The sequence below is a fragment of the Ananas comosus genome, linkage group 15 (assembly GCF_001540865.1).
Source record: "Ananas comosus cultivar F153 linkage group 15, ASM154086v1, whole genome shotgun sequence".
Taxonomy (NCBI): Eukaryota; Viridiplantae; Streptophyta; class Magnoliopsida; order Poales; family Bromeliaceae; genus Ananas; species Ananas comosus.
Genome location: NC_033635.1, coordinates 4,369,010 through 4,433,175, shown reverse-complemented (window position 1 = coordinate 4,433,175; position 64,166 = coordinate 4,369,010). Strand labels below are relative to the sequence as shown.

General features: G+C 32.9%; 3 protein-coding genes across 5 annotated transcripts in view; 1 reads left to right on the top strand and 2 right to left on the bottom strand.

The window, feature by feature from the left end:
• Positions 1–2,540, bottom strand: part of LOC109721192 (indole-3-pyruvate monooxygenase YUCCA2-like) — a 6,050-nt gene extending 3,510 nt beyond the window's left edge. Inside the window, exons 1-3 of one of the 2 annotated variants that reach the window (XM_020248642.1) lie at positions 2,434–2,540; positions 1,384–2,122; positions 486–734 (exon numbers count right to left, since the gene is read on the bottom strand). In XM_020248642.1, the coding sequence (XP_020104231.1) occupies positions 486–734; positions 1,384–2,013 (879 nt within the window). In that variant the 5' untranslated portion in view covers positions 2,014–2,122; positions 2,434–2,540. Of the gene's footprint in view, positions 1–485; positions 735–1,383; positions 2,325–2,433 lie in introns of those variants that run through there. The other variant, XM_020248643.1, reaches the window with a different exon arrangement.
• On the bottom strand, positions 16,608–24,339 carry LOC109721455 (COP9 signalosome complex subunit 4). 2 transcript variants are annotated; one of them, XM_020249108.1, is made up of 14 exons: positions 24,054–24,337; positions 22,888–23,039; positions 21,797–21,900; positions 21,638–21,698; positions 21,474–21,566; positions 21,287–21,387; positions 20,622–20,730; positions 19,838–19,882; positions 19,683–19,751; positions 19,508–19,599; positions 19,387–19,429; positions 18,168–18,227; positions 17,283–17,342; positions 16,608–17,040 (listed from the first exon to the last, which is right to left on the bottom strand). In XM_020249108.1, exons 1-14 carry the CDS (start codon positions 24,187–24,189, stop codon positions 16,966–16,968), a joined length of 1,200 nt encoding a protein of 399 aa, XP_020104697.1. In that variant the 5' UTR covers positions 24,190–24,337; the 3' UTR covers positions 16,608–16,965. The 2 variants fall into 2 exon arrangements, with proteins under 2 accessions (XP_020104697.1, XP_020104698.1); XM_020249109.1 differs by lacking the exons at positions 16,608–17,040; positions 17,283–17,342 and adding an exon at positions 17,360–17,533 and having other exon boundaries at positions 24,054–24,339.
• Positions 54,686–58,258, top strand: LOC109721431 (protein indeterminate-domain 2-like). Its single transcript, XM_020249070.1, has 4 exons — positions 54,686–55,181; positions 55,305–55,701; positions 55,792–55,958; positions 56,939–58,258. Exons 1-4 carry the CDS (start codon positions 55,016–55,018, stop codon positions 57,808–57,810), a joined length of 1,602 nt encoding a protein of 533 aa, XP_020104659.1. The 5' UTR covers positions 54,686–55,015; the 3' UTR covers positions 57,811–58,258.

The following is a 64,166-nucleotide window of genomic DNA, read 5'->3' as shown; positions in this document are numbered from 1 at the left end:
ATGCAAGTAATTAATGTTTAATGAAGTTAATCATGGACGCGAATCGTGAATAGATATACAGAATCTTAAGAAAGAAAGTGAACATACGGCCACTTTTGCTTTTATATTGAACGTTCTCAATTTAGATTTTTCGTTCTAGTGCTAAACAGTTGACTGCATGCTTCTTACTCAAAGTAGAAAATTTTTTCCAAAAACCAAACTAATTAAACATGTTTGACTTTGTTTCTACTTCTACTTTCAGTTGTGAAGCTTTTACTTGTGCTTCTTTAATATAATGTTTTTTTTTTTTCAGCAATGTCCAAATTACTCTGTCCAAATAGCGCTTTCATGAAAAAACATTCTATAGAAAATCTCTCCAACAGATTCTTTCTATATTAGTACTAGATGTGAAAGTTGGGTCCAAAGAAACATTCTACTAAGTATCAGGGCAATTAAACAAGATAATAAATACAAAAGCAAGGGCTAATTCATCAACTATATAGTACCTTGATGTGCCCGCTTTTGATCTTTGCAAGAGTCCCAACATCAAGCACAGGGGTCTTCCCAGTTGTGCTCTTGAGCTGCAGGGGCCCAACCTTTGGCCTTTTGAGCCCGTATTTCTCCGTGTCCCCAAGTGTTATTCTCGCGCATAAGAGGAGGAACCAATCAACATATCTCGTTGGGAGCCATTTCAGTAGCCACACTGAGAGCCCAAATGTGGAGATCCCAAATATCTCTCTCGGTAGCACGTGCAACTGTTAATTAATCATTAAACCCAACGTGCATGAGGGACACAAACTTGGTTAATATATTATATATGTAGAGATGAACAAGTTTAGAAACTACATATATCACTAGTCAATGATGTTATTAATTATTTACTTCGCTTTTGTATATCTTTTGACGGTATGACAGAGTTCGATTTCAGCCTAATCTAATGCAAAATCAAACCATATTCTTTCTAAAAAGGCCTCATATATACGTGGCGAAAATGTATTTGCAAACTAGGGAGAGTTGCTTTTGAATGATTTCATATATAGGAGGAGATAAGGAAAGCAAAGTTCATGGAGTGGAGAAGCACCACATCATTAGTTAAGTAGTTATACATGAAAGTACGAAGGTAGGAAACGAAGAAGTACATGAAGGATGGGAAATGTTAATATAATAATTATAAAATCAAAAGAGTTGGTTTTCCTTTTGAAAATGACCCCATGTTAGGAGGGACTAGAACAAGCTAGAAATATGCAGGTTGAAAAGGAGAGAAACCCACTGTATGATTAAATAAAATTCCATATTATACATAATTAGTGTGACTCGTTAAACTACTTTCCTATTATAGAATTGAGAAGCATGAAGAGAAGCAAATCATAATAAATAAATAAATAAATAGCTTTAGATGTATACCTTGTCTCTAACAACCATAGAGGGATGAGCACCATTGTTACATAGATCCAAGCTCACCTCCATCCCAGAGTTCCCACAGCCCACAACCAAAACCTTCTCCCCGGTGAAATCATCCCCCTTCCTATAACAGCTCGTGTGCATGACTCTCCCCCGGAACTCCGCGACGCCGCCGATCTCCGGCGTCACCGCCTCCGCATTCTCCCCCGTCGCCACCACGAGCCACCGGGAGATGAATTCCGACTCCCCCGCGCGCACCCGCCAGAGCCCGAGCGAGGCGTCGCGCTCCGCGCGGTCGACCCTCGCGCCGAACAGCGGCTCGACGGCGAAGCGCTTCGCGTAGCACTCGAGGTAGCTGATGAACTGCTGCTTCGTTGGGTACGTGGGGAAGTGCTGCGGGAACGGCATGAGCGGGAGCTCGCAGAAGTGCTTCGGGAGGTGCAGCTTGAGCCGCTCGTAGGTGCGCAGCTTCCACGACGCGGCGATGCAGCAGTCCTTCTCGAGCACGAGGTAGGGGACGCCTCTATCCTTCAGGCAAGCGGCGGTCGCCAGTCCCGACGGCCCCGCGCCGATGATCAGCGGCCCGGGAACCCACCATAGCCTCTTCGTCGTCGACGTCTCCTTCGATGTCATGGGCGATCCATGGAGCTCGATCGAGTTCCGCTATTAACTAACTGCAAACTAACTACTACTTCTTCCTTTCTCCTCAACTTCGAAAATCATTGGAACGTAAATACAGAACCTGCAGTGGTGCTCTTATTTTGATGTCATGGTATATAGATCCGAAATTAACTTTAAGGACTATATTAAATCATACATAATGAATGTACATGTAATACAAAGAAATAATATTCGAGAGACAGAGCATAAGATTTACACCCTAGGCTTTCTATGGCTATAGTACTTGATTTACCAATCGCATGATTTTTTTTTTTTTTTTTTTTTTTTTTTTTTTTTTTTTTTTTTACTAAAAACTTATCTAAAGGGTAAAAAAGAAATTGTTGGATGCAACGGTGTAACATGTATTTTATTTTGAGGTATGAGAGTATCGACCTTGTTGATAAGAATTAAGCAGTGAAATGGCTCGAGAATTGAATAATAAGAGTTTACGATCGAAATGTGTGGGTATTTAGTTGTGACAGTTCGTAGAGACGTGATCACTGTATAAATACTAGAGGCTCGGAGAAGAGTTCAATATGCACTGGGTTGTTCTTTTTAATGTGAAGGAGACTTGCTGAAAACAAAAGGCTGGGGATGCTGCAGTCCATTGATAGGACTTTGGCATCTTTTGAGTGAAAGGGGGATAAAAACAAGAGAAATGCTGAGAGGAAGAAAAAACCTAGCTTGAGATCGATCAGTAGGGGAGGATGCTACAGTTTGGCTTCTTTTGTGCAGCATTAATTAGAAGATAACAGCAGGTGGATTATCTTCAGATGAAGTTTTAAGTTTGCTTAATTAGAAGGCATATATACTGAATTGTAAACAAGGATAGCAGTAGCAAACCTCTACCCAGCCTACTATTATTAGCAATTACATATGGCGTAATCTACTTAATTATTGTGCTCTAATATTCAATGCAGATACTGAAAATTGATCATCAGTGTTGGCTTAAAAGGGCCAGCATCTTACTCTATGTGTGGCGGAAGGCCAAGTTGGGCCCAGACATGTTCCAAAAGACAGGAGATCGGATTGAAAAAAGTTACAATAAAGACTTGCGGGCTCTGTACCTGTACGCTTTACGTGGATTAATTGTATCTTTTTAGCAGCTCGAGTGTTTGGAATTAATAGTTAGCACCAATAATCCCACAATTAATACAAATAATGCTATTGAAGAAAATTAAGAAAACCCAGCTAACAGATGCTATGATAAGATACTTATCTAACTAGAAAGAGAAAATAATAATTAAAGAGTGACTTTTTGGATTTAGGATATTATGGTAGCAACTTGATTGAAATGTACAGAAGGAATAAGTGGGATTTTGGTTAGGCTGGAGAGGAGGTTTTAGCTAGTGAGAAGGTTGGCATTCTAGCTAGAGATTCATATATCATTACAATAAAAATGGTATATAGCGACACTTTTAAATATCGGTATAAGCCAAAAAAAAGTGTTGCTGGCTAAATTATCGAAACTTTTTAAAAGTGTTGCTATTTGTGGAGTCGCTAGGTATATAGCGACACTTTAAGAGTGTCGGTATAACTTAAAAAGAATGCTGCTAATTTACCAACACTTATTTAAGCATTTAGCAACCGCTCGTCGGTTGCAGCGGGGAGGAGGAGGAGAGCGAGGGGCTCTTCGTCTAGGATTTCAATGGATTGAGTGAGGGGAGAAGGAAAGATGGTGATATATTTTTCTTTTTTTTTTCGTTTTCTGTTCGTAATCGGGACCAACGGGCTGGGTGGGGTGGGTTGAGTAGAGTAACATTTTATTTTTGGTTGGATTGAGCTTTATATTTAGGTCTTCGTAGAATTTTTTTAAAAGTTTTGGTATAAATGAGACACTTACAAAAAAGTGTTTCAAAAATATGTCGCTATAACTTAATTCTGTTGTAGTGTATAGACTGCAGGTTTGAAATCATAAAGAAAGTATTTTAGCTTTGTCATGTGGATCTAAGTTTTCTTTTTAGCCTTATCAGTAGTTACTCTTAATTGGTAAGGAGCGTAGTCACAAGTTTAGCGTTCGGATTAAATTCATAAGATCGAAAAGTTTGGAGTTCGGAAAAAAAAAAAAAAAAGAAAACACAGTAATATACCGTTCATTAGTAAATTATGAATACATGATATATAAACGTACAAAATCGTTATGTAATTGCTTTAACTTTTTATTAAATTATGATAAGAGAGACTTAAAAGCACAATGGATAATTGATTTAGTATTGGTTACTGTGAAAGAATAATTTTTTTTTTATCAATATGTGTTTACGTGACAAATAATTCTGGCAATTATTTGGACACTAAAAAATTTGTAAATTATTTGCGAATTTAACAAGAAAAATTAGAGAATTTAATTTGTTACTATGATTAGGAGAATATATATATATATATATATATATATATATATATATATAGAGAGAGAGAGAGAGAGAGAGAGAGAGAGAGAGAGAGAGAGAGCAGGACTGTTGTGCTCTCAGAAGCACGGAGGCCTCTATGCTCCTGAGCCGTTTTCGATAATGGAATTTTCAAATCGACGATCGGCTCCGTAAAACTTGATCTAGCGTATTTGAAGTTTCTGGAAAATAATTTTTGCAATTTTTCGATATCATTTACCTAGCAATCGAAAGGACTCAAAATCAATAATTTTTAACGGCTGAAAATAAAAATCCTATAAAAAGTGGTGATATAGTACTAAAATTTTCGATCAGAAATATTGATCTTATTGTAGATAGTATAAAGAATTTTGTATCAAAATTTCATCTGATTTGAATACTTCTACACCGTTAAACTTGAAAACGACAGATATCAACCATTATAAATTATGAATTTTGAAACATTTCGATCACTATGTAAATGATATCAAAAAATCGCAAAAATTATTTTCTAGAAACTTCAAATGCGCTAGATCAAGTCTAACGGAGCCGATCGTCGATTCGAAAATTTCATCATAAAAAACGGCTCAGGAGCAAGGAGACTTCCGTACTCCTGAAAGTACAGCAGCCATGCTCTATATATATATATATATATATATATGCATGTTTAGAGAACACTGAAGCTAAACTCCTTTGGATTTTCCCCTAGAGCTTTCCTGGCTAGCAATAATGGCATTTGTGCTGATTTCATGATTTTAATTTGCAGTATCTCAATGAGTTGTATTCCGATTGGGCTATTTAGTTGGATTTTTCTAGTATATATCTATGTACCATGCCCCATGTTTAATGAGAAAGAGAATGGTGGGGTCTCACTCCCGCTGCTACTGAAATTCCATCCATTAAGGTATAAGAATTACTTGAACAAGACATTTTGTCGCACTTTGCGCGAAAGAGAGAGAGAAAGAACTTCCAAATCTTGCTTGCAAAGAAGAAAGAAGTGGGGACACTATTTTTCTAAATTTGTTTGTCAAAAGATCAAAGTGGTGGGGACTCTCTTTCATACTTAGTTGCATAGAAAATCAAGGGGATTTTATGTATATAATAATGGATAGCTAATAGTAGTAAACTGCCAGTCGATTCGAAAAGGATAGTTCTCTCCGTGAGAGAGTTTTTGTGAGATTCCAGATAGTTCTATATATAAAATATATAGGGCTAAATTTTTAACCCGACTTAAACATTTTGGGTAGTGGCTATGTCCAAGAGGTTAAGAGAGTTAAGCATGTTAGGATGAGAATAATCCTAGATGGATGACCCTAAGAAGCTAAGGCGTCACAATTGGTATCAGAGCCAATTATCAGTCGGAAGTGTGAGATGAGTCTCGGCTGAGCCAAGGTCGGAATGACAAGGCTAGCGAGATGAGTTTCACATCGCCTGATATTTGTGAGTCTGAACCTGACGAGAACGTATTCTATATATAAGATTTATAGGGCTAAACTCTTAATCCAGCTTAAGCATTTTGGGTGGTGACTAGATCCAAGAGTTTAAGAGAGTTAAGCGTGCTAGGACGAGAGAAGTTTTAGAATAGATGATCCCCTGGAAAGCTGGGGCGTCACAGTCTCGTAGTTTGATTTAGAATAATAGTGCAGTATGCGCCATGGAGCTCCAATTGGCTTCTAATATAGCCTAATAGGTGACTAGTAGCTAGCTAACTCTGCCCATGCCATAAGTCCACTTCCAAAAACAAGCATTAATTAATCTATTACAACAAGGCTTGTGGTGGAAAATTTTTAGCTATTGGTTTTGAGCTTTCGAAATGTGTTTCCACACCTAGAAACTAAGCATGGCCCATGCTAGGACCCTACAATCCAATTACCACCACATAGATATGCATATTGATTGTTGAGTCCATGTGGTGTACATCTATTTAGGCTTAGGGAGCTACAAGGAAGTCAATCTTATCTACACCTTACAACCTAATTTGCTAAAGGAATTTTGCATGCAAAATGTTTATTCAATGAATATTCTCCATCTTCTCATGTATTTGCAGCGTGGCCTATTATTTGTCCAATATGTGATGGGCTTGATATAGTTCCTAAATATAATTTTGCAAACTAGTATCTAACACATATATCCTACACACACTCATTCCATAATGGAGTCAAAATCAATATTAAGGGACAACTCAAATTAAGAACATGCTTAAACCACTCTAGTGTTTCTTTTACTATTCCTTATTTTTGTAGGATGCATTTTTTTTCTTTTTCAATATCATACATGTAATGCAAATAATTTATGGTATCATGCTAATGTCTTGGTTCAACTAATAGCCAATTCAATAAAGTTTTCCAATCCAATTGAATTTTTAAGGTAAAAACTTTTAGTTCCCCATACAAAGTTTTTAATTACTAAAATTGTCTGCATAAATCAATCAAAACCTTTTAGGGTCTGTTTGGGGTTGCGGTAAGTTTTGACTTAAAAAGCTGTTTGTACTAGAAGGTTTTTTGAGACTAAAAACTGATTCTGAATAAAGTAATTGTGTTTGCGAATAGTGTTTAGCTACAAAATACCAAAAGCTTTTTTATATATTTAAAAGTGATCCATAACATGTTTGGTCACAAATTTAAAAGTTATTTTGAATCACCAAATGATGAAAAAAATTATAAATGACAAATATTTATTTTTATATAATTTGTTTTAACTAAAATTGTAAGTATACGAGTTTAATACAAATGGTACATGATTGAGATCTAGTTAAAATATTAAAAACATGACAAATACAAAAAAAAAAAAAAAAAAAAAAAAAAAAAATCAGTAAGTGATATTTGTGAATTCAAGTAAAAAATACGGATCAATCTGAACATTAGAGCATATTGAGGTTATTTGTACCTAAAATTTTGATTTTATTATCTAACTTTATATTGTTAATGATTTCAAAAATTCATAAGCAACATATTAGAATTTAGTACTCTACAGTAAAAAAGATTAGAGGATATTTCAACAAACTAAGAATATTATGTTAGATTGCAAAATTTTTCATCAGAAGAAATCAAAGTTACTATTAAATTTTCATAGAATATAAATCAAAGGCATTTTAAAATTAGATAGCTAAATAAAAATTTTCAAAGTTAAGGTACTCATCTGAAAATACTTTTTGAAATTGGCGTGTTCTTAAGCTTTCTTTGCTAAATGGTGATTAAAGTAGTACATTTTGATGTAATCGCTAATAAATTTGATAAAGTATTTAATTTAATCGACTAAAAATCAATATTAAAACAAATAAAAGTCGGAGAAGTGTCGACTGAAAAAAAAAATAAATCTAAGATAGCAAATGGCCAATAGTTGAGGGGGTCTTCATGAATTTTTCTTCTTACTAATAGAACTCCTTTAATCTTTTACTAAGGATAGGATTAAATTAGTTGTAAAGTTTGAGGGTAATTTTGTTATTTTTAAAAATTTGAGAGGGTTTGGCTTGCGTAAAACACCCGTTTTGTCCGTCCCTCCAAAACACATGCACCACAAATTTAAAATTTTCTTTGCGTGTTACCAAACACAACATTAACTCCGTTTGATCTCAAAGTGCTTTTGAGGTTCCAAAATGCACTCCCAAACACACAGTACTATATCATCTATGCCGACATATAAATAGTCACCGATCGTATCTATTATATTGCAGTTGGTTAAGAGCCTGATGGTTGGTACCCATACTTCAAAATTCGAAACTTTGTTACTTTATATTTTTAACTAAATTTATTTTTAAAAAGATGAACACAGCAAATATATAGCTTGCTAAGTTCTCTCTCTAAAAGAAAAAGGGTAGAACGTGCTTTTGCTGAGAAAATGCAAGGGAGTTGCAGGAATAGGAGATTTCTATATGTCTTTATGTTCTTGTTGGCTTTTGCAAGACACCATGAAGAGATCTACAACCATGTGCACTAGATCCTCTTTTATAGTAGGGATGTATTAATGTCATGTGCCGTGATGTTTACAGTGATGGGAGATTCGTGCCCTAATAGCTAAATTCCATGTCACAAGAGCCATGGGAATCTTGTACTCTCTACGTACTTTGATTGGGGCTTAATTTGTGGCTACGTACATTTTTTGCTTTGATGAGTGGTCGTAGGCCATATCTTTGTTCTTGTTGCCTAATACTTGTTGAACATGAATGAGCATGAGATCTCATGCATGCGCATAGAGGTTGGACCTTTTCATTTATATATATATAGCATCAATAAAGTTCACCTTTTTTAAAGGAGCATCCTTGCCTTGGCCAAGATAGATGCATGACGTATCACGGCTTAATTGTAGCATCAATAAGTATAGAGTGTTTATGTGACGCCCCAACTTTCCAGGGGACCACCCATCCTAGGACTACTCCCGTCCTAACACGCTTAACTTTCTTAATCTTTTGGGCCTTGCCACCACCCAAAATGCTTAAGCCGGGTTAAGAGTTTAGCCCTATTATATCACATATATAGGGCTATCTGGGGTCTCACAATCTCCCTCCTTTAAGCTCTGACGTCCTCGTCAGGCTCAGACTCACAAGTACCAGGCGATGTGAGACTCATCTCGCTAGCCCGTCATCCAGACCCTGGCTCAGCCAAGACTCATCTCACACTTCCGGCTGGTAATTGGCTCTGATACCATCTGTGACGCCCCAACTTCCCAGAGGGTCACCCATCCTAGAACTACTCCCGTCCTAACACGCTTAACTCTCTTAACGTCTTGGGCCTTGCCACCACCCAAAATGCTTAAAGCCGGGTTAAGAGTTTAGCCCTATTATATCACATATATAGGGCTATCTGGGGTCTCACAGTTTATGAATAGATGGGTGGGTTTGTGTCATCTTTCCTCTTCTTCTTTTCTTATCTAGCATTATGTTAAGAGCCTGTTCAGTCTCGTTGTAACGACGTATTGTAATATTGTTTCTTAGTCGAATAAAAATTAATTGTATTAAATAGGAGATTCTACTTTTCTATATAGCGAAAGCTTTACAATTTCCTTTTTTGTCAAACTATCTTAAGGCCTAATGCACGAGTAATTCTGTACTTTTATGATCATCATAGTGCAACTTATTCAAGTTAACTTTACTGTTTACTAAATATTTTTAAATTTCTGAATATTGTCATGGATTGAGCTCCATGGGTGCTTAAATTCGGGCTAGTGCCCCTGACTTTGGGTTTAATACACATATTTATTTTTGCTTAATGAATGAAGCAGGTAGCTTACTACCTAATTCTCAAAAAAAAAAAAAAAAAAAAAAAAAAAAAAAAAAAAAAAAAAAAAAAAAAAACATAGCTGCTAAAGATTCTCCTAGATGTGGGGCCCTAAAGAATCAGATTTTCCTTTCAATTGTATGAAACAAAGTTAAATAATTAATTTATCTAGGGATGGGGTTGGGCCAGTACATCCATTGGGCCAATATGCCCATCCAAAAAATGACAAAAAATAGATTCTTCTTAATTTCCGGGCCATTGAGAGTAGAGATGTCAACGGGTCGGATTCCGGGCAGACTTAAACACCCGAACATGAACCCGACTTTAAATCCGAAGCCCGAATCCAAATCCGAACTCGACGGATTTTAAAAATTCATATCCAAAGCCGAATCCGACCAAAATCTAAAACCCGAAGCCGAATCCGAACCTGAAAAAATTATTTCTCTTTTCAATATTGCAAAATATATTACATTAAATCTAATTTTTTAAAATATAAATTCAAATATAACATCAAAGTTTTATATACATATTACATATAATATAAAATAAATTCAGATTCGGATCGAGTGCAGTTAAAATCCATATCCGAATTCATATCCATCAGATCTTTGTTCTTGATATGCATATTCGAAACCATATCCGTTTAGCATCAGAGAAATCCGCTCCATTTGAATTAGCATTCGGATAAAATTTTGGATATCCGTATTCATTGACATCCCTAATTGAGAGTAGTCTAGTCAACGCAAGACCCTAAAATTTTTTTAAAAAACATAACAGCTACGAATTTTATTTATCTTTTAAAAATAAATTTGGCTAAAAATATAAAATAATTAAATTATAAATTTAAGATCTCGAATACCAACTATCAAATTCTTAGCCAATTGCAGATGTTAAAATGCCGTATTAGATTTTGAAAATCTTTAATATTGTTGCGTGCGTGTGTGTGTGTGTGTTTGCTTTTTGGTTTTTTTGTATTTTTTTGGCTTTATGAGTGATGTTAAGCCTAAGGACTGACGTGAAAAGCCAATTGGACTGTTGTTTTGTTTTTTTTTTTTAAGATTTTTGAGAATTCAAAATTCTAAAGTGGGACCAAGTAAGTTTGTATTTGGTTGGTAGTAAGTAAAGCATTAATAATAATAATAATAATAATAATAATAATAATAATAATAATAATAATAGTAATACTTTTAAAAAGCAGTGTCTTTTCTTATGTTTGGTTTCGTAAGTGAATGTAAAAGTTCATTACTTTGCAAAAGTGGTTGAAAAGTGAGTTATTACTATATTTAACTCTTTTAACTTCGGTTTAAAAATTTTGAAGTCGCAAAAAATGAATAATCTATGTAAAAGATAATATTTGATCTTTACTTTATTTTTTTTAGATTTTTTTAAGTTTAAATTTATTTTAACTTTTGAATTATGTTCAAATTTTAAATATCTTTAAATCTAAACCAATCAAAATTATTTAAATAATTGGATTCAAAATATGAAATATATAAAACGTTTTAAAAATAACTTGAAAGTGTAAATTCGGAGGCCTAAACAATTAAATTTGAGTCGCAAACTCGGTCAGAACGACTTTATGGTTGAACGCGTAGATCTCAAAAAGTATATTTTTATATTGGGTTACATGCTAAAGATAGACACCAGAACGAAAAGTTATGACAGTGTAAATAATCTTTTGAACCGTTTATAAAAATTGCCAAACTCAACCGATTTTTCATCCCTTGGTTAGGTCATGCATTTCCATGAATTCTAACGTAAAATTAGCTGCGTAAAATTCTTTATTCAAATTTAATTCTACTTGTTGGAAATAATAGGCAGCGAAAACTTACAAACCGGATAGCCAACGTATCCGGGAGCTCGAATCGGATCGGATTACTTGTTTTACAAGCCTTCTTGGATCGTCCTTGTCTCGATGCTTCTGGATCTCCCACGTTTCTCGCCTTCTCCCACGCGTACGCCTTACGCCACGGATCGGTTGCGGATCTGATGCGACGGATGTTAATCGAAGAGGGCTACCAGAGTCCTCTTCTATGTCCACACTCCAAAACCCCGAGAACGTAGGTGGAAATCCCAAAGAGGAAGAAGAGAGAGAATAATGGAATATTAAATTAATTCGAATATCAATTTTCTCAGATGGGAGAAACAAGGGGACGTATATATAGAATAACGGAACCCCTAAATATCCTGAATCTCACAAAGAGATTAGGATAAGAACTAGGATATGATAGATATCCTCTAGTGGATATGTTTCTTAACTGATAAGAAACATATAATTTATTATTATCCTAAACCTATTAGGATAAGTCCTAACCCACATCCTAAATGGATCGGGTTAAATTAAAACCCGCCAATGTGGACATACCACATGGCTACACTACTTTTAGTTTTTAAATTCAAGCTTGTTTTCAAATATTTAAATTTAAATTTGAATCAAATTAATTTTAGCTATGAACTTCAATTTGAAATTTGGATTCAAATTGTGAATTCAAGTATATATTTTATATTTGAATTCATATAATAATTTCACAAAGATAACGACTGTTACTAATAGTTCACTTATAGAATTTAACTTTAGAGGTATATTTGAAATAGCTTGAAACGTTAAAAAAATATTTTTTATAGTAGTCATATACGAGGGGCAAATAAAAAAGTTGAAAATTTTTTAGGAGCATATAAATTATTACTGTTTAATTTTACATATGATGCAATTTATCTTATTATGGTTAAATAATTTGGAGATAGGTTATAATTTTTGTGAGACTTCAGATCTATAGTACTATATATAATATATAATATGAGTAAAACTGTTAATCCGGCTTAAACATTTTGGGTGATAGCTTAGACCCAAGAGGTTAAGAAAGTTAAGCGTGCTAGTACGAAAATAGTTCTAGAATGAATGACCCACTGGGAAGTTGGGGCATCACAATTTTCTTGTCTGATTATTTTATCACTTGTATCACTTTTGTCTCCCGAGACTCTTCCAGTTCTATGTGACGGATAATCTAAACAAATTGATGACTTGAGAGCAGAATTTGGACGGAAGGGATTGATTTCTTTGAATAGATTATGGGGCACGGTTCAGTCCATTAGTACTAGTAAGTAGTAAGTAATTAGACTCAAAGCATCAGTCCAGTCCAAATATTTGACTCTTTAATTAATAAAATGCTTGGTTCATATATATCCAATCCAGTATAATCTCTTTTCAATCCAATATTGATCTATTGGGTATTACAAACTCTTCCCATTTTAGAGACTCAGGGCCCATGTTCTCAGGTCAAATATGTTAGCCTAGTTAGGATTACGTCGTGTGCCATTAAGTGACAAAAATGTGGAGATGGAAACTATAGATTATCTGGAATTGGCGGGTTGAACCGGCTATTATATCATATTTGTCATAATATTCATAAATGAATAGAAACGATTCGAAAATAATTTTAATAAATATTTCAAGACCTTTTCTCATAAAAAAATATATTAGTTTTGTGTTTTGTATAATCAAGCTATATTTTTTGATTTTGCAGACTCAAGCCAATTTTTTAGAAGTACGATCAAAATGCTCCTCTCTTCTCTTGTCTTTTGTAACGTCCCAATAGTCTCACATCGGGTGGAAAACTGATTCTTATTAGAATATATGAGACCTACGCGTCAATAATAATAACCGGACTTAAATATTTTGGGCCAGTGATTTAGACCCAATAAGTTATTGTTGATAGGGGGTCGGGTCATTGCACCTTGCTTGTTGTTATTGTTGGTTGTCTCGTCTCCTCTGCCGTGATGCCATTGTCACCAACGTCATCGTCGAAGGCAGAGGCGGCTGCAGGGTCAATAACCCAGAAGAACATTGTCTTGATGGCAGCAGTGGCGGCGGCGCTCATGGCGGGGAGTGAAGACATGAAGGGGTGCCAGTGATGGTAGAGGAGGAAATGAGAGGAAGGAGAAAAGAGAACCAAAGGACGTCAAAATTATGAAATATTATAATATACTGTCAAATAGTACAACATATAATTAAATAGTGTAATATTATAATATTTTATTCGCTTTAATGAGAAAGAATCAAAAAAATAAATAAAAAAAAAGAAGACAAATAAGAAGGACATTGACGCCTCCTTCCTCTCCCTTCTCCTCTTTCCTCTTCCTCCCTCCGCTCCTCCAGCTCTGGCCGGCACCCTGTCGTGCCTCGTCGTCTTGAACTGCACTAGTACCCACGCCCTCATCTCTGCGATCAGTGCCACATTCGAACCCTCATCGTCCTCGTCGACGGCAAAAGAGAAGTAGGGAGTTTAGTGTAGGAGCATTGCAGTGATCGATGTTGGGGCAATGGAGGAGGAGAAAGAGAGAGAAGAGAGAAAATATACAGAAGTATTTTGAACAGTTTTTTAGAAATCTATGCAAAATCGAAAAACAGTCTGATTTTACAAAAATGTTAATAAATTTTTTATACAAAAAGGCAATATTTCAAAGAAAACAAAATAATAAACAAAGAAGGTTAAAATATTCTAACCATATGAACTGTGGGCAACTGGGCATCTTGAAATTGCTACGTAAAATTTGAAAGTTTTGATTTGGTATTACCTCATAATTCTACATCTCTCAATCAGATTTGTCAAAACTATTAATGTTACATTTTATTAGATTTACAAATATTTCATTAACAGATAACAAACATCATTAAAATTTGGTAAAAATTAATGTCCATAAATTATTTGAACTATTGACCATTTTGAGTCGAATATTCAACATTTCAAAATTTTGATTAACTATCCAACTTTTCAAGGTAAAAGCATACTAATTTAAACCTGTGAAGATAACCAATATATTCAAAGTTTGAATTCAAAGTGTTCTCAACTTATTCGAATCAAACAAATTGAAAAGTTGGACGGTAAACTCAAAATTTTTAAAGATCGAAATAGCAGACTCAAAATGATCAGGCAAGTTCCGTACTTTTTACCTTAAATTTTGATAGTATAATATTGAGACTACAAAGTATAATTAAATATCACATCCGTAGAGTAAGACACTGCTTGTGATGGACGAGATTCAATAAAATTACTTTGTCAATACTAAAAATGTCTCTATTAATACCATATATTACTCATACCAGAAACTAAAGTTACATACCAAATTAAAATTTTTAAGCACATGCAACAATTGCACTTGATACTTACATACTACACATGATTTTCACTAAACTGATCTTGTTACAAGTAAATAAATATACAAAAAAGTCCCTACAAAATACGTAGCCCTCTTGAGTGACCTTCCTAGGCACCCTGATCTAGAGTTACTTCGCTCCTGTATACTTGCACCTGAAAACTGCCGCCGTCGACGTCTCAATCGAACCGTCGGAGCACATGCTGCGGTGCAGTCGTTCCCCGCCGGCGCCCCCCAGACGGTCGATATCGCATGCAGTCCCCGCGGGATGGTTTCAATGTATCTGCTCTGTCGAGATCTTTGTTGGGCTGTGAGGTTCCGCAGTGGCCATGGGATGGTTGCGTCCATATTTAATTTCCCTCTCGCGCCGAGTGAATGGTTTTTCGGGTTGTGATAATTTATGGAAACTCTTGTGAATGGTTTTTAGGGGTTGTGATAAGTTATGGAAACTCCTTTTTGTCTTTGTGAAAGGGTGCCATGGGATGGTTGCTTCTTTGTTGTAGTTTTAAAGCATGCATCCTTTGATTTGTATGTTTTAATGATAATTCGGCCGAGCAAGGAGAAACAGTTTCAATTTCAGTAAATTTATAGAGGGTTACCTCATTTGGCGATTCTATGTGGTGACAGGATTTAACGTTTAATTTAGTTATGTGGTGGTAAAAATAAGGTTTAATTTAGTTAGTTATGTGGTGGTAAAAATTATTATTTTAATACTATAAAATATTTAAAAAGCCCAGAAGTACTTTGTTTTTTTTGTAATTACATAGTTTTCCGATGATGGTTGCAACACTAATTTTATAGTACAAAAAAATTTATATTGAAATTTTTTGGATATTTTACAGTACTAGTATCACGTAAAAAAGTAAAGATATATCCTATACTCCACCCTTTCAAAAATAAAGTTTTCTCCACTAACCGGTCACGTAATATGACTAGCAACTTCCTATCCTTGGATAGATTGAGAGTAGAATATACATCTATTTTTGAGTTTACATGTAACGTGCGTGCAATTAATGCACACTTCGCATTAAAATAATTAAAATTTTAAAAACAATTTTATTTAAAATTTTACAAAATAATTTAGTTTTAAATTTTAATTAATAGAATTTGATTATGCATGTAAAAATAATAATTTTGACTTTTTTCACGAATTTTATGGATTTTCACTATCCTCGCTCTCTTCGTTTCACTTTTTCCGCACGTTCTCTGGATACGGGAGGCGCTTGCAGCCAATCCACACGTCTTCATGCAGGGGGAGAAGACAATGCGAAGTTTACAACCGAGAGGATTTTATCCGAATCCGAACCTAAAAACAGGTCGAAGTCGAATTTATCTGATGTTGAACGAATATTATTTCAATACAGTCAGATACAAATTTTGATTTATCCGACCCAAATCCAAACCTCGACGCAAACCCAAACCCAAATTTATTTTATATTAATTAAATTTATATATTAAAAAAATATAGATTTTAATATAGCATGTTTCAAAATATGACACAGAATAATTTCGAGTTGGGAATTTCGGATTCGGATTTTGAATTTTTAATCGAGTTAGATTTTGGATGTGAACTTTCAAAACCCGTCAAATTTGGTGGCCGGGTTCGGATTTGGATTTTCTAAAAATTCACCCAAAATCCAACCTCAGTTTTAAAACTCAAACATAATCTGCTAAACTAATTGTGTTGAAACCCTAATTCAGTAATTGAACATATGGGGGATGGCTGATGCTCAAAGCCCACAGTTCTTATCCCAATGTTAAACAGATAAGGACCAATGCCATTCACCTGAGCCTCCAAGATTCCACACTAATCTCACTCGGCATCACATGCTACAGGTAACACACAAAATCATCATAATTTTAAAGCACAAGTTCTATGACACTGACCACGCAGTTCCAATACCAGTGAAGTTCCCTATAAAGCGTAAGTTGACAAAGAGCAAAACAAGCATAAAATGAATAACCCTACCTCCTAATGCTAGCTTTGACTGAATTAACTCCTATTCACATAGCATGCGACGAAATCAATGTCCTTTATACAGAATTTTTTTGCTCAAAAAGGAGGAAAACAAGATTAAGGGACCCCATGAAGTATTAAATGAAGCTGATACCGAAATGAATCGTCGTCAACCCAAAATGCTAGGACAAATTTCCAATTGTCAATCACCAAGGGATCTTATGGCATAGCTGATAACTCAAACAGGAATTGTGATGCCCTTGCTAGTTATACAGTCGAGGATATCATTAAGAGCTTGGCATAGACCGACAATCTGCAAAAGATTTGCAGGGAAAAGAAATGAGACATAGATTAAGAAGGTTAAGTCAATATATACTGATGAACATCGTGTGTTTAGAGGATAATTAGTGACCCTTCAAGTGTTCCAGTGATTATCATACTCTCCGTATTCTCATATTTTAACAAGTTGTTAGTAGCTTTTTAATGGGAAAAAGGTGGTGTACTTAATCCCAGTTTCACTAATGATGAGCCAGCAGTAAGGAAAAATGGACTCACTTGCTGATCCCATTGCTGTAACTCTTCCATGTCATCCTCAAAATGTATAACAGCTTCAACCTGAACAATAACATTCAACTAACTGTTACAGAAGTAGCAACGAAAATGAGAAGGATGAGTATGTGAGCCAAATTGATTTGATTTGTTACACAAAGATTTCAATTGTACTTTCCTATCTTTACAGCATCCCTATCTCAATGCAGATAAGGTAGACATGTCCATGCATACATATCAAAGCCTGTTGAACTTTCCTGTTCCACGAATATGTGCAGCAATGATTTCTTTGAGCTTAATACAAGGCATACGTACAACGAGTCATCCACTCCTTCGATCTAGTAACAAATTACTAGTGCACTATAGTTAGAAATTAATCCAATGCTTTATCTTGTTTAATATTCGCCTATTTCCTATTGTATTAATACAATCCTAAGTCGGAGATTAGATTGCCAGTTGCGTTAATACTTAATATACATTGTCAGATTTCACCTATGAATCCTAAATTTCATCTGTGAATTCCTGTCGTACAATTAAGTGTTTATTTCCATGTTTGTTGGAGTCTCATGGCATCATTGAACATCCTTTGCCTCATTGCATATTAATTACAAACTACAAGATAGTTCATACTTTCGATCTATTCTTCTCAAAATATCTTTACGGATTATCGGATAACTTATTCATGTCCCACTATATGAGAAAATATATAAGTTTTACTTGTTCAATATTCACGCATGTTTTTCTCTCAGGGAAAAAAGAAAACCAAAAATTCACCCATGTTATCATATTTCTCACCAAAACCAAAACATAGACAACAATTATGTTTGCGGACATTGCCGAGGGTGACTCTAAATAACATAGTAACAAGAAGAGAAAACGAATGAATTATACCTGATCAATTGAACCCCTCATTCTGTCCTCATAGATCATCCGAGAGGCTATCTTTTCAGCCTACCAAATGTTGCCAAGCACGTCAAATTAGTACAATGTGTCCTCTCAGGCCAAATTCATCATGATGATATTAATTACTAAAAAAATTACGAGATTTGCCAAAAAAGAATCCACAAGACTCATAAAAGTATATGGTGCATCAAACACTGCTATGCATTAAAATTCAAGAGAAGCACTAAAGATTTCTCAACTCCTAAGAGTGAACAGGATGGTTATAGAAGACAAGAACATAAATCAAAGAAATTATAGATCCCTATAATAAAAAGAACATTATTCTCCTTTAGAAACAATTTAAGCTGATTGGACTACATAAATTTCCTAAAATGATTGCGCCCTTTTGGCATTGCATACAAAGGATAAATTGAGATTCAATCCTTGTCTACTAGATGTTTCAATTACTTTCATTGTTAATACATCCTTCCTTGTAAACTTTAGCATCTAATACTGGATGCTTGCTATTTGACAACAAGATCGCCTATGACTACACTACTGATTAAGAGTGCAAGAAACCAAAAGCCCAGCTTCCTACGGACTAACTTTTAGTTAAAGCAGCAGTTCCATGTAAGACTACCTGCAATATCTCCTCTTATCAAACTCCAAACATCCCCCCCAACCTTTTCCACCTGATTGCTTTTTATGCTATCTTTTAGTACAAATTTCTTTTCTCTCTTCGAGAAAGAACTTATAAAGGAATAGCTATGCTTGAGTGTATTTCTGGGTTTAAAATGAAGAGGACCGCCATAACTATGAGAATTGAATGTGGAAATCAGATGGAATTCATCATCCTACAACTCTTTCTTCATTTTAGATCCTCCAAGTAAAGCAGATACTGAGAAAAAAATTTTCCCTACATGGTCTTGGACTGAAACTAGGATGAAGAAAACAACCAGAATTATGGAAAAATTGGAACCATTGGACTGCAGTTGGATTTGATTCATAAATGAGAACACGGTAGAGGAATTTATTCCACAACTGATCAGCATTAACTCACCACCTCAAAATGACAGCAAACAGTAGCATGCAGTTAAAATCTCTGATGTAAACAAACAAATTCTCAGCACCAATAAATTATATTAAGCAAAAAACAGTACTCCAGCTAAAAAATTCAGCCTGACGAAAACAAACATTTTATATGCAAACATATCTGTAAGAAATGTACCTTTTCAGGAGGGATACCCAGTAAAGTTCCCAATTCGTCAAAACTGATAGAACAAGAAATATTTATCAAACGACAACCACAAAAAAAAGATAGCAAAGAAAATAATAACTTATTTCCAAACCTTATGTTGGTATAAAGTTTACTAGCACTCAGAAGATTATGCTCGATCATTGCCCGGTCAAGCACAGTGAAATTATCTGGTAACAGTGCTTTCTGTTGGAGAAAAGACAATCTTTTTAACTACAGACATGAAGAACGGTATAGAACAGAAGGGCAAGGAAGCAGAAAAAGCTCACCTGGTGTGCTTTCAATTCCTGAGCAAATGCATCAATTTCTGGTTTTCGTAAAATCCTTTCAAGGTAAACCTGAAATATTGAATTGATCAAACCTTGTCAAGAAAAAAATACTCATCAAAATAAAAGCCTCGAATGTGAAAGACAATGTTGCTAACCTTTTGCAATATGGGATATATCTTCAATTTTGAGCATCTTTCATCCTAATAACAGAAGTCCCAAATTAGGATACGTACAAATAAATTAAAAAGTACCTACTTTGCATAGTTTTAAAGGTCCAAGGGGCACCGAGGCAAAAGGCACGAGGTGAACTCGTAAGAAAAGTAAGATGCACATTTACACTAATTTTCAGAACGATATACTCAATTAAAGACCTATATTAGCAGTATAAACATATCACAAGTAAGATTTGAAAAATTAATAAACCTTTGAACTAAATTATCACAATAAACAAATCACTGTAGTGATGCAAATCGATATATCAAGCTACCACGAATTACACAAAGCATGAATCTTAGCTATTACATAGACATAGAAATCTGCATCAAACATTTTTAAATTCATTTATATAAACATCCCAAACCAACTTTTGCAACTCAGAAGCCCACATCTCAGCTAGGCCCTGAAACTAAGCCCGCACCAGGTTTGATGCTTTGAGCCTAGGTAACAAAGAGCACATCTCATTCAAAGCACAAGTCTCGGCCTTGAGCCAATGTGGCCAAGCATGTGCCTAAGACACAGAACCAGTAGATTAACAAGTCAATAAAAGGGTAAAGGCTTTACAATACATCTGAGTGTATTAAGTACAAAAGAAAGGCTCAATAATCTCACATTTTTACTTCACACAAATGTCTGGAATTTCAGGCATCCGCAAATAAACACATACATATACAAACTTCTTCGCATACTACATTAACAATGTGCAATAACTAGTAGAAATACCTTGTACAAGGTAGCAAGTACACGAGAACGTTGGGGACCAGCAGCAGCCAATATTGTGCAAGTCACAGCAGAACTGAGAGCTTGCTCCAGTGCATCCTCATCAATCTCCCTGGTAACATGCATCTAATATCATTCTAAATGAAAAAAGTACCAACGGCTTTTAATGAAGGGTTTATGAGTTGTGATTTTCACCAACTCCTAACAACAGATTCGGATGGATCAAAATAAACAAAGCCATAACATGACATAAGAAGACTAATAGATCCTTGCCATTATGGCAATAAATGAAGAATTGACAATTTGAAATATAATAAATGCAAATCCAGTATAGGAATCAAAACATACAAGGATACAAGTTCCAAAAAAATTGAAAAAATAAACCAAAAATAAAGCTGCTAAATGAGAATGATAATCTTGCTGATAAATTGCAGCTTAGACAACATTACATTTTAAAAAACCAAAATTATAGCAGAGAGTGCAACAATGACATTTATGCAGACAAAACCATCTTTTAAGGGTAGACACAAAAACATTTTACAAAAACAATCATAAAGAAGGGCTGGTTAAACAGAACGAAGCAATAACTACTTGGCCAGAATGTTAGGTAGTTAGAATACTGATCTCATCACCAATGAAAATTTGCTAGTAGAATCAAAGAGACTTACTCATCTCCAATTTGGCGTTTCTCAATCTGAGAAATGTCATAATAACGAAGTGCAGCTTCCAGAAATTTCCGCTTTAAATCTAATATCCTTGCATAGCAAACCTTAAAAGCATATAAATTACTATCTTCAGCAGAGAATTTGAGCATGCTTTGAAGCATAAACAAGCAACTATTAATAGAGTGACTACCTTATATTGTAGATTTAGAACCTCGTGCTGACTGGTGCTAACCAAGAAAGATGCCTTATTGATGAAAACCTCAGCATTCACTGCATCATCATCCTGATAGCCGAACCATGTGTGTGAGCAATTTGGCAAGCAATTATCAAGTTGAAGAAAAATATTTAACCAACCTCAAGATAGAGACGAGCAATATGGACACACTTGGATAGCTTGTATGCGTCATCAAGCATCCTAAGAAGAACCAAATATTAGAGTTCCTAGCGAGGCAGACACAAAAGAACAAAATCAAACAGTTAGATAAGAATCAGGATCAGAAAATCCAAATCTACCTAATTCCAGATTCTAAATCAATCCCACTTAGCATCTGCGCTGCTTTTGACCACTGCTGCTCAGACTCATATAGCTCAGCTAGCTTCTCCCTAATGACTGAGACCTGAAATACAAGCCAGTTAAAGTGTACACAGTTTGGGATATGCCACTCCATTCTAGCCATTCTATTATCTACTAAATAGTTAGAACATATAAAGGAAATGAAACTGAAGATAACAACTGGAAGTGTACACAGTTAAAGCGTGCTCAGATTCATAATCTTTAGATGATTAACGGAAGTTTTAAATATGTCTAAACTAGTTTTCAATAAATACATTGTCACAATAGAAGTAACAACATGGATGAGTACCTCTTGGTTCCTCTATAGGTTTGTGGCCTTTGAGCACTTGAGTTTTGGCAATTGACTGAGGTTATCACAAGATTAGACACAAATTTGCTTGATACTTCTCACATTCACTATGAGTCTATGTAACCATATAACAATATATTCTATAATTTTATATCGTGATTAAACCCTAGTTAAGTTAGAAACTTACGAAAGTATTACTGGAAGTAGAAACAATGAAACCTCAAAAGGTTCTGTGGGAAAACATCAGACTTATGCTATCTACTGCTATATTCTGTTTTTTTTAATTCTCTCTTTAAGGAACTTGTTTCTTTGTATGGCAAGTTAATTTAACTTTAGCCTTCACATAGCTAGACCATTTATGGATTCATATTTGAAGCGTACAACAAGTATAATTGAAGCATACAGGAAGGATACCCACAAATTCATAAGGGCTACTTAAGAGCACTACAACCAGTTTGAATTTAGATATCACCATTGATGTGATAAACCTGTTTTTTTTCATAGGATAGTGAATGATAAATATCATTATTTTCAATAAACCATACAAATAGCAGAAACCAACTAACTATGACCCGGTAAAATTGGGCGTATGAGCTCCATTGCAGCAGTATATAAATAATAGAAAATTTGGTTTTCAAAATTCTTTCCTAGATAAGCCATCTGTGTTACCCAATCCCGGTATTCCAGACAATTTGTCAAACATATAAGAAAAGGAAATATGACAAGATTAAGAAGTAAGACCTGTTCCTCGAAAGAGACCACCCTAGGCTGAATCTGTTTTAAGGCATAGTGTGCAATCTCCTTCTGCGCGTCAGCATCCAACCTCCCCAGCTCCTGTGCAAAGCTCTGAAGCAACTGCCGCGACACAACAAGTGGAACCTCGTCGGAGACCACTACAACCCAAACAAATAAGGGGTTTAATTACCCAAATAACAAAAAAGGTAAAAAATGTATGGAGATTCCCCCCAACCATCAGTTATTTTGAAATGATCATCTCAACTCAATTTTTTTTTTTTTTTACTAGCACCCTGTTAAGTTTTGATTTTCCAGGATTAATTAAGAGACTTTAGTCACATAAATTGGGTATTCTAGCAAATTCGTTGTTTTTTTAACTGACACTGCCTAAAATTTTTTATTTTTTTGGAATTTGAAAAATTTTAGTCCATGCATATTACAAATTCGCCGATGATTCCATCACATTTCCTATATTTAGTCACTTTTTAGCAAATAAAACTTGAAAAAATAATAGCTTATAGGCTAATAGCTACTAGAGTCACTAAATTCAACAAATCTGAATAACTAACTAGAATAACTTAAGTCAATAAAAAAGTATAGTTGGGTGGTCCATTTCAAAATGTCCTCTAGTTTAAAGGGCCCCCATACATTTTACCAAACAAAAAGCTACAATGAGTAAACCCTAATTGAGGAAGATTCTCTCAAATTTAATAGCTTTAATCACTTTAGGGCCATTAAGTTGAACAAAATTTTACAACTTTAACCAACTGGAACAACTTAGATCAACAAAAGAGTAAAGTCCATTTCAAAATGTCCTATAGTGAGTGGGTTGCCAAACATTTTAACCTAACAAGAAGTTACAATGCGTAAACCCTAATTGATGAGGATTCTACCAAATTAAACAGTTTTTAATCACTTTCTAGCAATTAAAACCAGAACAACAAACAGCAAATAGCTAATAGAGACAACAGATTCAACAAAATTCTCAAATTAGCCAACTAGAATAACTCAAATCAATCAAAGAAGTGTAAAGTCGAGGGATCCATTTCGAAATGTCCTACAGTTGAGGGGCGTCCCCGTATATTTCCACCTACAACAAAAAGCTACAGTAAACAAACCCTAATTGCGGAGGAGGAGGGCGAAGGGCGGGGGAGAGAGAGAGAGGGTTTTACTGTGGTCGATGAAGCGCTTCGCCTGGGCGATGTCGGTGGGGGAGGAGGAGAGGACGGAGGCGAGGATGAGGCGGTACTGCTCGATCTTCTGGCGCTGGTCCGCGATCGACGACGCGCTCGCGAGGGCGCTCTCCATGGCCGCGCCGCGCTTCTCCGAAACGCGGAAGCGCTAGGGTTTTTGGGCTGGTATCGGCTCCTCGGCGGAGCTCGAAGAAGAGGAGGGTGAGAGAGGGGGCTTTAGCTCCGGTTCTTGTGGATTTGTTTTTTTGTTAGAGGAAACAACTTATCTCAACTATTCGCCATTTTAATTTGAGTATCTATTTATTTTTTTTTAATTTAACTTTACAATCTAATCTTTCAATGTATTTAATTTAAAATTTTAAATATATTATTTATTTTATAAATTTAGTTAATATAGTTTATAAATTTTTACGATAGTAAATTCATGAGGTCTTGTTTAATTTATATATATTTGATAAATACGGAGTATGACCAAATATTTAGAATAAAATATTATATTCAGCTATTTAAGGCTCTAAGTTATTATTTTACAATAAGATAAATTACCTCGTAAGTAAAATATGCTGTTCTACCAAATTAATTTGAATAGCAAAATCTCTGAAGAAACAAAAAACAAAAAATTAAACTTCTTATTTAAAAGTTTTATTTTTGGAGTATACTCCGTATTTCCGACATCCAAAACCTTAAAGTGGGGATGTCAAACGAGCCGAATCATGTGCGAGATGGTGCGGCTCGTGTAAACGAGCAAATCACCGCTAGTCTAAGATTGTTAAGGTATCAAGTTGAAAAATTCATGTTCATACTTTGACTTAATATCGTTATTAAACGAGTTGAATTTATCACACTGGCTTACGAATAACAAGTTAAAGAATTAGAAATATTATACTATATATTATATATATATATATATATATATTGATGATATATATAATAAATTTGCGAGATCTTACTTATTGGACTTTGATCTAATGGTTGAATTTTACATATAAATAAGCATTTTTATAATTGAGTTGGCTTTATATTTAGATTGGGCTAAAAATCAAACAATAAAAATTTTGTATTATATATATAATTATTTAATTATATATATAAATATAAAATATATGTATCAAGTTGTTATGAAGTCGAAAGAGCGAGCCGACCCAGATCATACTCGGCTCGTCTACTAAACAAAAATTCAAGAGCGGTGCTATTTATATATTCTATTCCGGCTTATATTATACATCTATCTTTCAAATTCAAGGTAAAAAAAAAAGCTTTGTTTTTACTGCTAAAAATTAAAAAGATTTGTAAGCCCTATAATGGGGAAATGTAAACACCTTGTCAGGGTTTTTTTTTTTTTTTTTCCTCACCCATTTCATTTTAGCATAAATGTACAATATATATTAACTATTCTGATCCAATCCGGTCTATAGACATCTCTAATAACTTCGCTTAAGGAGAAGACGAACGAAACTATTTGATAAAGCTTAGTTAGTTTAATTATCAAAATTAAAAGTTTAGAGGATTTAAGTTGAAAAAGATTAAAATTTAGGAAACATTTATGCATTTATTTCGAAGTCAAAAGTACTAAACTAAGAGCTGGTGCTTTTAGGAGTCCCACCTCCACTTCCGATAAATCTTGACCGGAGAGTTTCTCAACGACGCATCCACCACCACGTATTAATTTTGTCTTCATCCAATAATTCTTTTCGAATATTTTTGAATGCTAAAATTTTTTTCAAAAAAATTGAACTCCAGAAAAAAGAATTATAGTTCTTGAATATAGATAAATAAAGTGATATAGGATAATGATTTGGAGTTCTTCAATGAGGCATCGTTGGAAAGCTTTTCGCTCAATGGAAATCAAATTTTTGCGAGCAGAGAAGCTGTTTTAGCCCAATAAGCCCAAATAAGGACTCTTTGTACACACTGAATCCCATGTGGGCTTCGAAAATTCCATCCCAAAGCGACTTTGTTTCAATATGCTAACCAAATTCTCAGCATATTAAATGGGAATTTATTCTCCCTTGCTATGTCCTGCTGACTAGTTTTTCCTTTTCATTTTATGACTTTTTGGCCATATATATATAGTACCGACCATACATAGAGAAATATGAAGCAAACTAAAAATGGTTCCCCAAGTCTATTCACAATTTTGGCCACTAACATTTGCTTTCTATGGCCATCTGAAATGGTGGCCTTTGTACTACGAAAGTTGAAAATGACAGTCATAGTCGGTTAAAAGAACTCGATCGGACCTTCAGCTATGTAGTGGGTAATCCAGGTAGAAAGAAACAGAATTATCTTTATAGAACAAGGCTCGAGCCTAACTCAGATTTTTCGGGGTATACATTTACTGACGTGGAATTAGTTCGAACAATGCCGTTAATTGTACACCTGTAACTTAATCCTCCTCCACCGTCCCTCTCCTCTATCTCATCCCCCCCTTCTCCTCTCCTCTCTATTTTTGTTGTTTTTGTTTCCTCCTTAATTACCAGGTTAATTCATACCGCATTATGAATGAAGTGGATAGCTTGCTATTTTTCTCTCAAAAAAATAAAAAAATAAAAAATAAAGGTGACTTTAATAGGCAAATCTTTCATTTATTTTATAAGTAATATTATATATTAATCTTAAACCACAGTATTAAAAAATCTAAGATTCATTCAATTGCCTTATTAATTTTCTTTAATTTATTCTTTTCTATAAACTCTTAGATGATAGCCTATAAAATGTACTTACACTTTATAATAAAGTTTATGTATAGTATCTTACTTATTTTATGTTAAGTCCTTATTTATCGTATTATCATTCATTAGTAGCGAACCTAGTATAAAATTCAGTGGAAAGCTTTTCAACGAAACCATGTTGATGAGCCTTCAATTTGCTACCGCGTGTCAGTTTTATCTCTATCCAATTATTATAATTCTATCCTCTAGAGTTTACTTGAATTTTGAGTTTTAGAATTAAAAAATTTTCGACGGACCTTTGAATGGAGGCCATATACTGACACGTGGCAATAGATAGGAGGCTCTCCGCGGTGTCATTGAGGAGTTCCCATTGAAATTTTATCCTCGTACTATCATGTCGAATTCAAATAAATTATAGTTTAATAATTAAACAAATTATATATATTATGCTTAGTTTTGATTTTCGTGATCTCACACAGGAAAAAGTGACACTCTATCTTTATTTTACGTGAGAAGCTCTGGAATTTTTATTTTTCTTTTTTTTTAACCATTAAAATACAGTTTATTTGGAGATGCATTTATCAGAAACAGTTTTTTTTTTTTTTTTTTTTCAGATTATTGGATTGATGATATAAATTGAAATAAAAATTACTGTGAGCTGGCCTGCCAAGACAAGAAGGAAAAAATCAGTGCAGANCTCCATAGGTAATATGTAAAAAAGTATAAAACTTATCTCAACTATCATCTATTTTTATCTAGCTACCTAATCTTTAAAAATTTTAATTTACTATTTGTAGGTTGTTTTTATTTGAGCTAGTTAGTGGTTCTTTAACTTCAAAATTTGAATCCATTGGTTATCTTTATGGATTTAATTAGTACACTCTATAAAATTCGCATAACTATAAATTTATTAAAATAAGTAATTATATAACTTAGATTTATATCCGAAAAGTCGTCAAATCAGTCAAATCGAATAAACTAAAAAGTTGAGTACTAAAATCAAAATTTTAAACAATTGAGTAGTCGAATCAAAATGATCTATAGTTCATATAAGTTTTATATATTTTTACCTAAATAATGTATTACATATATAATAACAATTTATATTTACATTACATTTGTAATATTTTGCATAGTTTAATTGTTACATTAAATTTATTAGGATGTAATAATTAAAATTTTTAATATAATACAATATAACAATTTCTCCCTACTTATTCTAGGTGGTTTAATCAAGATAATTCATGCATAGACAAAATATGGTGTTTATTAGGAGAATATAGCCAATAACTTGGACTATCCCAAGTTTATTACCAAATCAAAGAGTATGTAAATTCCTAAATCTTTTTTAAGTTGTCTTGTTGACTTATGAGTTATGACAAGCTTTTTCTATCTCGAAAAAGTAAAAATAAGAAATGTTAAGTCTATGACCCACCAAAAAAAAAAAAAAAAAAAAAAAAAGGGATTACAATCTCTAGTCCAAATATTATGGTACAATTTTGAATTCAAGAATTATAATCCTACCTTCTAGGGCTTAAAATATTTTTTCTGAATTTTAGTAATAAAAAAAGAAGGATGATAAGACTCGTTGAAAAATATGACGCTCGGATAACAGAGTTGTAAGATCACTGAAAATGTGATTGTAGGGTTAGCATTGCTCACAAAAAATTCAATAGTTTTATTATAGTGGAAGTTAAAAAGTGCTTCAAAAATAGGACTCTAAAAAGAATCATTTCAACGAGAGTCTGTATCTAGTTAACCACTAAAAGCATTCCTGAATCTCCTCTACCAAACATTATTATCTTCCATGCGTAAAATAATGTGGAAATAATGTTTGTACTAAGCCTTATTTTTACCATCATGTGTGTGTTTTATGTCATAATTGAATCCCCTGGTACAAATTTTTTCTTTGAAAATCAAAAGATTTTCTCTCTTGAGTGGGCTCTTAAAAGTATATGACGAAGAAGAAAATTTACTGTGTCACACTTCTACCATATTATCAATAACTAGCCAATCATTTTTTTTTTGTTACAAAAAGTAAAATAAAAATAATTTTCAGATAATCATGACAGAATATATAGCTAGATAAATTCTAAAAAAATAAACTGATTGGTTGGAAAAACCACACCACTAATATAACTGATGCATTTTAGACTTTTTTTTTCTTCTTGCAGAGGCCTGCAACTTTCTGAAGAGGCTCGCAATCGAATGCAAGCTCATAAATGTGCTGCTGCATAGTATTTGCAGGAGCAAGTTCTCACATTAATAGAGGGGCTGAGCAACGTAGGGAATAAATGCTTGTGCAAGATCTGACACTTGATGTGCTCTCTATTCATGGTACTAAAAAATGGCCTCTTTGTGCAAGAAAGAAGATGATCTCCCAATGATGTGCATTGTGAAAACAATGCAATGCACTAATTAATGCCAGGGCACAATGTTTTGGATATGTGGGAAATGATTTCATAAAAAAATTTCGATGGAATTCTTTTTTTCTTTACATTTTGTAGTATTTGATTTGTAGGGTGAAAAAATAATTTTTCATCAACATTTGTTTGGTTGAAAAAAAAAAAATTCAAATTTATTTGGTTCGGTGAAAAAAAAAAGAATAAACAAAAATTTTAGTGGCTTGAGTTTTCGTTTTTCGTCAAAAAATAACAGAAAACTTCAAACTTTTCCCCAAATTTGTAAAAATGATTTTACGAAAGAATAGTTTTATGTCGAACCAAACAAATAGAAAAATATTTTTAATACCAAAAATAATTTTTTATTTTATTTTATGCCAAACCAAATGCCCTTTAGGGCCCGTTTGGTTCGAGTTATGTAATATTACAAAGTATATCGACATATCCAGGTATTTTGGATTTCGGCGTGAGATTACTACTGATGCTGCATTAGAGCGTTTGGTTTAATACAGTAATGTAATAGTAGATTACAGTGTTTATAGCATTAATATGTTTAGTTCAGTTTATCAAATTTAGTAATTATGACATAAAAGTATAGTTTTTCCAAAATTGCCTTTGTTTTGGTCATTTGAATATTATTTTTTGCGAAAATGACGAATAGAGGGAAGGAGATCGTGATGATTACTTAGGAGGACGACGCAATAGAAGATGATAGGTGTTCGTGCGAGAGAAAGAGAGAGAGAGAGAGAGAGAGAGACGTTGAGAGAGAGAGAGCGAGAGAAAGCGGCGTGCGAGAGAGACGGCCGGGGGGAAGTCGAGAGATGAAAATAATGCTGTTAATTAGATTTGGAGTTGTTGGAGGGTAAAATTGTCATTTTACATAATATGTAGTATTAACGGGTTTCAGTAATGCAAGATACACGACCCCCCTCCCGTTAATATTTTCGATGTAATCCTGCTCGATTTGTAATGCTGCATTAACGACTAGATTACATAACGGATTAACCAAACACAGTTATCCTGGCAGGATTGCCTATAATTCTGCCAGAATAACTCGAACCAAACGCACCCTTAGAATAATGTTGTGGTACACGAAAATATTCCTCTAGATGGGAGCATATGTTTTCCGCATAATTATTTATTTTTCTGCTCAAATAAATATTAGATAAATTTTTCTAGTTAGATCATAAATCAATTCTTAATCCAGTCCGATGAAAACTTGGATGAAGCGGTCATAATAATTATTAAACCATTATGAAAACTAGTAAACCTCGTAGTGGTAACTTTTTCAATTCATTAACAAATTTAATATTTAAACCATATAGATAGTATAGGATTTGATAGTAGGCATTCAAAGTTCTAAGTTTGAAACCTTAGTTATTACATATTTTTAAGTTAATTTTATTTTTTAAAAAAGAACGAAGCTAACAGCGTACTAACCTTTTCTAAAAATATATTCTAAAATTTACTGAATCCTTTTTTTCCTCTTTGCTACTGTATCCTATTTTGACCAACCGTCCTTAACGCAAGTGGCAAAGAGTTTGATGGTTGGCATCTGAGATTTCAAGTTCGAATCCTAGTTGATTCACATTTTCAGCTAAGTACTGCATGTTATTTAATTTGCTACTGTCGCTTACTAGTGAACAGTTTACTAGCTAATTTATGAAACCCCATTTGAAGGGAATAACATGGTACAAAGCTTAAAGAGTAAGTACTTTTGGAATATAACTCTACTAACATTACTACACATTGAAGGGATTAGTACTTTGGCAAGCTTCAAGGGTGAAAAGATCAACAATAATGACACAGTACACAGCTTAAAGAGTTAGTACTTTTGTTGGACTATCACTCCACAAACATTACTGCACATTTGAGGGGATTAGTACTTTGGTACTCTCCCTCCACCTAACACTAACATAGAAGTTTAACTAGGCTCGACAAAATAAGAACTAGGAAATAGCAAACTATAGGGTGATGTTCAAGCAAAACTCCACCAGGAAGGAAGGATAATAAGCCAGAGACACTACAAAAAATTTATGTTTTGGTGGCATCTATTATTGTTGCTAAAAAACATAAAATTGATGCTAAAATTATTAGCAACATTTAGTATTTAACGTTGCCTATGCCCTAGTTGGTGAATCCTTTACCAACATTTGAGTAAAATGTTGCTAATATTAAGCATAAAGAGGCACATAACAAGTGTTGCTATATAAGTAGATTTTGCAACTTTTATTGTATGTTGGCATAACTAATTATTCCCAACATTACTAAATGTTGCTAATCCTATTATAATATAATCATTCCCAACAATTGTAAATGTTGCTAATGTTGGTATAATTTAACCATTCCCAACATTACTAAATGTTGCTAATGTTAGTATAAAGCAACTATTCCCAACATTACTAAATATTGCTATTTATAATTTAATATCCAACATCTAAATTCAAATATCACTAAATATTATACTAATTTTTAAATATTGAATAATAGATAATGCATTAAAAAATTATAAATAATATTTTAGCTAATTGTCATTCAATAATAAACTATTTATGCATATAAAATTACAAGATCAATAAAAGTTACAATATATAAAAGTGCAATTCAACCAAAAATATCATAAATTGCATATTTAACCTACATATTCTTCAATATATAAGTAGTAACATATAAACTTTGCAACTCACTAGAGTTCACAATCCTATCTTAAATTATTATGGCGATTTTAGATAAACAATATCTTCAGGCGCAATTTCTCTACAGTATAAGTTACCGCTCATTAATGGTGAAATGTATCAGAATGATTGAAATCCAACAACTAAATTAGATATTTTTTCTTTTTCTCCCACCCCTTTCCCTCCCAAAGATGAGGAGCGGAATTGTATCATGAATTTTTCTGCACATAATGTTACACTGAATGGGCATCTATATCTTTTGCCCTTTATTTTTCATTTTTACACATCGTTCGTTGTTATTGACCTATGGAATCAGTATTTACTGAAAAAGTTAATGATATTTAAATAATATATTATCAGAGTCAATTCTAAATTTTCGTTATTTTGCTAGACCGGAAGTTTGATGTCTAATGACAAATAAGATTCACCTCACTCTTTTTGCTATTAACCTAATTAATTTTACAATTCTATTTCCTTTAAACCAGTTTTCTAATAGGGAACTGCTCAAGAATATTACAACTTCAACTCCAAAGAATCCTTAAAAATTTCTTGAGGACCCACTGACAATTCCTCAATAAATCATCCATTTACTTTGCAACTCACTAGGGCTTTTTTTTTTTTTTTTTCTTTTTTTTGTCAGTAACCATGTTGAAATTAGTACAAAAGGCACCACTTAATAAATAATGTATTAGGTTCCAACCATCTTTTAGTAAAAGCATGGGATAATTAATTGTTTCATTGACCAAAAATCCTTTCATGAATATAGATAAGTGAGAGGGTGATGAGGCCCCTACCCTGTCTCATGAACACTCATACTTATCAGAAAAACAAGTTGAAAGTATACAAAAGTAAAAGGCAAAGTACATCATAACCTGTAGAAAAACTCATGGACTGTTTAGGAATAGGAAAACGTTGCATCGAATCGCCACGGAAAAGGACCTTATTTTTCGTATAGATCTTGAAGATTGAACTTGCGATCTCGAGAAAGTAAATGGTGCTGGCAATTGTTGTATCATTGAACTCACGACATGTATACTCTGATCTCTCGCTCATATCGAACTTTCAACTTCAGTAGGAAAACTCACAAGCATCCCAAATATCAAATAATTATGTCAATCAATAGGAAAAATTTGGAAAAAAAACTCTTCTATCTAGGTCTCATTTGGTAGATCCACTACAACAAAAACGATCTATAACGACACTTTTAAATATAGGTACATGTCAAAAAAGTACTGCTGGCTAAAATTATCGACAATTTTAAAAAGTGTTGCTATATGTGGGGTCGCTAGGTATATAGTGACAGTTAAAGAGTGTCTCTATAACCTAAAAGAGTGCTGCTAATTTACCAACACTTATTTAAGCATTTAGCAACCGCCGAAACTCTATCTCGTTGGCTGCGGTGGCGGAGGAGGACGACAGTAAAGGCTCTTCGTCTAGAATTTTAGTGAATTGAGTGAAAAGAGAAAAACAGATGGTAATTAATTTTTCTTTTTTTTTTCTTTTCTGTTTATAACCGGGCCAAATGGACTAAGTGTGGTGGGTTGAGTAGAATAATTTTTTCTTTTTGATTGGATTGGGCTTTATATTTAGGCATTAGTAGATGTGTTTTTAAGTTTTAGCATAAATGAGACACTTACTCAAAAGTGTCTCAAACATGTGTCCCTATAATCTAATTCTGTTGTAGGGCCACACCTATATCTTTTTTTTAAAAAAAAACAATCATTACATGATTTAATCTATCACTGTTAGCTATACAAAAAAACATAGAGAGAAGGAAATTAAAAAAAGGCAATTCCTAAAGTTCTTTTATTGTCAAACAAAATTGTATATATGTATAAGATTGTAGCCGATTTGCCGTATGCTACCAAATTCAATTGCATATATGAAATTTGATTTTTTTTAAAAATATCTAGTGTACCACAGAAGATAAAAGGCAAGAGTTGGTCCTTTGTGCTTAAGCTACCTTACAAACCATCCAATATTGTTCCTCAACAAATCTTGCACTTAAAGATATTTTAAATAATAACAAGCACGCTCTAAAACAACGGTAAGAATAATTCCAACGCTTGCAAAAGTATCGAGCAAAAAGTCGTTAAGTAAACATATCGAGATAAATATACCGACGCTTTAATATAGCTAGCGTTAGAAAAATTTTATCAGTATCTGATAAAAATATATTTATTGACGACACTTCATAGTGTCGGCACATGCCAAATATTGAAAACGCTAGAATAAAGTGATGTCTAATTAAAAAACGTCGTCTAAAACATATTCTGTTGTAGTGTACGTAGTATTAAACATGTAGCTAGGTTTGTATCATGTACTAATTTTTATGTGAATTTTGTGTGGTTGCCATAGATCTCTATGTGCCATTCATTAACACTTTGCACACGTCAACAAGGGTATTAAGAATAGTAATTATTTCACATTAGATTTACATAAAAATCTTAAATATCTATATTGATAATGTGTAAGAGTTTCTCCATTGATGGGCTTAACCTTTTGAATTAGTTCAAGCCCTTTAATAGCTAGTGGGGATAAGGAGGAGGTACCCTTCTTAGATGCATTACGTACCATACTCTTGTAAAGTGACATAAACACCATCATTTTTACTTAGAGGCATAATAGATTCATTATATCTGATCATATTCATTTAGCAATTAATAATCAGATTTAATAAATTCTATTCATCAAATATCAAAATAAACTCTGTTAATGACATCACTTTTCTATAAATGTTTTACAAAATCAGCTTAGAGTTTCCATATCTTTTCCAAATTTAGAAGCAAGCCCGATAGTGAAGTGGTAACAAATATGATCATTAGTGTTATTATTAATTATTATTATTGCTATTATTATCATAATGCCAAAGTAGTAATCTAATGATAATGATTAGAACCTTAGTACCTTCATGATTTTAGACTACTTTATTTTAACTCATTTTTTTTCTTATCCAATATAAAATTCCAATCCTTGTTGCATGATAAAAAAATCCACAAGCTTCCATCATTTAAGTACTAAAAAAGACATACTTGGACAAAAACTTAGTTACGACAGGCCAGTGAAAAGGATAACTAGTATTAAATTAAGGGACAACAAAAGATAAAATTATGATTAGACCAGAGATTAAGTGAACTAAACCATCAAAATAAGGAAAATGTTTTATGTACGCCGATCCCTGTAAGGAGTGTACATCTTATATCTTAGGATTCTAGGGTTTAAAAAATTTCTTTGAATTTTTAGTTAAGAAAAAAGTTTTGAAAACACTAGTGTGGATAAATCTTAACCACACAAAGTCCAAAATGTAAAATTTATATCTTCTTTTGGGGTGCACAACTAGTGTTGCTCTAAAAGATAGTCACTCTATCTTGTAAGTGTGAGACCCCAGATAGTCCTATATATAAGATATAATAGGGCTAAACTCTTAACCCGGCTTAAGCATTTTGAGTGGTGGCAAGGCCCAAGAGGTTAAGAGAGTTAAGCGTGCTAGGACGGGAGTAGTCCTAGGATGGGTGACTCCCTGGGAAGTTGGGGCGTTACAGATAGCATCAGAGCCAATTACCAGCCGGAAGTATGAGATGAGTCTCGGCTGAGCCAGGGTCTGGATGACGGGCTAGCGAGATGAGTCTCACATCGCCTGGTACTTGTGAGTCTGAGCCTGACGAGAACGTCAGGGCTTAAAGGAGGGGAGATTGTGAGACCCCAGATAGTCCTATATATAAGATATAATAGGACTAAACTCTTAACCCGGCTTAAGCATTTTGGGTGGTGGCAAGACCCAAGAGGTTAAGAGAGTTAAGCGTGCTAGGATGGGAGTAATCCTAGGATGGGTGACCCCCTGGGAAGTTGGGGCGTCACAGTAAGAGAGCGAATTAGTCCTTGGACTTTCTCCTTACACATTTTAGTCTCTGAATTTTAGTAAATGATGAACTCTACTCCCTGAACATGAAAGTAATATAGTTTTTGCTATAAATAGCTTTTTTTTGTCACGCTAATTGGATTAAATGAATGTGTTAGAATTTTAATGAATGAGGACAAATGATCATTTCTATAGAAGTTAATTATTAACATTAAAAACAAGAAGTGTAATATATGTGAAAATTTTAGAAACTAAACTAGTTTAATAACGGGAGTAATTCTATTTGATCTGTTTGAATAATATTCATGCATATGCGAATTCCCATTAACTATCCGAACAATATTGCCATTGCAATCATTGTTTATTAAAAATAAAAAATAAATGTTATTCTCTAAAACCTGATAAAGAATAATATTTTATTATTTTAATATTTAACACTCTAGACTTTTTGATAGACTCATGACATGTATTTGAATTAAATGGAAAAAAATAAATATAGTGGGTGTTGGGAATCTGGTACTCGCCTGGTTTTGGATTTTGAAAATCCGCAACCTGCTCCGATACCGATTGCTGTTGATTCAGTTCTGGATGTTGGAATTTTGCAATAGAGGTGTTGAATCAGATTTTTAGCATAAAACTCGTTTTCTCAGTAAAAACTAATACAATTATAAAATAGAGAAAAACAACCAAATAAAAAATATGCGGATAAAATAAAATTTATTAAATAAAAGAAGATTACACCTGACTTCTTTTCTACAATAGAATAGCTACAACTGAGCAATCTTTTTGAATCTCTCCTATCATTCTCTCTCATTTTCTCTCTCACATGCACCGCATACAACCGAGTCTAGGCTTTTTCACGGTACGATCACCATAATAAAAAACTCTCTCATCCGATACACCACCTAGGCGCATTCACCAATTTGTATGTATACATTGGGCTATATATATAAGGCTTCACCCAAGATATACCCAAATTCTAGAATAATTAGCATTGCTACTCCAAATAATATTTAAATTAATATTTAGTTTATCACCAATAGATTTAAATATGTATCATCATCTAATTAGATTTATACTCTAATTAATATTTAAATTTTAATTTATCTTTAATATATTCAAATATTAATTTTTATCCAACTAGAAAATTAATTACAAATCTAATCAAATCCTAACAATGGGAGTTTGAAATGACCCAAACTCAGAATTTCATTCTTTGATACTATGTCAAATTATATAAAATAATTATTGGACTTTAAAATTTTTTAGAATGCAACGGTTATTTCATATAATTCAACAATGTTCAACTCAGGCCCCTAGATCTTATTTTGAATATATAGATCAACTAAGACATTTGTATCATTTTGCTCTTATAAAACTATATAAAAAATATATAAATAAGTTAGTAAAAATAAGAGTTGGGAGGATCATTACAACAAATAAACTGTTCAAACGATTAGATCATCTACAAATGCTTTATTTTTTGGATGAGTTTGATACTACTCTCACCCCCGTGAGACGTATGCAATTTGCCATGTCATCTATTAACTTATATGAATTTTTAATATTTTTTGCCACGTGACAAGTTGTTCTTTACTCTCACCATTATTTGACTATTTTCATTTTCTTTATCAAATTTTTAATTAATATATTTAATTAATACATCTAAATATTTTTATTGTTGGCTTAAATGGACCAACATTTTACCTTGTGGTGAGAAGCTATGTTGGGCCGAGTCATGTTCGAAATGGCATGAGGCTAGGTGGGCCGAGTCATGTTCGAAGTGACGTGAGGCTAGATTGGCCGAGTCACAATCGAGATCCGTGGGCACTGTATCTGTACGCTTTAAGTGAATTGGTTGCATATTTCTAACAGCTCGAGCTTTTAGGATTAATGGTTAACGCCAACGATGCCAACGATCCGACATCCATTACCAAACTTCCAATGTCAAGTTGTCCTTCACCCTCACCGGCATTTAACTCTTCCCTTTTCCTTCATCAAACTTTCAATTAATACATTTAATTAATACATCTAAATATTTACATTGTCAAACTTTTCCTCCACTAGATTTTTCATCTCCAATTAATTTATCATTCCTCTCTCCCTCATCTTTTTCTATACACCATCACCTCCCTCCCTCTTTATCTCACTAATGCGGGCCCATTTCCCCCCTCCGCCATGGCTGAAGAGATCGTCGTCATTTTCATTATCACTGTTGCTGGAGAAGGCGTCGTCGGTTCCTTCCCCGCTACAAATAGTGAGGGATCTTTTGTGACTATGATAAGTGAGGTATACAAGAGAATATTTGATATTCTCTTATTATTAATTTCTCTTATAATTTTTACTCACTGAGAAGCGCGGGCTCCTTCACTAGTAATAATAAAAGGACAATCCACACAGCTATTATCTATCTGTTACAAGTAATTTCACAGCCATGCTCTCTACTATATAAATATCATAATTATCTCCACAAAATTAAAAATATCACATATATCTCTTTAAATATAGAAAATTATCATAATTATACTTTTTCGTGACGAACCGTTACTTTAACATGATTAAGGTTTAGTTAAATAAAAGTTAAATTATAAAATAACAAATCCCAGAAAAGCTGGAGTGTTATTTTGGCAACAAATAATTAAGGGATAATTTTTCGAGTACTCTTCTAAATTTTAAAAATAATATTTTTAGTACTAATTATTAGAGAATAAAAATATGTGGAAACCCCACACCTATAGGTCATTTTGAAATAGACACTTTTAACTTCAATTTTTTAAGAGTAAGAGCCCTTGAACTTTTAGTATTTTTTTTTTTTATTTGGGTTTTACTAAGTTAAATTTTGTTCAATTGAGATCCCTCACACATGTATTTGATAAAATTTTTAATTTAGTTAGGAAAAAACACTCAATTGCTAAAATTTTTTAAAAAACTTTTAGATGAGATGGTGTATATATATATAATTTCAAGTTAGGACCGCGTTGAAGGGAACTGCAGGTTGAGAGTGTCTTCATATATTTTTACTTTATTATTATTGATAATAAATTTTCAATTAACAGTAAAAATATGTGGAAACCCCTTACCTATACGTTATTTTGAAACAGATCCCTTTAACTTTAATTTTTTAACGGTAAAAGCCCTTGAACTTTTAGTATTTTCTTTTTTTATTTGGGCTTTACTAAGTTAAAAAAAATTTTTAATTGAGATACCTCACACATGAATTTGATAAAATTTTTAATTTAGTTGGGAAAATATACACTCAATTGCTAAAATTTTTTTAAAAAACCCTTAGGTTGACAGGGTGTGTGTGTATGTGTGTGTCATATAAGAAATAGCTAGTCTAATATCAAGAATTTTGATATCAAAATATTTTTAGTGTGAGATATGCGAGTTATTTAAATAAAATAAAAAAAATAAATCTTAAAATAATTAATGTTGAATACTACTATGGATAATTGCATTACAATTATGTATAATTTAAAAGTAAAGAGATTTAATTATTATACTTAATAGACTGAAGATCTTTAATTGTAAGATTTTAAAGAGAATTTTAAATTATCATGTGATTCAAATGTTAAAAATTAATCATATAATTAACCTTAAATATTACACTTAGTTAAATTAGTGCTAGGGGTAAAAATAATATTTATAGAATATTGGATGATTTTTTTGATGGAATGTTAACTTTTAATAAAGTTATCTATGAATTTTTTTTATTTTTAGATGGATATTAATGATATTTTTAAATTTAGAGGGACATTCATAAAATTATTGTCTCCTAGAAGGGACCCTTATGATTAAATTATTCCTATCTATTACTTAGAGTTGAACTGGAATGTTATCGGTAGTAAACGGGCTTCGTTGCCATTTTTTTGTTTTTTATGATGGATCCACCAAATTGATGATCAGCTCCGTTGAATATGATATATTCTACTTGAAGTGTTTAGAAATCAAATTTCAAATCTTTTTTATATCATTTGCCTAATGATCAACGGGTTTCAAAATTTATAATTTTAATGATCGATATGATGTGTTTTTTCATTTAACGGTGTAAAGATATCCAAATCAATTGAATTTTTGTTAGAAATTCTTTAAACTATTTAAAACAAATTCTATACTCTTTATCTTGATTATAAGATTTCTATCATCACTTTTTAAATATTATTCATTTTCAGCCGTTTATTTTTTTGTCCACTCGATGGATAAGAAAACAATATCGAAAATGAATGCGACTTAATTTCTAAACACTTCAAATAATATAGATCACGTTCAACGGTGTCGGTTGTCGATTTGAAAGTTTTATCATTAAAAATAAATAAGTAGCAATGAATCCCGTTTACTAACGATAGCATTTTAGCTCAACTCCTATTTCTTATATACTTAAGTACCGTGAAATAAGTTTTAGTAACCGATCATCCCTAGAGCAAGTTGCAAAGGGCTTGGTTGTTGGTATCCGAGACCCAAGTTCGAATCCTAGTTGATTCACATTTTCAGCTAAGTTTATTTCTAAATGAAATAAACGAAGCGGATAGCGTGTTACCTATCTCTCAAAAAAAATATATATATATTTTTGAGGTGCACTTGTTAGTACTAAAACTTATTTCTTTTTTTTTCTTTTTTTTTTAGCGATAGGTAGCACATTACCTGCTTCGTTTATTTCATTTAGAAATAAACTTAGTTATAAATATAAATCAACTAGAATTCGAACTTGGGTCGCAAGTACCAACTATCAAGTCCTTCGCCACTTGCTCTAAGGACGGTCGGTCGCACCTCAAAAATGTTAAATGATGAAAATATCCTCTTACTTCTTCTCCACCGTCACACAGGTGGGCATTTTAGTAATTTCATATTCACTCTTTCCCCAACTCTCTATTGCCTAAATCGGTCTATCACAGATCATCATCTACCTAATACCAATAAATTTAGACCAAAAAAGTTTATCACTATCATGATTTTGGTATGGCGCTTTCTAAGTGTTACAAATTACATCAAAAAGTATAAAAATTAAGTAATATCTTAATCAGTAAGTTTTGAAAAATAAGCCATAGTAGAATTGCTCCGTACATTATTTAAAAGTTACTTATAATATGATCCATACATTTTTGTCATCAATTTTATATACAATTTAGATTTTTTCTCCCCTATAACGTTAATTTTTATTTTTATGTTACTTGATATCCATTTATATATGTTCTACTCGAGAAATATTTAATTTTACTTATTAAATTTCGAAAATTATTTTAGAAGTTAAATTTGAAAAAGTAAATGTTTTGAAAAATATTATATCATCAAGATTGAAATCCATTCATTGAGTTGTATAGTTTCTAAATCTTATAAAATTTGTTTGTAAACAAAATTTTTTTAATTTAAAAATAATAATAATATTTTTTTTTAAGAGAAAGGTAATATGATATATCCTTCGTTTATTTTATTTTAAAATAAACATATTTGAAAATATGAAGCAACTAAATTTCAAACTTGGGACACCAGTACCAACCACCAAGTCCTTTACCACTTGTGCTAGGGATGGTATTATATAATATGCAAGTTATTAACTGCAAATATGTAAATATAGAGTTGGGCTATTATACTCTTATGAGTATAGAGTCTTCCGTACTCATAAGTTGTTTTCGATGATGAAGCTTCCGCATCGACGATCCACTTTGTTAAATATAATCTAAAGTATTTGAAACTTAAAAAAAATAATTTTCGTAATTTTTCAAAATAATAATAAAATTCATCAAGCGAGTATAAAATGAATAGTCAAAATCAAATGATGTTCTAAAACTAGATGATCGGATCATTCAATTTAAAGATCGGAGTTATTGAACTCTATCTGGGTAGTGAATAGAACTTTTTATAAAAAAATTCAACCGATTTCGATTCTTTTACACCGCTAAACTAACAAGTATTTTATACCGACCGTTAAAAATTATCAATTTTGAAATCTTTTTATCGTAAGGTAAATGATGTCAAAAATTATAAAATTTGATTTCTAAAAGTTTGAAATACTCTAGATAACGTTTAATAGTATGGATCGATTCAGAAGCTCTATCATCGAAAACGACCTATGAGTACGAAAGCGATTGTATCATAAAATTAAGTATAGTAACCAAACTATATATATATATATATATATATAGNAGTGTACGACTCGGTTTACTACTGATTTGTTTTTGATGATAGAGCTTTCAAATTAACGATCAACACCATTGAATATGATCCAGACCGTTTAAATTATCTAGAAATCATATTTCATGATTTTTTGATATCATTAACTGAACAATCAAAAAGTCACAAAATCTGTAATTTTAATGACCAATATAATGCGATTGCTATGATATAGAAGAGTTCAAATAAACTATTTTCTTTGTTAGAAAGTTTTTAAACTATTTAAAACAAGATTTAGACTTTATATCTTAAATACAGAAATTGTATCATCACTTTTTGAAGAATATTTATTTTCAGTCATTTATTTTTCTGTTTATTTGATGGACNTTTCTGTTCACTTGATGAACATGAGAATAATATCAAAAATATGTGAAATTTGATTTCTAGGTAATTTAAATAGTTTAGATCATATTTAACTATGCCGATTACCAATTTGGGAGTTCTATCATCGAAAAAAAAATCAGTAGTAAATCGAGCTATTTACTACCGATAATATGCTAGTAAAACACACACACACACACTCACTCTCTCTCTATATATATATTTAAAAATTTTGAGAAAGTAATTAATAAAATATAGAATCTCAAAAAGATTTTTATTTTTTTTAAAAAAAAAAAGGAAAAAAGGAAAAAAAAGAGTGGAAAGGGGTGGATAAAGCCAAAGCATTAGTCAATTGGGGAGGGGGCGACGATGGGGAAGGGTGGACGAAACCTTGCCGGCTTTTTGGTTGTATCCAGCTTACTACGGCGTTTGCTATCTCCATCATCTTTTTTTTTTTTTCTTTTTTTTTTCTTTTTCTTTTTCTTTAATAATATTATTATTTAATTCCTCGAAGGTCATTTTTGGAAAATCACGTTTTGTATCAACTACAAATTGGGTCGCACGAGTCGCTCGGTACAACTCGGACACGTGCCGTCTTTCTATTTGATAAAACTTTGTTCAGTTATTCTTCGGTTCATTTCTTAAAAAAAAAAAAAAAAAAAGGACTTATATATGATAAAAGTGTAGTGATCTATACGGTACGACCGGTAAATAATAAGGGCAAAAATAAAAAAATATTAATAAGTTATATTTTTACAAATTTTTAAATAAATACATAATGAAAGTGTAAAAATAACCAATACATTCAACCTTTTCATATAAATAAAAAATGACTAAAATTAAGAGTTTATGGGAGTACAAAACTGCATTAGGACTTACAGTATAGTACGGAAGTAAGGGAACAACAAACAGACGTAGAATAATCCTACTAACCGTTGTCAGTTTTCTAAGACAAAAAATATATGTGATTAGAAACATCTTAATAGACAATAAAATTCTTACTAGAGCGCGTTTAAAGAAGAACAGTTTAAAAATAGACAATACATTCAATCTTTCAGAAGTATAGAATTATATTAGAACTTACAGTAGCACGAAAGTAAGGCAACATCAAACAAATGTAGAACAATTGCACTAAATCGCTGTCAATTTTTGTGACAAACATAACAATATTAATTTAAGAAAAATAATTCGGATATCCAAAGCAAAAATAGTGTAACAATCGGTTATACATTCAATATTTTTATGTAAGCAGAAAATAACTAAAATTAATAGCTTACAGAAGCACAGAAATACATTAAAATTTACAGTGGTACAGAAGTAAGGCAACAACAAACAGATGCAGAACAACCACACTAAATCATCAGTTTTCTGAGACAAAAAATAGTGTTAATTAAAAGAAAAAATTATTAATATGCGGAATGCGATCAAACAGTGTAGCAAGTAAATCTAGATTTAAAAAGTTTAGACTTTTGGGAGAGAAGATTGAAAGCGAAAAATAGCGAAAAAGAATTAGGATATCATATGCGGAGAAAAAGGATATTAGTTATTATATTACCACCAAAATGAAAGCGAATGGACAGTCGTGTAAGAAACTGGAAACATATGGTACGGAAGTAAGGCAACAACAAACAGATGTAGAACACCCACACTAAATCATCAGTTTTCTGAGACAAAAAATAGTGTTAATTAAAAGAAAAAATTATTAAAATTTACAATGGTACGGAAGTAAGGCAACAACAAACAGATGTAGAACAACCACACTAAATCATCAGTTTTCTGAGACAAAAAATAGTGTTAATTAAAAGAAAAAATTATTAATATGCGGAATGCGATCAAACAGTGTAGCAAGTAAATCTAGATTTAAAAAGTTTAGACCTTTGGGAGAGAAGATTGAAAGCGAAAAATAGCGAAAAAGAATTAGGATATCATAGCGGAGAAAAAGGATATTAGTTATTATATTACCACCAAGATGAAAGCGAATGGACAGTTGTGTAAGAAACTGGAAACATATGGTACGCGTGAATACAACAAATGGAAATGACGAGCAGGATATAGAAAACGGTGATGCAAAATGCTTTGGCTATCGAGTGTAAATCAGAGAACATCGAGATTCATAAAATGGATTAATTTAGCACAGGAGACAATTATGAAAGAAGAGGAAACGACGATGGAAGAAGCGGTGCTAAGGAGAGGGAGAACGACAGTGCATCGTGCCCTAATTTCTTTTAGGATTGAGGACACTTCAATTCGACGAAAGAAAGAAAACGGCTCAAGGAAGAAAAAAAATGATCAACGAATCAGTTTTAGAAAGAAAAAAAATCCGGTTCAATAAATTAATGTGATAAAGAAAAGAATCAAGTTTAAGATAGAGTGAATTGGCAGGTCGGCGGGTGTGCCCTGATTAGTTTCAAGGAAAGAAAAGATCGAGTGTGGAGCGGTTAAAGAAAAAAATAGAGAACCAAATAGGCCAGTTCGGCAAAATGCAGAAATTATTGTTAGGTGGAGCCCACACTCAATAGTAAAAAAATGCGACCACATGGCAAGTCATCTAGGAATTAATATATAGAAAATATAGAATATAGATATAGATATAGACGAGTAACGATGTGCTGCGATACGCTATTTTTTGTTGAATTATATTTGCTTTGTACTCGATCGGACGCAATTTAAACATGTTACATCTACTTTTAAATCGAATACAATATAGAATAGTTAGAAACGACAAGATAACTTAGTAATTAATTAAAAGATATTAAAAAAGACCAATAATTCGACCAAACTCGGAGTTTTTTTAATTTTCTTGTTTGAGCATTTTGTTTTGAAGGTATGAACTAACTCAATAAAATAGACAAAATAATCTTGTTGTAAAAGAATAAATATCGGGCAAATTTATTCAAGTTTGTAAAATCAATAATATTATTGGAGCATATTTCGAAATAGGATAGGCCGTAGAAAAATTTTGTAGAGTATTAAAATACTTATATTATTATTATTTTTCTTACTCTATGAATACATTGATCTAATGCAAAATACAAGTGGTGGCCATAAGCTATTAAGTAGCTATAAAATGTTATAATAAATTGATCTTTTAACCGATCGATGTTCTAATCCCCATTACTATTTTTTTCACAAAAAAATAGTAGTTATATTTATTTGATTATATTTAGAAAGGTTAATTTACAGGATTTTTTTAGAAAATATCCGTTTATCACTCTGTCTGACTTTCAAAAATCTGTGTTTTGTCTCTTTTAAATTTTACAAATATTTTCAGCGAATACAGGATTAATGAAGAGGACAAAATGACCAAATTATTTTTTACTTATAATTATATATGAAAATTAATTTTTAAATATATTCCTATCATTTTTAAAAGTATTTTCAGTATAAATTAAAAAAATAGACGAAATAGCAACGAAATTCTGACAGAGAGAGATACAATTTATCAATTAAAATTTTGAAAAGAAAAAATATAAAATTTTAAAAGTCAAAAGAAAAAATTAAAAAAATATTTATCAAAAATTTTTCTCTATTTCAACCCGAATTAGTTAATTCGCGAATTGTTCACGAAATATTCGCGAACTTTTGAAAACCAGAATAAAACAGTCAATATGCGATTTATTTCCAAAAAATCAATGTAAGCTGTGAATTTTTGTGTTAGATTTATTATTCGCGAATAATTCGCGCGCGTGTGCCAACCTATTCGGTCAAAACAATGCGCATAATTTTTGGATAAAATCTCTTTCTACATTATTCGCGAATTATTGTCGAATTATTCATGAACTATTCGCGACTTATTGAAAAATTATATAAACTTTCGGAATACATAAATCATAAAAAAGATGAAAATGGAGATGACTTTGAACTTTGCTATTACTTTTTTTTACTTAGTCTACTTTATTTTGTAGCTCTTTATTTTTATATTTTTAAAAAAGTATAATTATTTATGCTAATAGAATAAATCTAGAAAAAAGTTTAATTTAATAGTCAAATTTGTCATTTCGAATTTTTAATTGATGAACGTATAATTTTCGTATAAATCGCATATCCTAATAATTGACGAATTTATTTTTTTAAACCGTATTTTTCAACGAATTTAAAAATTAAAATACAAATTTTATTCGTACTAAATTTTTGTTGAATCCGACTTAACTTAGTTGTCATTTTATGGTACACGAAAAAATAAAAATAGTGCGTAGCCTACTTGTACCGCCGGTGTTGCGGAGGATCCGATGCTACAAAGCGGGTCCCATTTGACACGTAATTTGGGCCCACGCTTCACTGGAGAATCTTGGTCATGCGAAAAGACGAAATTGCCCCTGGAGTCGAGAGTTGAGCCTTTCAGATCTTGCCTTTCGACCGACCCCGGCCTTTTGCCGAAATGTTAAAAGGGTGCCAACTTTTTCAAAAAGCCTTCGTTATTACAGGCCACACCGCACCTGCAGATACACTTCGAATAAATTTTATTATATTATTATAAATAAAGATAATATATAATTTTATCGGAATTGTGAATTATTTTGATTTAATTACTACACGCCACACCGCACCAGTACCGTCCGGTCATTAAGCCCTAGCCTACTAAGTTCGACATGCATCGACTCACATTGGAATATACCGGACTTTGGTTAAGTGGACAAAGCCCGGATTAAATGATACTAGACGAGATTAACGTGGGTTTTAAGAGCTAGGGTTAAAACTGATCTGAACCAAATTGAAATTAATTCGGATCAAAACGGTACTTCAAAAGTTGGAAATCTGAATTTCAAACTAATTTGGACGCCGGAACATGAGTTTAGGGGCTATTGGAGTGCCCGGATCATTCGGATGTTTATTCGGAGATCTAATTTGCGGGACTTTGGGATTCGGATGCCCAGATATTGATTTGGACGCAAGTTGCGAGTGACCGGATAACTTTCGGACTTTTAACCCGATGATAGGTTTCATTGCGCGGAAGGTTTGGAAGCTGAGTTGCCCCACGGGCACCCGATACAACTTTCAGCTGGTCTATTGTGGGCGCCGAGTACTGCAATCGGACGCTCAACCCGAGATAAAGTCCATCTCCTTATGCAAAATCTAATAAAGGCGAAAAATATCACCAAAAAGGATGAGATCACCTCTTTATCTATTATTTCTCGGATTATTAGCATATTGAATAGTAATTATGGAACTAAATATGATTTTAATTGTATGCTAGAAAAAGTTAAGATTTTGACCCTCTTATATGAAATTGGGATAATCGATTATGTGCATGTACAAATAAAGTGAACCAATGATAAAAATTAAACATGTGTATTATTTAATTAGTTAAGTCAAAACCTAGCTAAAGTGAGAGCTTCTTACATGCAAACTCTATGCTAATTAATTTGAAGTAGAGAAAAAGTTTTGTGTATTGGACATGGTTGATAAATCTGAAAGTCATTTGAACTTATGTTTAATAATGAGTTTTGTTATGACTTTTCAGAAGTGTCACCAGGAAGTGCAAACTATCTTTGACTCTCTCGTGTGTATTGAAAGGGCTGATCACCCCCGATTCTAACTATGCATCGGAGTGTCGATTCTCTCGACTTCATATATGATACGTAAACTAAGCTGAGTCATTTACTACCAATAATAGCTCAACAAAGCTCTATATATAAAATATTGTAAAAAATATTTATTTTTTTATGCAATATTGTGAAGGTATTTGATATAATGTCTTTTTTTTTAATGTGGAATTACTATAACAAAAAACAAAACTATTTTTTTTGGCTCAGCCGAACACTTATGCCCCTAATATATTGGCATACTAAATAAGTTAAAAATGGTATAAAATTATAATACTTTAACGAGATTTTCCGTTCAAGGTTTGTATTTCTCCAATAAAATTATATTTTTTATTCAAAATATTTAAACAATTGTCACGTAACATAAATTAGAAAGTTGCACGAGGTATCGGTAAAGTTGTGAAATATGGTAGTTTCTTATTAGGGGCTAGCTCCTCGGCTATTAAGGTTCATCTAATAACAAAACAAAGTTAGATCGAAAGCATATAAAAATATACTTTTCTATTTATTTGTGGAAGCAAAGAAAAATATATATTATAACATAATAAACTCACTGTGATATACACAACGTGAGAATACGTATGAAAACAAGCAAGAAATTTTTTATTGTACTTTTTTATTGCACGTAATGCAATCTCTCTATGCAATCCCGAGTAGAGTCTAAGCACATTAAAGTATATAAACTAAAAATTTTGTCATTTCTATACATAATGAAAATCATATAATAGAGGCTATTAACAAAAATATTTGCCTCTATAATTAACCTCCCAAGCCAGGTGGTATGATTAGTTAGCAGTAAACATGGTTAGTTAGCAATAAATTTATCATTTCAAATATAAAATTATTAAATTTCATGTTGGATAATCATTTTCAAGTGAGTCAAAATTTAGGTTAGTTTCATATATCAACTTACCAATAGTAAAAGATTCCAACAAACCATAAAAGTTAAGCTAAGAATTAATACAATTTAAGAAGAGACCCCTTACACATTATTGTACAGAGGATTAATTACTCTACCTAATATAAATTATTATTGATTATCAACAAAGCAGTAGCCTAAGTGGATCTCCTTACACATTAGAACAAAATATAATTCGTATAAAGCTGATTAAGTTTTGCACTTCCCTAACTTTACAGGATTATATTTTTCAGATTAGCTAGATTTGTATCAGAGTTATAATAAGTTCCATTATTATCTGAAACTTGTATTTAATTACTAAATTATTTGGCATTTTACTTTTGCTCTTAATTATTTGAAATAAATTAAGCTTGATAAGTAAGCTTGCTAATCCAATGTGATAAAAAACTTTATTATTTCCTAACTAGAGTTGTAATTAAGAAAAGTAGATAATATATAATAAGAATGAGAAAATTCAATAAGAGTGAAAAATAGAAAATTAGAAACTCTATTAATTCTACATTTTATTAAAAATAATAATGATGGAAACAACACCATAGTCTATAAAAAATATACAAAAATATTAGTATCTATGAACTTAATATTTTGAGTTGGTTCAAACTCTAACACAATCGGGGCCTTAGAGCTACCTATTTTATTCAAATATCATTTTTAGCGAGAATATTTGTAACTTTTCTTTGTTTTTCTCTCCTCCCAGGAAATTGAGCTTTTCAATAGTTTATATTTTCATTTTATGGTTTTTTTCAGCTAAACCAAGCCAAAATTCTGAATATATATAGGTAAAAATATATTGAAATTATCTGAACTATAATTAGTTTTGATTTAACTATCTTATATTTTTACAATTTTAATTTTATTATTTAATTTTTAAATTTATTTACTTTAAATTATTTGATGATTATTTTGATATAAATATAAATTTATCATTTAATTATAGTAAATTTATAACTACACAACTTACATAAAATATAAGTAAAAAAACATGCAGAATTTATTTCAACTATGAACTATTTTGAGTCAGCTATTCCATCGTTCAAAATTTTGACATTAATATCCAATTTTTCAAGTGTTTGATTTGAATCAGTCAACGACGTCTTGATTTCAAATTTTGAATTTGTCATTTATCTTTACAAGTTTAATTAGTATACTAGATGCAGTTCTCGTAACTATAAATTCATAAAAATAAATAAATAATGTGTAAATTTTGAAATCGATATGTCGTTGACTAATTTAAATTAAACAAATTGGAAGTTTGATATTCAAATCAAAATTTTGAAAGATTGGATAGCCGATTCAAATAGTCCATAGTTTATGTAAGTTATGTGCGTTTTTACTTAAAACATACTAATCAAATCCACACAATAAATAACACATTTAAATTTTTAGATAAAAATATTACTAGATAGTTTAAATAAAATAAATTTTTAAATAATGAGATAGCAATTTTAAAACTTTAAAAAATTTAATAGTTACTAACTTGGACAGCAACTTTTCTGTCAAATTTTTTAAAACTTTCTTTCAAGTGGCGGACTGAGAGATCCATAGAGTAATCATATTTGGAAGCTTAAAATTTCAATGACGGTCACGATTTTTATCTGATTAGCATTCAAAAGAAGGGTACTCACTGCAGACAATCTTTTTAAGCGGGGTTGGACAGCAGAATAGCTATGTGTGCTTTCTGCCAATGAAGTTGAAACCTGCAATCACCTATTTTCAAGATGTCTTTACTTTCAGTATTTGTTTGTTTACTCAACAAATGACTTGCTTACCACGTCGCCTTAGTACGGTATAACAGGGCTTTGGGAGGAACGTTGCAGTAAGATTGACAGCCACAGCTGAATAAATAAATTTACCAAACTTTCAGCTACATGGTGGGCAATCTGGCTAGAAAGAAATTGTAATGCCCCAACTTCCCAGGGGTTACCTATTCTAGGACTACTCTCGTCCAGGCACGCTTAACTCTCTTAACTTTTTGCACCTAACCACCGCCCAAAATGTTTAAACCGGGCTAAGAGTTTTAGTCCTATTATATCTTATATATAGGACTATCTGGGGTCTCACAGAAATAGTATTATCTTTAGGGGACGAGACTCAAATCCAACTCAAGTTCTTCGCTGTATGCATTTATTTGCGCAGGATTAGTTAGAACAATACCGTTAATTATATACTTGTAGCTTAACCTTTCTCCCCCTCTATATCTCTCTTTATTTTTTGATTTTTGATTTTCTCTTTTTTTGACGCCTTAGTAATCTCACCTATATTGTCAAGTTCATACCACTTTATAAATGAAGCAGATAACTTGCTATATTTTTTTTCAAAACAAACATTTATTCTCCTTCTAACATTGATGAAAACTTAAAATAATTATAAAAAAATTGATAATTTTGTCGTAAAGATGTAATTTTTTGTTCAAATATTTAAGTTAATTAATAGGTAAAAATATCACCCACATTATATTATACATTCGGCCAAATAACATGGAGGCTAAGGAGGGGATTATTCGAACTATAGCATCGCGTTAAGGAGGTTCAGATATGAATCATACGATCCAAAAGTTTCAAGGAGATACCTTTGGATTACATATAGGGTGCGTTTGGTTTGCGCTATCTTTTAAAAATTCCTAATAATTCAATGGGAATAAAAAAATATGACGGTGTTTGGCTAAACGCACTAAGTAATCTAGTTGGTAATACTGAATTCACTTGGGAATAAGATTTATCCCAAAATACTAATCTCATTTCCTTGAGGGATGGTGGGTATCCTCATATTAATGGATTGGGGTAATCTGTCTAATCTTTTTCTTTCTTCCTACCCGCCGGCTAATTGATATTATTTTTCTTTACACTCTAACCGTATATCTCTCTCTAAACTTATTTTTCTCTCTAAAATTCAACTTTTTTTTCTCTCTCTAAACTAAGCTTTTTCTCTCGCTCTCTTTCTAAAATTTCAACTCTCTCACTCCCTCTAATTTCGACTATATTTTTCTTTTTATTTTTTTAATTATGCTCTCTCTCTAACTTATACTCTCTCTCTCCCTTTTTTCTAAATAAATGTTGAAACTTTTGGTAACATTATCTAAAATTAAATAAATAAATAAATTAATTAATTATATATTTTTTATAATATTAAATAACATGGCTAATTAATGTTACCGTGCGAACCAAACACAGAAATTTTACATTCTTAGTAACAGAATGAATAGGAATAAGATTCTTGAATATCTTTTATTCCTAGTAATCTTTCATAATGCGAACCAAACGCATCCATAAGTTAAACTTTTATTTTGTATTCAATATAATAATGTTATTATGATTCTTAACAAATTTGTTAACCATGTTTTTTTTGTTTTTTTTTTTTTTTTGCTAATTTGAACAGTCCCAAATCTTAATTTCACTTGAATGAATTGTAGAATGCTAAAATTAAGATGCCTCACAAACTTTGCTAAAAATTTTTGTTATCGTCTAATAAATCTTTTCATTATAATTAGCCCTTATAAACTTTCGCAGATTTCTATTCCAAAAGAAATACTAACCAGATTATTATTTTTTGAGAGAGATAGGTAGCACGCTACCCGCTTCGTTTATTTCATTTAGAAATAAACTTAGCTGAAAATGTGAATCAACTAGGATTCGAACTTGGGACCCTCGGGTACCAATCACCAAGCCCTTTGCCACTTGCTCTAGGGACGGTCGGTGATTATTTATAGTGTATTACTCTTACACACCTCGTCTCGAAGGCGTATTATTTTTTTACTAGTTTTATCATTTATTTTTCCATCACTGATGATTTATAAATTATAAGATGAGTGGGATATAAGATTCATGCCTACTTGTAGGTGTACAAGTAGCATATTTCTTAATTATTTCAGCGAAAAACTGGATGCAATTAATATTTTTATTTGCGCCATGTACTTTTAAAAGATTTTTTTAAATATTTTGAACTTTGATAAATGTATCAAATTATCCATTTTGCCAATCGTTACTAAATTTCTTAAAATAGAGATAATCTCAAACTTACCCTAGTAAAATTTTAAAATGTATAAATATTCCTTCAAAATCTATAACATGGTGTACATTTCTCTCTATATATGAATTTATCACCAATACTATATATATATATATATATATATATATATCCATTACAATAGAGTTAAACAGTAGTTAAGTTAAAAAATTTATGATTTTACCCTCAACAATCCATGTAGGACAATATATTAGCAAATGTTGTTTTTAATTTCTTATTTAGAATATAGTTTTTAATTTTTAGCTTATAGTTGATTTTTTTAAAACATTTTCTATTATTAGCAAATGTTGTTTTTAATTTTTAGCTTATATTAGCAAATGTTGTTTTTAATTTTTACCAATATAGTTTTTAAAACATTTAAGTGTGATGTCTAACTTTATTTTATTATTTTTTACTTAAAAATTGTATTGTTTTTTTTTTTTTCTTGTTTTTATAAGTGCACTAAATTCTTTGCTTATTAGAGGAAAAAAAAAATTTAGATATAATCGTTCATATATGGATTGATTATTACTGAATAAGAGCATTGAAGAATATCTTCTTATATTTACAAAAATAGTGGTAATATTTTGAAGTTTAAAGAAACATTAATAAAATTATGATTTTAAGAAAAATATCTACTAAATTATCTCACCAAAATAATAACTTAAATATTTTCTAGATATTTTTTAAACTAGGGTTAATTTCATGCAGGTCCCTACAAGTATAATAAATGACAAATATATCTCTACAACGTTCAACTTTTATATATATGTTGTCCTTACAAAAATTCTAGTGTTTTCAAATATGTCCTTGTCATTAGAATCTGTTAGAAAAATTTAGTTAACCAGAGATTAAATACTTAACCTTGGCTTGTTTTTGACATTTTTACTCATCTTATATTACACTGTTATGGCTTTTGAAGAGATATATTTGTGATGGCAAAATTGAAAATATGAACGATTATCTAATGGTAACAAATCAAAGAGATATATTTGAAAACATTAAAATTTTTGGAGGGACAACATATAAAAGCTGAACTTTGTAGGGATATATTTATCATTCACTATAGTTATAGAGAACTGTATGAAATTAACTCTTTAAACTAATATATGTACCAGAAATACAATGAGCAGTGCTAGTTGTATACTTGAAAAGAGAGCATAAATTTTACACCCCTTCATCTCGCTGTTTTTATTGAGCCATCATTTTGTTAATTTGTTTTTAATACTAAAAAGTTTTAAAGAATTTAAATTTTAGAATGAAATGCGTAAATTATACATTCTCCTTTTAAAATGTAGAAGTCGTGTTTCGCAAAATACAAATTGGAACTTAACTATCATTGTAAAACTTTTCTTAACCATCCATTTTGTCCCATAGAAGAAAAACAAAATCCCTCTTGACTCTAATAAATATCTGGTCATAAATGCTTATCTATTATCCACACAAACAACATTTTTAGTCGATAATTAAGATTAATAACAGATAATGTAATAGACTAATATAATATATTTATAAAATTCATAAAAATATGAAATTTATTTTTTTAAAAAAAACACAAATTAAATTAAAATTTGGTAAAAAGTTGAGTCCTATAATGCAACGAACCCGCTTTCCTTTTTATACCAAATTCCTGCTAAAATGCCATCGAACTAGTACGCCAATACGGTGGTTGATTGCTTTATTATAAAACAATGGTGAATACTTAAAAGCTAGTTATGACTACGTGTCAAGTTTCTATTCGCCAGATCCGCTGTGCGCTGTTCTATAACTTTCACTACGCTGCCTCTGGAATAGGAAATGACATTTTACGCCCCTCTCAATTTTAATAATTAAAAATTGCCATTTTGTAAATTCAGTCAACATAGAGCCCTGCACTAAACGACAAAAGAGGGGGGTCGCCACTCAGCCTGACTCAGCCCCGGAACAGATGCCGAGCGCCCCACAGCCCCGCTCCTGCCGACACGTGGACGGCGCTGATCGTTCCACGTCGGCCGCCCTCTCCCGCGGTAACCTCACCCTCCCCCCCTTCCCCGGTTCCCCCTTGTCTCCCCCCTCTCTCTCTCTCTCTCTGACCCTCTCTAAAGAAATTTCTTTGTAGCCGCCCCCCCGTCGCCCCCAGGACCGTAGCCGCCGCGAGATGGACGGCTGAGATCGTCCCACGGTCCGCGTTTCGCGAGCGGGGCGTTTAATTTGGCGTGGCATCAAAGCGAAGCGAAAATCTCCGTAATCGGCGATTGCGATTATCGAGGAGGAAGTCAGTGATCGGTGGTGGTGGGAGACTGACTTGACTGGTAGCTGCCTGCTGCTTTCTTGTTTTGATTTGGTAATTTTTGTGTTTTTGGGGCGGTACAAATTGAAAAAGAGGAGGGTCCGGCGATCGATGCCGACGGAGCAGCAGGAGAATTCGTCGGTGATGACGGCGTCGAACTCGGCTTCCGGAGAGGCGAGCGTGTCCTCATCGGGCCCGCAGCAGCTGCTGCCGCTGCCGCCGCCGCATCCGATGCCTCCGCCGGCGAAGAAGAAGAGGAACCTCCCCGGAATGCCAGGTAAATATCGAAGAAGCGCTGAAAAATAAGATGGATGAATTTTCTTTCTTTACGGAAGGTTTTAGGTAATATAATCTAAAAGAAATGATGCGGGTGGTGGTTTGAATTGAAATGAAATTGAAGATCCGGAGGCGGAGGTGATAGCGCTGTCGCCGAAGACGCTGATGGCGACGAACCGGTTCGTGTGCGAGATCTGCAACAAGGGGTTCCAGCGGGACCAGAACCTGCAGCTGCACAGGAGGGGCCACAACCTGCCGTGGAAGCTGCGGCAGCGGACGGGGAAGGAGGCGCGGAAGCGGGTGTACGTGTGCCCGGAGGCGACGTGCGTGCACCACGACCCGGCGCGGGCGCTCGGCGACCTCACCGGCATCAAGAAGCACTTCTGCAGGAAGCACGGCGAGAAGAAGTGGAAGTGCGACAAGTGCTCCAAGAAGTACGCCGTCCAGTCCGACTGGAAGGCCCACGCCAAGACCTGCGGCACCCGCGAGTACCGCTGCGACTGCGGCACTCTCTTCTCTCGGTACCTACACACTACACGCTATATGTATATATCCCCCATGAATTCAACACTCAACATTCACTTTTGATCGGGTGCTTTTTTGTTTTATAGGAGGGATAGCTTCATCACGCACCGCGCGTTCTGCGACGCGCTCGCCGAGGAGAGCGCGAAGACGCACCCGTCGCCGGCGCCGCCGCCGCCGCCGCCTGCTCCTGCTCCGGCGCCGGAGGAGGAAGTGCCGCCGCTGAGGCAGGTGGTGACGCCACCGGAGCAGCAAGGTCGGTGTTTTTGGTACTTGATTAGTTTTTATTTTGTGTGTGTGTGTGTGTGTGTTTGTTTTTATGTGCTTGTTTTTGGGTAAAAATGTTATCTTACTTTTCGGATGGATGGATTATATTATGTTGATGATTCTCTTTTGGACTCGTTCGGAGATAATCGAATTGTTTAGAAGGGGGAGGCGAAGAAAAGGGGGAGCTTCCGTAGGGTTTTGTCGGATCTGGGACTCTCAATACAATTTAAATTTTAAAAGTAAATATAAAATTAATAATAATAATAAAAAAAAGGAAGCAACTGCGATTGTGATATCGGGGTGGGTGATCGTGTTTTTTGTCCCGTAACGGCCTAATCCCTGAGTACCCTCTCTCTCCATTCACATGCAACAAAACAGAAGAAAGAGAGAGAGAGAGAGAGAGAGAGAGAGAGAGAGGGAAGGGGAGTTGGTGCGTGGGGAACGTGATTAATGAAAGAGTCTCGCAGAGCGAGAAAGAAAGGGAAAGTGGGTGTGTTTTCGGGGCGGTGTGCTGTGCAGTGGAGTGGATTCTCTCTTTTTTATTTCAATAAATAAATCTCTTAATATGACTATTTTTTATGTGTTTGTATAATAATAATAATAATAATAATTTCCCATAATAATAATAAGATGATGTGCGAAAAGGGGCGTCTCTGATTAAAACTTTACGCCTGCTTTCATTTTCCGGACGGAGCTTTCCCATCTCTCTGCAACCTCGAAGCAGATCGATGATGACTATTATTATTATTATTATTATTATTATTATAAAAAGAATATAAGGGATGAAGGGGATGAAGCAAAAGATATGGTGGTGGTCGATCTCTTCCGCCCTTTTTAAAAGTCTAAACCCCATTTTCTTTCCCAAAATCATAACGCATCATTGCTCATCTTTTTGCCCCTCTTCTTTTTCTCGTGACTCCAATAATTGTACTAAACTTGCAAACCCAATAAATAACTTTATTCTTGCAGAGCCGGAGAATCCACCGGGGATTTTCCAGTATATGCCGCCGCCGTCGACGACGACGATTGGGATTAGTGCTGCTACTACGAGTGGAAGCAATAGCAGTGGCGGCAGCGGCGGTGGCGGTGGCGGTGGCGGCGCTGCGACGTCGACGACGAGCTTGTTTGCGAGCTTATTCGCCTCGGTGGCGCCCTCCGTGGCTTCGGCGCAGAGCACCACCGCGTTCTCCGACCTGGTGGGAGCCATGGGCCGCGCCGAGCCGCCGCCCGCCCTTTGCCTGTCCACCAATTCTCCCGCCGCCGCCGCAGCAGCCGCCGCCGCCGCCGCCGCTGCGCTGTTCCCGAATTCGGCGTCGTCCGATCAGTGCAGCCCCTTCGCCTTGCATCCTCCGCCGCCGCCCTCGCCGCACATGTCGGCCACCGCCCTGCTGCAGAAGGCCGCCCAGATGGGCGCCGCCGCGTCGGGCTCGTCCTTCCTCCGCGGCCTCGGCCTCGCCACCTCCGTATCCAATCCCCAGCCCCAGCAGGACCAATGGCACCACAATTTGGATCACCCAGAGCCAGGGCCGATGCTCTCCGCGGGGCTCGGCCTCGGCCTCCCCTACGACGGCGCCGCTCCGGGGCTTCCGGAGCTGATGATGGGCCCGTCCCCGCTGGTGGGGCCGAAGCCGACGACGCTGGATCTGCTCGGATTGGCGATGGGACCGATCGGCGGTTCCGCCGCCACCGCAGGCGGTCTCTCTGCACTCATCACCTCAATTGGCGGCGGGCTCGATATGGGGGCCGGCGGAGTGCAGCGCTCGAACGCCGCCGCGCCTTACGGTGGCAAGCCGTGGGAGGGCGCGGCGGAGCGCAAGTCCAATAGCCCGGCAATGCTGTAGTGGCCCTTTTCGCCGATTCGGGCGGAGTCCGGTGAGCTTAGTTTTGGCGCGGCCACGGAGTTCGCGGCGGTGAGGGTTTATTAGTAGCAGAAGAAGAAGAAGAAGAAGATGCAGACGCGAACATAGCTCCATGTTTCTTTTAATTTTGTTTCATTTTTGGCTCTTTTTTCATGTTTCTTGCAAAGCTTTTGCATTTTGTTTGTAGGAAGGTAAAGGGCAGAGGATAGACTCGTTCATTTCTAGCTAGCTTTTGTTTAATTTTCTCTCTTTTTTTCGGTTGTTTTCCTTTTTTTACCTTTTAATCCTTGTTGTTTTGTAATCTTATATAGGCTCTTTTTATTACATTAAATAATAATGTAGTATATATAGTTCGGTGAACAGGTAAATACAGTGTTTTATCTGGGGCCGGCTCATTTCGTTCATTATATATTTTATATATATATATATATTTTTTCGCATTTATATGATTTGAGTTTTCGATCCACTATGTGACAATGTATTAATGACCTATTGATGTTGTTGACCCATTGCTGTTGTTGTTTGGTCAAAAGTGCACAGAGACCCCCTCAACCAATTTGCTATTGTGTATTAGGCCCCTGAATTTTGATTTTTTTTTTTTATTGACATTTCTTTGACTTTTAAAATTTTCTTGTAACAATATTTAATGGAGGTAATTTTATTTATTACAAAACAGTTTAAATTATTCAAATTGATAAAATCATTAATTAATTTGGCAAAAATTTTAATTTATTAATATATCGAATAGTAGATACATTCTTACAAAATTTAAATTTTCATATTTATCTCTACAAAAGGTCTAATGTTTTCAAATATATTCCTGCTGTTATAATCCGTTAGAAAAATATAGTTAATCATAGATAAAATACTTAACTCTAGCTAATGAATAGGATAATTGACTTTTCTATCCCTCTTATATTATTTGTGATGGTACAAAAAAAAAAATGATCGTTTGAAAATTTTGGAAATGATATCTCTGTATAATTCTAACAGTTAAGATTTTTGAAAGGATATATTTATGATGACAAAAATATCATTTTATATATTTTTTTATTAAAAAAAAAACCGTGCTCTACCAAATTAAAAGAATAAATATGAATATCACTGAACTTTTATATGAATAAATATGAAAAATTAAATTTTATTAAAATATATTTATTATTCGAAATGTTTATATAAAACTGTATAAAATTAATCCTTTTTTTTTTTTTTTAAGGATCTATACGGAATCGGACGTCCTGTGAATTAGAGTTCACTTATAGCTCTCTTCGGCAGGGCCGCAAACTGCCCTGTTATTGATCATTTTCCTTTTCACATTTTTAACTCTTACAAAATAGCTAGGGTTCTCAAAATAAAAATAAAAATAAACAAAGATTTCTTGATATATAGACTATTTTGACTTGACTATCAGCTTTTTAAATTTTAATTTTACCGTCCAATTTTTTTGAAATTCCGTTGCTTAGTTCAAATCAAACAAATTGAAAGATTGAATAGTAAAATTAAAATTTTAAAAGATTGAGAAGCTCGTGCTGGGTACCAAAGCCTCCTTCGATATAGCCTTCGAGGCTTATATCTTGCACTGAAGCCTATTTCGGCGCCCTTTTTTTCCCCTATATATATGCCTCTCTCTTGAGCTCATCTATATCTTGGCGTTAAAATTAGATGTCAACGGATAGTAAAGAATAAATTCCACCTCTATCCTCCAAACTTTTGGTCAAATTTTACTCTGATCCCAAAAGTACTTTTGGATTTGGCATTTGCAATTTCAAGCTTTAAAAATTGAACATTTTGAAAGTTTGATTATTCAACTCAAATTGGAGGGCAAAACATGATACTTGACTAAATATAGAGGGATTCCTATTACATGTTACCTTTTTAGCATAGAGAATGTATAAACCTCAAAAAAAAAAAAAAAAAAAAAAAAAAAAAAAAAAAAAAAACACATTGAGAAGTGTATCAAGTGTTTCTCAAAAGTCTCTTTTGTACCTGCTTATTTATGTTCATGTTGTTTGCGGTAATCAATTGAGTGATTGAATTGTAGTTCGGTATTGTATTAGAGTCGTTTCCTTAAAATTTAGATGGAATCATAAGCCACTCAACCAAGTCGTGCCAAATAGAATGATTAGCCTATTAAATACTTTTTTATTTTATTAAAAATGAGGTTTAAATTGAAGTAGACTTTCAAATAAACCTGAGTTTATATAAGGGCCTATTTATTTGGATGAAAGTAGAGAGGGTAAAATTATTTTCGGCCGTAAATGACGACTTCTGCTATTTGGTTCGTCATAATAAAGAAACAGTGGAAACTCAAATGAAAATAATAATAATAATAATAATAAGACCATCAGTAATACTAGCTATATTTAAGTATGTTTGATTGTGACACTAATTACTCTCTTATGTTTAAAATGTGATAGAAAATGATTAATTAAATTTTAGTATTTCTTTCATTTACTTCATTTAAATTAAATACGGTAAAGATTGATTAGTTGGGTATTAATATTTCTTTTACTCTATGATTTTATTGTTTTATTATGATTATGATGAGCCATGTATACAAAAATTAATTTAGTTGTTTTATATTATATTTTTTATTTTATAGAAGTACAATTATATTATTTTTTAATTATTATATTATAATTTATTATTATCAAGTTATTAATTATTTATATATAAATTATACTTTTTAGGCCATTTATTGTTTGCCAAACAAGTATCGTAATTTGAGAAACTTCACTTGCATAGTTATGAAAACAAACAATGGAAAAAAAATAATTTTTATCTGAGCTCTACTTTAACCCAACAAATATACATTTTTCACCGTTTGTTTGTAATGTTGAGGAGCTAAAATTTTTCTAGTTCTATTGTTTGTTTGATAGAAAGTAAACGATATAAAAACTGAATGTGTGAGAGATGAATTAATATTTTATTAATTTTCTCACATTTTTCAGCAATCGATTTGAACCTAGGTTAGATCAAAGTCACTAACAATATTACCAAGAGTTTCAATTTCAATCAAAAGTGAAACTACAGAGAACCAAGCAACCGAAGTTGGCATTTATAATCAAATACCACTTCATTTCTCTCTACTTTCGGTAAAACAAATATATCCTAAATAACAGATGTGCACAGGTATCAAACTTACGATCTCAGATGTTTATCATTGGCTTAATATCATGGTATACGTGAAATATCGGTTTAATACTGATCTAGGAATATATGTTAATATGAATATTCAACTGAAAAATCTTCCCACTTTGGAAAAAAAAAAAAAACTAAAAACAAAAAACAAAAAAGCCAATTCACATTGGACTTGGAAAGGCCATCCTTTGACTCTTCCTTTCAATAAGGATCACAAATTTAAAGCAAAACGACATTGCATTGTAGAGTTGTTAAGCAACTGAGGAATTTTTTTTTTTGTGGGTATCAAAAGTCTCTTTTCATTTGTAGAAATCCACAAGGAACTCACGGAACTGATCTATACAGTTTGGGAAAGTTTGGGACTTGAAAGGGACAAAGGATAATTGTCTCCAATTCGTACCATTTTGGTAGGATAGAATCTTTTTTGGGGAAATATTGCACCACTAGTTTCTAAACTTTCGGCAAAGTTCTATTTTGTTCCTTATGCTTTTTAATTCAATATTACATATTTTAAGTCTGTAAAAATATTTTACTTTAGTCTGAGTCCTGCTAATATGCTTTTAGAAGTATCAAAATATTGATACTATAGTCGTTTTGATCATTGAATCAATCATAGAGATTTTCAGATCCTGCATTATGGTGAGCCTCATATGTAATCATCATTATTGACTTTTGATCAGTCAAAAAATTTATAAGTATCAGAACCTTGGTACTTTTAGAAGTATTCCTGCGCCCAGTTCCACTTCGATCTATTTAAATTATTGCGTTTTAATATATTTTTATTTTGTCGTTCTATAGTGTAAAAAATTATACTTAATTATCCTATGATTTGGTGTGTTTTTGCTTACCACCTTACAGCTCAAAAAGTTTAAAGTATTATGTATTTTAATTTTTATTTTACTATAAAAATCTATGGTTAAATAAGTTATCACTTTACGGTTTTCAAAAAATTTACTTTACTATTCTATTTGCGGCAGGTTTGTTTTTTTTTTTTATAAATAAAAATAAAATTATAGAATAAAGAATAATTTTTTGAACCAGGGTAGCAAATTAAGTGAAAATCCACTAAACCGCAGGGGAACAAATTGAAGTTTGCCTGTTATTAATGGATAAATGTTGACTACATCAAGAGCATCTACATGTTAATGTAATTATTCAAAGTTTAGTGACTCTAAGTAAAATTTTGTTAAAAGTTAAGAATCTTGAATGTTGAATTTAAAAATTTGAGAACTACATTAAAATTTAGAAATTTGTATTGAACTTTGCCGTAATCTCTTACTATGAATCCCATTTCAATAGGGAGTAAGCCTCACTATAAGATATAGTTCACGTCATCGAATCATTCATTTCGATTTGGATTCTGATTATGACCCAAATAAATAAATAGAATTAATTAATCATTTTAATTTTAATTATAACTCATTTAAAACGTGATTTTAGTTACGAACTACGTACACTTATCCTAAATAAGAAAAAATTGTCCCAAAGATAATTAATGAAAGGAGAGAATATATAGTTCTCTCCCCCTTCTTTCTTTTCTTGGTGATGTTGTACTACATTGATCCATGAATTTATGGTCGGTTGGTTGATAGGGTTTAATGGAGAAAAAAAAATGTTGGGACCTACACTAATAATTTTGGATATTATCTCTCTCTCATTTTTATTTTTTTTAAAATTTTCTTATATTTGGAGACGAAAATATCTTATTCAATAATCTCATTAATTTATTTAATAAACTTACTTATTTTCTAGAAAAGAAGTATGATCAGATATATGAAATGCAATATTATAAGTTATGTTTTTGGAATAAGATAAATCTTCTTGCACTATCTTATCAAGTAATGGATGCTAAGATCTTTCAACGAGAAAAAATCAAACTCATTACTATCAATCGTAAAGAAAATTTTAATACGGAATAAGGAATCATTAGATAATTTATTTCGATAGTCAGATGAGCCTTTGTCTTGTTAAGTATATAATTTGGCTTAGATGATTAATTGCTTACAATGTAAATGAAAAATTATATCATTAGATCTTATGATCAAGAAGTTAAAATTGTTAACAATGTAAATAAAAAATTATATTGTTAGATCTTAGTATCAAGAAACTAAAATTATTAACAATGCTCCCAAAGAAAATCAGCGAAAGATCTCATCAAGGTCGTCTACTTATCTTTGTTAGACAAACGTGAGATTATGAAAGGGAATGCATGTGCTGAATTTTGTGGCTCTAAGTAAACTCCTTTTTCATTATTCTATTTTTATTTTTATTTTTATTTTTATTTTTTGGTGCGGTTGCTTATTAACTTTTTTGATACCGAGTTACCTTAACGCCTATAGCTGAATTCATTTTCTACATGAATTAAACGTATAGCGTACTATCTTTCTCTTGATTTTTATTTTGTTATATTTCCATGTCACTGAATTTTTTTTGGAGTTTCATTTAGAAAGCTGAACTTCAATTTATAACGATTAGATCACTTGACTGTAAGCTGTGCCAAATTTTGCTAAATTTATAGATGATTTGATAGTTAGTAATCTTAGGAGCTCAATTTAACAAGTTAAAGCTCAGTAACTCAACATCAAGTAATTAAAGTTCAATACCCTGAAAAAAAAAAAAAAAAAAAAAAAAAAAAAAAAAAAAAAAAAAAACCCTCCACGAAATGTTTTGTGACCACTAGTGTAAAAATGTGAAATTTAACCCTTCAGAAAGAAGGAATCCAACATATAACATCCGAATATGATGAAGCTTTCGATAGAATTTGATATTATATTATTCAAAATATCGATTTGATGAAAAAAGACAGATATATATTTTACATACAATAACAGAATTAGATTATAGAGACACATTTTTAAGACACTTTTATATAAGTGTCTTATTTATACCAAAACTTTTTTTAAAAATCTACTAATGCCTAAATATAAAACTCAATCCAATCAAAAACAAAAGTTTCTCTACGCAACCAACCATACTCAACCTACTCGACCCGGTAACAAATAAAAAAGAAAAAACAAAAAATCACAATCTCCCCTTCTCCTCGAGCCGCCGCCGTCACAGCCAACGAGGTAGGGTTCCGACGGCTGAAGTTTGGCCGCGAGGATCTCGTAGGGACCATAGAAGACTACGATCGTCACGTATCCCTCTGCTACAAGTCGTTGGAGGAGTGGGTGCCAAATATCAAGTCGGTCTTATCT

Coding starts and splice junctions, on each gene's coding strand:
- LOC109721455 (XM_020249108.1), bottom strand. CDS start 24,189: ATGGAGAGCGCCCTCGCGAGCGCGTCGTCGATCGCGGACCAGCGCCAG. Junction 21,901..22,887: donor TGGTCTCTTTCGAGGAACAG/GTCTTACTTCTT, acceptor CTTGTATTTCAG/GTCTCAGTCATTAGGGAGAA. Junction 20,731..21,286: donor AAACGCCAAATTGGAGATGA/GTAAGTCTCTTT, acceptor GCATGTTACCAG/GGAGATTGATGAGGATGCAC.
- LOC109721431 (XM_020249070.1), top strand. CDS start 55,016: ATGCCGACGGAGCAGCAGGAGAATTCGTCGGTGATGACGGCGTCGAAC. Junction 55,182..55,304: donor GAACCTCCCCGGAATGCCAG/GTAAATATCGAA, acceptor ATGAAATTGAAG/ATCCGGAGGCGGAGGTGATA. Junction 55,702..55,791: donor TGCGGCACTCTCTTCTCTCG/GTACCTACACAC, acceptor TTTGTTTTATAG/GAGGGATAGCTTCATCACGC.